Genomic DNA, 72,089 nt, shown 5'->3' with positions numbered 1-72,089 from the left:
ATCAAAGAAATTTTGAAGACTTTTGGTATGGAAGACTCAATACCAATTGGAACACCTATGATGACTAGACACAAATTGTAAAATAATGATGATTCTACTGAGGCAAATCAAACATTATATAGGAAAATGATTAGAAAACTACAATATGTTGTACATAGAATACCTAACATTGTATTAGCAGTTAGAATTATTGCTAGACTCTTTGCTAATCCTAGAGAAAATCATAGGATAATAGTAAAAATATCTTGAGATACCTAAGAGGAATAGAAGACTATGGACTATGGTACAATAGAAGTGACAAATATGAGTTAAAGATCTATACAGATGTTGATTGGGTAGGAAATATTGATGACAGAAAGAGTACCAGTGGAGAAAATTTATTTATGGGAGGAAGATTTATTTCTTGGACAAGAAAGAAGTGTAAATGTATTTCACAATCTACAATAGAGGTTGAGTATGTTGCTGCAATAGTGAAATGCTCAAATATTGTATAGATCAAGAAATTGTTGAAAGGTATGAAGGAAGAGATCACTAAACCTGTTGTGATATATTGTGATGAAACAAGTGCTATAAACATATCAAAGAACCATGTGATGCATAGAAGGACTAAGCATATTAAGATCAAGTATCATTACTTGAGAGAAGTAGTACAAGACAAAGAAGTGAATATAGCTGACATATTCACTAAGGCACTACCTAAGGGTGCTTTTGAGTATCTAAGAGGTAAGTTAGGGCTCAGTTCCCTACCTAAAGAAAACTAGATAGAGATGCTGAATTTCATCAAATATTTTAAATCAAAATATCATAAATATTGATGTAGGACGTCACACTTTGGGAGACGCCAAAAAGTGTGGAAAGAAAGACACTAAACTATGAGTAAATGAAGCTACAAAGAGTTAATGTTGATATGACATTCCTATATCAATTCAAGTAGTGAAATGAAGATGTATGAGAATGGTTGATGTCTTTGGCATTGTTGTCAAAGATATAGAGTATGATTGAGTTACCATACAAGTATAGATACAAAGAGGTAGATTTATGAACATTAATATTCCTATCAAATAAAGAGGGAGATAATGATCAAGCTACTAAAGAGAGAGTGATTGTTGCCAAGATGCAGACATATGTTGTTGAACTTGTGAGGTGTTTCTATAGAGAAAGAGTATGTATTGAACTAATAGAGGGAGCATCCTCAGATTGCAATAGATGAGAATAATAATGAAACTAAGAAAGAGAGAACACAAACATAGAGCATTTGATAGTACATGTATTGAATATTTTGGATTGTATGGTAACTAGTGAAGTGTGTATAGTATTGCCATCAATGCCAAAGGGGGAAATTGTTGGAAACTACAATTGGAGCAATTGTTATATTGTCATTGATGTCAAACCTATTGGTAAGACAAAGTGTCAAACATAATGGAGAGACATCTACTACAACATAGAGTGCCATATCTATTAATTGATGAAGAGGATTTGAAAAGAAGAGATAACAAGGTGAGCTAGTGAGTGTTAATGAGTAATGAGACAGTTAAGTATAATGAAAATATAATGGACACTTGATAGGTTATTTCTTGATAAGATAATGTGTTGTTTAATCAATAAATGAAGTAAACAAGACAATTGGATAAAGTTTAGAGTTGAAACAAGTCATAAGGATAAGCTTGACCGAGTATCAATATTGGATGGTTGATGAAGGAGCTAAAGTAGAAGATTAAGGAACTTAAGTAGAAACTAAACAAAACAATTCAAGTTAAGTGTTAGTTATTGCCATGAACATGTATGAAGAAATGTTAGTAAAACCAAGCATAGTAATGACTAAGTGAGTGTTTTGATACCAAGTGAGAAAGTATAATATGTGTTGATCTACATAGCGATGACTGAGCAGAAGAACACAATGATTGCTAAATGAAAAAAAAAGTTACAATTTGAAAAATAAAATGAATTGAGGTTGACCAAGCTGGAATTTTGACTTAGTAAAAGCATGTGCGAGATAAGGATTGATGAGATGACATATTTAATGCACGAGAAGAGTTTGTTAAGTGATCAAAGGAAATGATTTGACCAAAAGTTTTGAGAAAAAGAATGAGAACAAAAAGATTGAAGGATTTGATGAATTTGACCTAGCATTATGATCAACGGTGATGTTTAAGAGGAAAAAGATTAAAATTACCTATTTAAGGAGGCATATGAGGTGTTTTCTAGAAGGTTGGTTCATTGTTGATTGGAAATTTGAAGGAGAATCTATGAGGAGAAAAAAAAACATAGGTGAAGTGTGAAGAGTTTGGTTAAGAGTGATTGCTTGAGGAGATTCCAAGTAGAGTAGTGATGGAGATGTCAATGGAAACCACTCAATGAACCAATAGATGAGTGAATGGAGATATGAATTTGCAAAGTGAGTTGTAGTTTATAGATCAAACCTACTATTACATTCTAACCATTTTATCAATCAAAATCCTTTAATCAAGGTGAAATCCTAATGGAATGATCCAAAGTCCTCTAATAGGGCCACTCCTAATAGGGTGATTAAATTCTTTAATAGATTCACATTTAATAGTTTTCTATATAACCTTTAACAGGGTTGGCTCTTAATCAAGCTCACTTCATAAGAGTGAAAAATTGGTAGCATGTTACTTGGTGGTTTTTCCCAAATTGGGTTTCCACATTAAATCATGGTGTTAAAGTGTTACTTTCATGTGTGGATCTTATTGTTATGCATGCTATATTCTACACTAGTTTATTTACTAACATTTGACACATATAGGAGATATAGAATTATGATATTGCATGAAAAGTTGATTTGCTGATGATATGCTATATAGATTGAGTGGGTATCTTAGATTGAGTAATCTACTTGAAGTTAGTAAAAGTTAAATTGGTACATATGGATGTAAGGATAACTAATTCACCCCCTCTCTTAATTAATCTAAATAATTATAACATGCACTACAATTAAAATCATTGTTATGTTGTCATTAATGTCAAACCTTATTGGTGAGATATTTTCTAACAGTGTAGAGTGCCATCTTATTTGATTGATGAAGAGGATTTGATAAGAGAGATGACAAGATGGACTAGAAAAGTGGTTGAGTAAAGAGGAGTAAGTATGATGGAACTAGAAAGGTCACTTGGTTAGTTAGTATTTGAGAAGAGAATATTTTTTTAAAATTAAGATGAGTTGAAGTGTAGAAGAGATGGTTGTTAGAAGTCAAGGATGTGTGTAAAACATGTGTTTGACTGAGTAACATGTTACTAGGTCAATGAAAAAGTTAAGAATTACCAAGAAGAAGATTAAGGAACTTAAATATTGGCCAAGTAATGGTAAGGACCAAGAAAGATGAAGGAAAACTAAAGTAATGACCGAGCACAATGATGGTCAAGCAAGCCAGTGTAAGCCAAGTGAGATAGAGCTATAGTAATTGAGCTACCCAGTGATGACTAAGCTAAAGAACATAGTGATCATCGAGTGCCAAAAAATTAATAGTTTGAGAAAGAATCAAGATTTGAGGCCAACATAGTTGAATTTACAGAATAGTCAAAATGTGTTGAAGACAAGGATTGATGAGATGACATATTTAATGCATAAATTGAGTTTTTAAAGCAATCTAAGGTGAAGATTTAATAAGAAGTTTCCATAAGTTTCAAAAAAAGAAGTAGAAGGAAAAAATGATGAACATATTCAATGAATATGATAAAACCCTAAGCTTTATGATTATGTTTAAGTGACAAAAGATTAAACCCATGTCATGCCCTAAATTTACTAGGGCAAAACACAACCAATTTTTTTTTGAAAGGTAAAACAAGGAATAATACATATGTATTTATGTATAATAGATATACTCTATTAGACTACACAAAGATTGAAATCTAAAATTCATGTTTCTTAAGGACATTAGGGTATCACTGATCTGACTATATATTAAAGGTAATACTTAATAACTTTTAGGTATGTTGATACTCTAACCAGGCCTTGGGTGTCAGGGTTAGGATGCTAGCATTCCAAGTTGAAGTTTAGGGATATATTTTTGTTAGGCATCGGCATATCTGATTTTATTTTATTTCAATTTATTTTGTTTTGGGATATAAACTAGGGTGCTGAATAAGAGCTAGCATAGGAGGCATTCACACAACATTTTTAGGTTACCAAAAAGTGTTAAATAGTTAATTATTATTACATCATATCTATACCCCATTTCTATTCCAGTTTATTTATGATAATAAGTATGTCTCTCCAATGAAAATTCACATTTAATCCTTCATAATCTCCAACTATATTGATAGCTTACAAACTAGGTGTTACTGACTAAATTGATGATCAATTCTTTATCGATAATTGATATTTTAATATTTCTAACACTAAGCTTTCATGATTTCTAACACTTTGTTTCCTATGAATAGGAGTCTCCACCAATCTCTCTTATATTACTCAACGTACAACCTCATTTTTAATTGACTTCTTCCTACTTAATTTTAGAGGGCTTGTAACTTCGTGTTCTAATCATATATATCCATATATATCATCTAAATGATGTACATAATAATTACATGCCCTAATTGGCATGTTAATAATGTCATACTTTACCTTCACCTATATATCATATTACACATTAACACTAGGATGCCATGTTCCTTTGGTCTTAGTTTGTGGAATGACTATGTACCATGTCTTGACTTAATATACATATTATTTAGTATATGTAGGTAATGATTCACATAAAATTATGTTAATTATTTTAATAAAATAATTATATAATGAAGACGATGGGTAACATAGCCTCTAACCTAGATTGATTCATCTCACTACTAGTTGTGAATTGCATAGTCTCAATGCAACCTATATCCGTATGTGATTTCTAATTACATCTGTCCAGTACAACTTGACAATTTTCTTATAACATTATAATCCTAACTTTACTAAATACACTTCCACTTTTCAAGACCCTAAAAAAAAATGCTAAAATAAAACATCTTACTCCTAATTTAACATTAATATTTCCTTCCTATCTATTATTAACTTTTTACATCAATAAAAAAAAAATCACAACCATCTACTAACTTCCTATATAACTATCTTACCTAACTATAATCACACTTCCTTATCATATAAATCTGTTAATACCCCTTGTTAATTATTTAATTTATATCAAATCAAAAACATTTAACCCTAACAACATCAAAATTAATCCCCATATATACCTAATTCCTACCTTACTATTAAAAATCCTATACTAAATCTATACATTGTTTATTTAATTTAATACCTACACTTTATATGCTTACATGTAATATATAACTATTCCCCATTTCTTAAGCCTCACCCTTATCATGGACTACATGTGTCTACAGTCCCACCTAACCATCCTGTGAATGCCACCTTCCCAAGCAAATTTCCCCAATCCTTGGCATATGTGCCTCTTCTCACTCCCTCAAAGGTAAACTAATTTGGACCTTGTCCCCAACATAGGTGCCTAGGCCATGACTTGGCGCATCCACTCAAGTGGGGCTCATCTTACCAAGTGCTAGTGGCTTTAGCAAGTTTGACTATATTTGTCACATGGGGCCTCTACTCCAAGTGCTTCACAAGGTCATAAGGAAGAAGGAGGCACCAAGAAGGGGAGGTAGGGCCCACTATACTCAACTCCAAATTAAACTTTCTTTTTACTCCTCCTTGAAAAGGTGGCCACCTAAGTAGATGGGAGAGAGTTCAAATTTGGGCATGATTAGCCCCTTTTATTTTAGGTTCTCTTTTTAATTTATTTGATGGGGATAAGAAAGGTACACAAACCCCCCATTCCCTGCCCCCCCCTTTCACATTGCCTAGGTCTAAGGTGAGGGTGAGAGTCTAGATCTGACTAGTTTAAATTTTAACAACAAATTTCACCCTTTTTAAAAAAAGGCCTTGACTCGTGTCTTGTCACCTTTTTACTTATTTAATATATATGCTATTATTATTATTATTATTGGATTCTAAGAATATCCTTTTGAATATTTTATGGGACTGTAAGGGGAGAAGATTACTTTTCCATTTTCCATACATTTTCTAGAGAGGAAATGTGTACCTACAACAAGTCTTCTCATAGTTTTTGGATTATGTATTTTCTTTTCTCAAGCTGATTTTGTTTTTATCCTACCATAGAATTTTAGTGATTATGTTGATGATGTGATGGTCTAATCTGGTCTAAGGGTTTGTTAGAACTTGAAACCCAAATGATCTAATGTATACACATGTACAATGAACTAACAAAATACAGTAATGTTCTTCCATTATATTGAATGAATTAAATTATAATTTTAGAATGAAATTATCAATATTAAATTAGCTATATCAAAAGAGATCTTTCACACTACAACTATGAAATATTCCTACCTAATGATTTATCATTAACATAAGAAGAAGGATCTCATTACATAACTTCTTCATAATACATCAAGTCACATATTGTGAAACTCGTAATGAATACTTCTTACAAAGGATACTTTGTTTAATTATCTAAACTTCACATTTGCAACCCTATGCAATAACATGGAATTTTCATTTTACATCTCATTAAGACATAATGGAGACTTAACATCACAACACATTTTGTGGTAACATGGGAAGATTGGTCTCTCTACACACTTGATTTTCTAGCATTGTCAAGGGTGAAACCCTAATATCTTCAAGACATCCATCTTCACAAAACTTGAATACACACACAAACTAGGAATCATGGAGGCTCACCTCCCATCCTAGGATTCTATGAAGCCACCCATTGAGTAGGGGAAATAAGTCCAAATGGGATACACACACACAACACTTGCCAATGCATAAAACATAGCACATACCACAAAAGAATCCCTCCCATGGCTTACGCATTGATTCACCATTGGAACCATTGAACATAGGGTGAAGGTGTGCTTTCATAAATGAGACTTTCCATATGATCACATATCTACAATAAATAATATTGATGCCCTTTTAAGGCTTTCATAAATAAAATTTTTTATGCCCTTTTGGGGCTTTCACAAAAATCCTCCAACATACTACCATGAACTATAGCATCCTTGAATACCCATACTCCATAATCTTTGTTTCTACACCATCATTTCCCTGATCACCCCCAAAGAAATATATGAATGAATATGGCATAAAATGGAGCCCATACTCCAAGGTTCTCAACTATATTTCTAGCCCAACTAAGCCCTTCACCTTGGACTTCTCTTCCCTTCCCAAAGTGTGAGTGAAGCCCTCACACCCATAACAACACCTGACATTCAATCCCAAAATAAGGATATTAAAGAAAGAAAAAACAACAAATTTCATGAAACACAATGCACATTCATACCACCACAACACAATAAAAAGATTCACAATGGCACAACACAATACCAAAATCTACCATCGAAAGATTCACAATACAATGCAAGATCCCATAACAAATGCTCCATGCTTACAGATTTACTACGCAATACTAAAAGAAAGAAAATGCACATGGTTTGAAACACCAACCTTGGTCCAAGCTAAGGCAATGATATCTTTTGTAGAGCTCCCTTAGTCCTTCTCTAAACCCTAATTATCTCTAAACTTAGAGAGTGGGTGAACACCCCACTAGTTTGTCCAAGACTCTCTAATAAGGTCTTCTCACTAATTATTTTAGCAAAGATAATAAGCCACTCCCTCTTACAAACTTGTATCCTCTAAATTTTGTATATTTGACTTAGTGGGAAACATGGAAGAAAACACATGTGACAACTCAAATTTCGAATTGGTGGGAGAATGCATGGGTAAAGGCCCCCCTAGGCTGTCTAGTCACTATCATGGTCAAAATTAGGTCCCTAAAATGTTATACCATCACATGGGTAGCTCATTTTCACATTAAAGTCACTCTGGGACCACCTAATGACACCTCAAAACCTTAGCCAAGTCCAAATTCAAATTTCCTTTGATTGTGACCCATCTTACCCCTTGTCAAGTGGGTTTACTTACTCATTAACAAGGTAATTAGGGTTAGGGTGAAATGCCACCATGACCAAAACCTTAATTGAAATGTCATTACACACAAAATCTACAAGTGTTAAGTGACACATAAAACCACATTCCACATTACCATGACATGCCCTAAATGCATCCTTATTATTACAAATTCCCTCATACAAGAAAACCTACATTTGCGAAGCAAAACACTTTCACAAAATGGCTTTTGAATCTTCCAAAGATTTGCCTTGGTTATACTGTATTCACATAGGTTTGGATCCTATTTCCCCCAAAATTTCCATGGTTGCACTTCCTGCACATTAAACTTGAGCATCAAAAGTCCAAGGGAGTCATATAAATATATATAATAAATGCATAAAATTTCAAATGTTATGTAATCTTATCAACACAATTCAATTAAATTTCCTTTCCTAAACATTTCAAATAAATCATTCAAAATGTTAAAATATCAAGACGTACATATCATAAACCATCATTGTCAATCAACATTTATCTACATATCACATTAAATCATAAACCATTGTAATCATCAAAATAAAATTAACATTTTGCATCACATCATAATATAATTCTATCCTATCACAAAGTTGCATCCATATTGTTTGATCATTCTATTCACAATATCAGGTTCATAATACATATCATATGTGTAGAATACTATTATAAATGTCAAAATCAATGGATAAAATAAGCCATTGTTCTTCTAAGCCTCAAATAATGTCAAAATATCCAATCCAAAATATCGAAATGCAAGTAACATACCCCCACTTAAACATTACAAGCATTTTTGAAATTCAGTTTCTATCAAGCAATTACAAAGGTTAGAACATGAACAAAATCATTAATTATATCATTTAGGTCTTAATGTGTAGACATACATGCTGATCATCAAAATGTAGATATTAAAATAACATAACCTTGTAGTCTCAAAAGTATATCTAAACATCAAATTAGAAGTATCATAATGAAAATATGTCATCTATACTATGATGGGTCGAGTGAGGCCTCACAACCCATCTATTAAAGGAGGCATATGAGATGTTTTGTGAGTTGGCTATAAAAATTGTGGAGAACAAGTGAAGAACAAAGTTGGAGAGGAAAAGTAAGAAGTTGGTGAAAGTGAGATTGCTTGAAGTGTTCCCGAGCAGATCAAAGATGGAGGATGTGATGAAGATCAATCAATGAACTAGGAATGAGCTGAATGGAGATCTAAACACACAAAGTGAGTTATATTTTATTAGATCAACCTAACTGTTACTTTCTAACCATTGTGGTAGTAAAAATCCTTTAATCAAGGTTGACCTAATAGTCATATTTTAAATCCTTTAATCAAGGTGACATTCAAATGTTATTTTTTCAAGACCTCTAATAAGGCTACTATTAATAGGGTCACACTTAAGAATGTGTTTTGTAACCTTTAACAGGGTTGGCTCTTAACCGAGCTCACTTTAGAAGAGTGAAAAATGGTAGCATGTTACTTGGTGGTTTTTTTTCCAAATTGGGTTTCCACATTAAATCCTAGTATCATACTTGTGTGAAGGTTATTTTCATGTTTCATGCTATTTACTATTATATGTTTCTACAATTTGGCTAACACTAAACAAAGAGCTAAGTGTTGATATGGATAAGTTCAGTTATTGATGATTTTCTATATAGACCAAGTGTATTTATGAGTTTGATTAATTTCCTAAAAGTTGATTTGGTACATCTAGACCTGAGGATAACTGATTCAATCCCCACCCCCTAGATCTTAGTTATTCTATTCATTGTAATAATATTCAAGAGGCTAAAGGAAGAATAAAGGGGTCAAAGGAAGAATAATGTAGTCAAAATGCAATTTGTCCATATTTAAAATAAGGTACAAGTTTTGTTAATGCTAATTATAGCTATGGTTGGATTCCTCCAAATTTTCATACATAACATAATGGTTATAATAACATAATTATATTAATATTATAAGAAGTATATTGATTGTGATAATATGATTAATTATATGAGGCATTTATTAAACATGTGAAGAGTGACAATCCTTGGTGAAGGGGTACACAGCTAGGTATAAAAGAAGATTAAATGCAATACACACACTACTACAATAGATCAAATAATAAGTTAATTTTTAGTTCTCAAGGGAGATGATACATTTTTCTATGATTAGGAAGGAGATATAATTGTTTGTGGCTAAACAAACACACATTAAAATAAAAAGATTCACCTTAATTTGTAATTCCTCCACATATGATCATATCAAAATAAAAAATACATCCTTGGCCACCCATCCCAATTAGATTTATAACAAATTTTGACTCTTGAACAAGGAAGTTATGTACATGTGTACTAGCATTAAGTGAGGGATTTAAAATGTTTTTGAACTAAAGGATGATCTCCAAATAAATTTTAATTTGAGTATTTGAAGAGTATCTAGATTTCTCAATTGTATTTAGAAACATAGGACTAGGTGAAAATATAACAATCCAACAATATATTCTTTTTGGTGATGTTGATGACATGACCCTTGAGATGCTCTTATTTTCAAAACATGGACCACCACTTGGTACAAATTTATTAAGTGAATTTGGAAAAAAGTTAAACATTAACTATCAATGAGACCTTACTTTACCATTCTAGTCAACAAGATGATGAATGTGACTATTAAAAAAAAAAATTCATGAACATGGACACCATTATAAATAATAAATAATAACAAGGTAATCATTCAACTCATATAATTAGGTTTTTATTCCTATTTATTACATTTCTTCTATTGCAAAATGTACCCACTACCATCCTAATTCTTCATAGCCCTAAAAGAAAATTTAGATTAATTGTGCCAGTTTTATAATGAAAGGAGAGAATTTTAAAAATTCAACTCAAGAATAAATGGTTCTTAATTACATGATAAAAAATTGATAAAAAATAGATTATGCTGGGGTAAGAAGATGAAACATATTTAAATGCTAAATAATTGAATTCTTTTATGTGCCTACAAGTGTGATAAGTACACAATTTACTTATAGGCCCCAATGTTATTAGTAATATTATATGTAGAGGAAAGATAAACTAATGGAAGCATTATCACTCTATATTATTCTCCCCAATTAATGAAAATGAAGTAAATTCTAAAAGGGGAGAGAGTCACACTTATTTTTTTCTTCGATATTACATGATTGAGATGGTGACATACAAATCAATTCTTGAGTAATCTAGGGGATGTACCTTGGAACTTCCTCATTATCAATATTTAATTCTAGAAATCAGCCCTTACCATTTTAATCACATACAATAATTTAGTCTTAGATCATATCCACAATAGTCTCATTTGTTGAGACCCATCACTATATATATCCATGACACTATAACTTACTTGAAAATCACCTTATCCTTCTTGAAATTTTTTCTTTCGACAATATCCTAGCAAAGTTGCACTTGAGCAATAGGTTTTTTTGAAGTGTCTACAACCCTGCAAAAGAAAATATCAAGTGCTTAAATGCCTACAACAAAAATAAATATTTCTTCAATCCATTTGAATAAGTGCAACATTGTTCTCAATTTCTCACAATACATGACCCTTGTTTTTGTTGTACAAATATTAGAATATAGTAGAACAAACAAATCAAATCATAATTAAAAATAAACCTACATGAAATAATATATTGACTTCTTTTGAACAATCTTCTCATTATGTTTCATGGTGGCTTATTAGGGACTTATTTTTCTATTATTTCCCAATGAAAAAATATTGTCAACTATTAACTAACAATCTAATATAATTTGAGCTACACCAAACCAAAATTCTTCCCTAGTTTTTATTATAGAGTAAAAGGTAATGGCTTTTCCACTCTCCTCTCATGCTACAACATCATCTTTTCCTAATGTTGTTGGTGGTGATGTCTATTTACATTTTGAGTAAGGAATTGCTGCTTTTTCCTCTGTTGCTAAATTGTCCAATGTGGCTGGTATCATCTTGGGGATTGGGGAAAGTATTTAATCTACTATGTTAGGTGTAGTTGGGGGAAGACACTTTCTCCCCTATTCACCTCTTCTCTTGTTTCTTTGGTGGGACTAGACTTTCGGTTTGTGCTCTCTTTGGTGTTGGGGTTGTTGTTATAAGGGTCAAGCTTGCAATTATGGCTTCTCTTGCCTCTATTATGGGAAACAAGGTAGGAGAAAAGGTCATAATGGTAAATACCAACACTAGTGGTAGATTTTCAATCCTAAAGTAGAGGATTACTAAGTGTGGGCCATTACTTGTGATCAAATCTGTTTGCATTTTTTTTTTTTTGGCAAAATTTGAAGATGTTGAGAAAATAAAATGTTATGCCATTATTTCTTCATATGGGAGGACAAATTTACACTTAAAGCCTCGCTAGTAATACAAATATTAATTTATGGCATAATATAAGCTCAAGTACGAGGAAACTTATATAAATGGGTAAATGAGAAGAAATTTGTAAAAGAGTTTACCATTTGTTTATATGTAATGTTAATTCATTGTTTTAAAATGATCCCAAGATTGAATGGAAACTAGAACATGCATGTGTAAAATTGATTTTTATATTCTATCTCAACTTTTTTGTCATGTGAAACTTATATGCATTTTAAAGTATACAAGCACTTTTAATCATGAATATAAAGTAAAAATACATGTTGCATATTGGATTCATATTAAGTTCATAAAATAAAAATAAAAATATAACCTCTTAAAAAAATTAAGATATGAAAACAATAATAAATATAATCCAATTAACTTGATTTAGAGCTCATTGTCCTGCAATGGTGGCACTCCCCATGGGATCCTTGACCAACCACTTCACTGAGGCAACAATGACCCTTCAGGACCTTACTTTGGCTAAGAACCTAATTTCACTCAAGTTTGGTTTGAAGGTGACTCTAACAATATTGTTAGATGTTTAAAGGGTCTTAGTCCCCACTCTTGGACCATATCTAATATCATTAGAAATGCCAAGGATATTTTACACTTATTTGAAAGAAGTTTTATATCATGCAATTATAGGTAGTCAAACATTGTGGTTGATTCTTTGGTTAATATGGCAAATAAATCTAGCATATATACAAAGTGGCATCAAGAGATTGATCTCCATGAAAATGTCAAGGTTCATCTCATTTATGATAGAGTACATGGAAAATGAATTATTAATGATGATTATGACATCCTATTGATTTGATCATTATAAGAATTAGGAAAGATTTCTATCCTTATGATACACATCATAATAATTACTACTTTATTTTGTATGCTATTTGGGTAAATTTCTTTGATTTTGGATTAAAAGGAGTAGTTTTTAGACATTTTGATAGCCCTTACTTTCTTAGTATCATTGTTTGTCCTTCTAATGAGTTTGCAACTAAGAGTATTGTGTCTATGATAATGGGAGGTTAGAGGAGAAGAAGGGAACCTATCTCGTGTGACTTTTGTAAGACAAGAACCAAGGTCCATAAAATTCTATAGATGGGTAGCCTCAACTCATTCATGGAGTGTTTTCATGGAGGTAGCCCTAATGTTACTAGATTTTTTCATAAGAATTGGGATGAGGATGCTTTGGTTATTTTTGGTAGGAAAATTACATTAGATGAAGAGGTTAATTTTATCACTATGAACATTAGACCACTGGGAAGAAATCCTATAGGGACAAAAAATATTCTGATGTTGCTATGGAGAAATTTTCTAAGCATGAGGAGGAGAAGGAAGCTTTGATTAAAATGGATAAATAATATTACCCTCTCCTTACAATTAAGAAAATCTAGAGAATGGTGCTTCAGGTCATAATGCAATATATCACCCTTGATGGTAGATTTTCTAGGGCCTACACTTATCATTTCATGCTACCAAATCACTTTTGTCATAATAAGATGGTTTCTATCCCCTACTACCTATACAATTCCTTGAAGACCAACATTAATGATATGAGGTTGTAGGGGGTCAATAACCCTCCTATACATGATGATCTTATGGTTCTTATATATGAGCATTTTAAGGCTTATGTTGTTGGTCTCTCCATTCAAGAGCATTCAAAGTCAAGGGATGATATTGAGTCCTCTAATTTTCTTGATAATGAAGATTTATTTGATACAAAGATTATTGAGAATTCTAAAATGGAGGAGGATGTAAAGTTTGTCTTGAAAAAAGGCAAGTCTCAGGTATCCCCATCTAAGAGGAAAAACACTTCTAAAACCCATAAGAAAGTGATGAAGAAGAAAAATGCTTCTAAGACCCATAAGAAAGTGATGAAGAAGAAAAAAATAAGAAAGAGGATTTACATTTGGAAGAGAATTATAATGAAGCTGATGAGGAAATGAATAATGATAGAGAGGGGCTAGGGAGAAAAGGAAGAAAAGGGCTCCTATTTATGGGAAGGTTAATATCCTTAAGGAGGAAACTGAGAAACCCTCTCCTTCACCCCCTATAACTAAGGATTTTGGCTCCAAAGATTTGGTGGATGAAGAAGCACTCAATATTGACATTTCTCCTATCATGAAGATTGTGGATGTTTATGTTGATAAGGCTAGCAACTAAACTGTAAGGGTTCCTAGGTCAAGGATTAGACTTATTACTGGTGCTACTTTGGATAGGGCTAATGTTAACCTAGAGATTCTTATTGACCCTTCCATGATCATTCTTGGTAACTCTAGCCATGATGACTATGACAAAGGACTTTATTGAAGGTGTTGGTCTAGGTATTGGTGATTTTAAAGAGTTGATTAGGAAGAATGATGCTACAAAATTCAAGGAGATTGAGGATAAAATCTCTTCTTTGGAAAAAAAGAATGCTAGCATTGAGGTTTCCCTAAGAAACATTGATAATTAGATTTAAAAATTTTGAAGGCTTTTGCAGAATATATTAGGATCCTATTGATGAGCTGGAGAGTATGCCTAATAAAAAACTATCTTATAGGTGGGAGAAGAAAAAGATGGTCCTAGGGACATTTCCTTTGGTCTAGAAAAAGGACTAGAGCTAGTACTAGAAAGAAGGATCAACCTATTGGTAAGGAGATTCAAGACATTAGGAAGGCTATTGATGAAATGGAGAAACTGGAGATAGAAGTTGTTGAGCTTCTTAAGTGTCCAGGGTAGCTTATTTTTGGGTATGGCTTTTGTTATTTTTTTTTTGTATTTGTTTTCTTTTAGTGGATTTTTTAAATATTGTTGTTGAATTTTGCTAGTTGGCTCTTGTTTTGCTTCCAGTCTATCCTTCTTTTCCTACTATGTTTTGTTGGGCTCAAATAGATTATCTTTAAGGGTTGACTTTGTAAGGGGTTTTGAGACCCCTTAAGAACTTGTTTTCACTTCATCAAAAAATTGATTTAGAGCTTAGAGAAACCATATGTGTTTATACATAAAAAATCTAAAAATAAAAAATAAATGAAAATGATTAATTAAATTTGATGATTGGTAGTTATCTATAGGATTTGAGCAATTCAAATTCACATATCCTGTAGAACACTTGCATGGAAGACCCTATCACAAAGAAGTAAAGACAAGAGAAGGAAATGGTTTGGCTCTGAAAATAAAAAAGAATATATTTATTAGACTAAAAGGATGAGTAAAAAGTACAAGAGATTAATATTTATAGATGGAGATCATAAACCCTAAAAGGGAAACCCTAAGAGGTAAACAACATTTAATAATTAATAATTAATTATTTAATGAGAATGCAAGTGCATAATGGGAAATCTTCAAAAGAGAGTAAAGATAATTTAATCAATATAATTGAATTAATTCTTTACTCTAACACCCACCCTTAAGATGAGCAACAATGCAGCTACAAACAATGTAAGAAAAAAAAAAAGATACTACATTGCTGAAAGCATAAATGGGTCTCAAAAACATGGCCTAATGAGGTACCCAACATAAAAAAACTTTGTAAAGTGGAGAAATAGATGAAACCACATAGGAAAATATCTCAAGAAGAGATGAAAATAAAGTACAAATATTATGTCTCAAGAGACTCTCTCAAAATCACAAGTACAATGAAACCCCACATGATAGAGGCTTGAGACTCTGTATCCCCCTCAGAATGGTAGAAATCCTATGTTGATTACTAAACAAATGTGGCTCCAATCTGGAGGAAATAAAGCTAGTAGAAAAGGAAGATAAAACCCCTAAATATAAGGTGAAATTGAAATTCTTAGCTGATGCCCAAAGGAGAATGTATGAGAATCTTGTAATGGAATCTCCAATGGAGGTGGGATAATAGGTGTGCTGAATCTATCATCTGAGAGGAGATGAATGACCTCTAATATATCCTCAACAACTACACTAGGTGGCTCAATCAATGGAGCTACTATGTTAGACAATGTTGAAGAGTAATCTTGTGTAACATATGGAATCTAAACAAGAGGTGGAGATGTAGAAGCCACAACACTAGTCTTAAGAACAAAACATAAGTTTAAGTAACCTGACTTCACCTCAATAGGATCTCATGAAGAAAGAGAGTGATTATGGTGGACCAACTTGAGAGAAAGAGTACAACCGAGAAGTATGATCAATAGCCCATGAAGCAACAATATTGGATGTCTCACTATCTCTAATATGCATTGAATCTCGTGTGAACTCAATTGTCTTCCTTGTCCCACTATGAGTAATCTGATAAATAGAGAGAATGTTAGAGGACAAAAATTGAACACATATTTCATCATAAAATGTACCATCATCAATGTCAATAGTACCTTTCCCACATAAAATCATAACATTGTTGTTCCCTATCAAAATGTGTGGAGCAGGAGAAACCTCAAAAGAAGAGAATAAATTGTAAGAAGATTCCATATGGTGTGAAGAAACTAAATCTAGTAGCCATCTAGAAGAATGTGGAGTAGTAGTTGCACATAATACATGACCCTTTCCTATGGCTTGTCCATTAGTCTAAAATGATGATGAAGAAGCCCCGTGATAAGTAGAAGAAGGAATATCAATGTCTCTCTTTTGAAGAAGAGTGATCAAATATAAAACCTATTTTTCATATCCATCTATATTCTTCTCATAGCAATGTGACTTATCATGATTGGGGTTTTGATAGTAAGCACACTTTGATCTTTCCATCTTTGATTTTTCTCCTTTAAGAGAAGGTAGGCCTAAAAAGAGCTGAGTACTAGAATCTGTCAGAGGCTCTATAGGATGTATTTTTTGTTTCTTGTCCTTCTTTCCTAAAGATGTATGAGCAACCAATGCTTCATTCTATGATCCTATAAGAGAATCCAATTAAGAGAGCTTATCTTTCTCTCGAGTCAAACATTCTAAAAAAACCTTAAAGGATGGCATGGTAAATCAAGGACCCAAAGTATCCTTGGTGGAATAAAAGTTATAAGAAAAAATTTGAAAGTTCCCATGAAGCTTAGAAAGAATTAGGTAAATACACTTTGTGTTAGTCTTGTTCTTCCCACAACCCTGTAACAAAGATCTTTGTTGTTTGAACTTCATTAGGAAGTTGGAAATGGAGGTAAAAAAATCAGTTACAAGAGAGGTAAGCTCACCCTCAATCTAAAGTGCCCTAAACTTGCTGATAGTATCAAATAAGTTCTCAAACTTAGCCCACATCTCTTGAGGGGTATTACACCCATCAAGATGAAACTGTAAACTATCTAAGATCTATAAAAAAATAAACCCCATGGCCTCATCCATCTTGTTCATGCACTTCATTTCATTTAAACAAGACCTCAACCCTTTTGAATGGAGAAGCCATGTCATTAGGGATTTCCATGTGTCATAATTGTGTGGGGGTTAGAAGTTCTAGACAAGAAGAGGTCTCGACCATTTTTAGATGGGGTTTTTTTTGATGTTTTCTTGGTTTACTAATGTAAATGAAAGAAAGAAGAAAGAACCCCCCTTGCCCCCACATAATGCAAATAATTGAACCCCAAAAGCTAGATAGAAAAATTATACAAGAATAAAAGAAAAAACACTTTAGATGTGAATCATGTGTACCTAGAAAGAATTCTGATAAAAATAGTAGAGAATTTAAATAATGTTCAAGAATAGCTTTTTGATGATTTTTTTGGATCAAAAAATGGATCCTAGATGCAAAATATATGCCTCTCATAATGTAAAAAGTAACTTCTGACTTTGACTATAAGAATAGAGATCAAAATTGGAAAACTACAAAATCAAACCTATATCATTGGATAGTTCTCAGAATCATCTTTTTGATGATATGCCATTTTCCCAATTTCAAAACCATATGCTCAAGATACAATAAGAAAACCATCAATTCTTTTTTATGAGAAAAATAAATCACATGCATGATGGTTAAATGGCTGTCAAAATTTGACTCCAAAATGATGATATTAGCACCTACGACAACCTACAATGCATCAATACTTTTTTGACATCCCATCCTACATCAATAATTTATTGATGAAAGCATCTTTTTGGGAATTATAATTATATATATATATATATTTTTTAATAAGGACAAACTTTTTGAAACAAAAAAAAAAAACATATGCTTTTTTAAAAAATCATATTTTTTTTTTCAACAAAGCTTTTATTTTAAATATTTCTTTTGCATTAAAAAAAATCGTTGCCTTGGGGAGCTTGTTTGATTTGGGAGAAAATATTGTTTCCTCATATTCTAACTATTTCCAAATTGGACGCGACTTATATGAATATATGAGTTTTTTGGTGCAACAAGCTCAATGGTGAGGTTTATTTTTGTAGAAAGTGCACCCAAAATTAGTGAGCCCCCTCTTGCATAGTAAAAATCTTTAAAATCACATATCTGATCCACTCAAACCCTTATTCTTTTGATAGCTTAAAAAAATCCAAACAAGTTGTAGCAGATATGGCTCTGATAGCATGTAGATTTTGCCATCACACCAAATATATGTACTGGTGAGGGATCTCATCATGGTTATAGTTGCTAGACCAACACCCCCCCCCACATAATGGAGCTAGATACAACCATTTATCATGTGATATTTGTACCCAATACATACAATTTTGATAATCCAAGCCTACGTGGACAAAGGGTCAAAGGGCTTGAGGGACTCAAATCAATGACCTGCACTCTGATACCATGTAGATTTTTCCATCACACCAAAAGCACATACCTAGTTGTGGAGAGGGATCTCATAAGGGATATAGTGGCTAGACAAACTTATAACATCTTGAATGAATTATAAGTAAAACAATTAGATTTGTACTAATTCTCATAATTTGTTTAGGTAAATTCACTTGTAGAAAATATAGGATTGTTATCAATTCACCTTAGTTTTTAAGTTTGAACTTAAGTAAAGATGGTAGTGTTTGTTAGAGTAAATAAATAAATAATTATTAATTAATTATTTTATTTACTTAAGCTTACTTAGGTTAATACATTCATTTAATATTTAGTATTTAATGCATGTAGAGATGAGTTGTTGAAAATACGAGAGTTTGTTCCCTTTTGGTATGTTCCACCTATTTGTGGATGCTTGGTTGTCAACCTTATCTTCTACCACTTTCTAGCTTGTTCTATAAGCTTCCATGAGGCCTTTATAAGCAGTCTCTCTTATTGTATCTCTCAATGCATTCTCATTGTAAATACAATTTCTTGTTTTGCAATATGTTCTCTCTCATGTTTGTTTGGAATTTTTCCAAGCTCTGCCTTTTCCTTCTTGGTTTCTCTTCGATAGGTTATTTGCATGTAGGTGATTTTGGTGATTACAGAGTTGGGTTTCATCAACTCCTACATGGTATCAGAGCCTCCCTGCTACTGCTTCATTGAAGAATTTTTGAAGCCACGATTCAAAGACACAAACCTTAGTTTGTTTGTTCTTTTTTCTTCAAATCAAGGGGAGAGCCATTTTTTGGAGCACATTGGGCCCATATGGATGCTTCCATTGGATCCAGAAGGCCATTTGTAGTTAGGATTCATATAATTTTTTTTGATTTTGGAGACAGGGCTCCGGGAGGCAAAATTTTTTTGTAGGAGGGTTTCGTATGGTTGTACAGACGTGGCATTGAAAAAATATTAAACTATGGGCACCATCAGCACACCGCCGGGAAACCACTTGTGCCAACCACTAGCTAAGCTACCATAGGGCAGCTTGGCCCAGCCAACAACAACAGGCCACCCTACCTCAGCCTCTCCGTAACTCCTTCCAGTAGAGCTTCCTTTCCTCTGCCCTTGTTCTTTGCTACTATAGCGCTACTCCACTGCTTAGCAGCTAGCGCCCCACCCATGTCTAGTCACTAACAACATAGAGCTTGCATTGCATTTTTTAACTCGTCAACATATTTTGTAGCTGTCCAAGTCCTGACACGTGGCAGGGCTGCCATGTGGTGCTTTGCCACATGGACCCTGCCAAGTCATCTGCTCCACCACATGGTATCCATGTGGCTCTACCATGTGGCTTCTTTTTTACCTCGACAACTGCTGAGCCATCAATTTTAAGGTCATGAAATGTTGATGTTATCATGATGTCAGCACTACATCAACACCTTCCTACCTCTCCTTCAAGGTCATTTTGGACCTACCTTCAATTTTTTGGCCATAACTTGAGCATATGGAGGTATTTTTCCAATCTAAAAGAAGTTCCAAAAAGCTAGTTTTGAGATAGAGACATTGGCGTAGGTATTTTAAAATTTTGATATAGTTTAGTTGCCTTTTTTTTAGTTGAAGTCCAAAGTTTGTTTTTTGACTCCGTTAAGCTTTTCTTTTGCATCCCATGTCAATTTTTTTAAAACATTATATTTTTGGAAAGCTAGTTTTGTCACCTTTTCAGAAATGTGGTCTTTTTCCTTAGATTTTGGCCCATGCTCTTTCTATCATGTTTTTGGAATTTTTTCTCTATGGTGGATATCTTGGGTGTTTCAAGTTTGAGGATCATTTTCCTAGCATGGTTTCTTTTGTTTTGGGTTTTTCTATCTTTTGTGTTAGCTTTTTTTCTATTTTGATCTTTATAGACATCATTTGTAAGCTCTTTTCTATATGCCTTGAGATAAAGTGCCACTTTTGAGTTAGTTGTACTTGCACTATTTTTATAAAGCACCATGGGGGGGAATAGTTGCTTGTTGTTTTAGGCCTTCTTCCTTTTGTTTTCCCATGCAACGTCGGTGTCTTTATAGGTGTTTTTACCTCTTCCTCTCTTGTCATTCTTGGTCTTGTTTGTAGGGGATTTTGGCCCACCTTCTCAGTTGCCTATCATCTCACCCCATTTGCATTAGGGGGGTTTAGGCTATTGTTCTAATGCATCTGTGGTTCGATGGTTTGATAGTGTGAGCTATGTATTCAGTGGTTGATCCTATATGTGAGGTGATTATAGTGGCTAGCTACCTATACATTTCAGTGAGATGGATCATCTACCATATAGACATGCTCAGTTTGTGCCTTCTTCTTTGATGGAGGTTCTTCAGATCAATAGTTTCTTTCTAATGGAAAACTTTGTGGATTCTTCATGCTTCAGTGATGCTCTTCATGATCTCTTCTTGTTCCTGGTTTAGAGGACATTCCCTTAGTTGGAGGCTTCTTCAGTTCTTCACTAGGTTCTTACCTCTTTTTGGGGGAGGGTTTGTCCCATGAGGTTTTCTCTCTTTCCTTGTTTTCAGAGGTTGCATCTCTTTGCATTGTATATGGGTACCTAACATAGCCTCATTCTGCATTTTCATCTTAGTTTTGTGAGCTTAAGGAATTCCCCTAAGTTGCACTTAAGGGGGGGTGTTAGAGTAATTAATTAATTAATTATTAATTACCTATTCTATTTACTTAAGCTTACTTAGGTTAATGTATTCATTTAATATTTAGTATTTAATGCATGTAGAGATGAGTTGTTGACAACATGAGAGTTTGTTCCCTTCTAGTATGTTCCACCTTTTTGTGGATTCTTGGTTATCAACCTTATCTTCCACCACTTTCCAGCTTGTTCTACAAGCTTCCATGAGGCCTTTATAAGTGGTCTCTCTCATTGTATCTCTCAACGCATTCTCATTGTAAATACAATTTCTTGTTTTGCAATATGTTCTCTCTCATGTCCATTTAGGGTTTTTTCAAGGTCCACCTCTTCCTTCTTGGTTTCCCTTCAACAGGTTATTTGCATGTAGGTGATCTTGGTGATTGCAGAGTTGGATTTCATCAACTCCTACAGTGTTCACAAACATCATTCGAGAGGTTGTTTGAAGATGTGACTTATTTTCTCTTGGTTTCAATCCATATATGAACCTATTTGAAGGCTATAATTGAAAATTCAAAGATAGCAAACAAATATACCATAAAATTATCATGGTGCTCACAATACAATAAATACTACTTTTAATTCTTGGATCAAGTTTATTTATTTATTTTTGTCATTCATTCAATGATTTCAAAATAAACATGAACATACTTTAATGTAATTGAACACAAATCAACATAAAAATATGTGAAATCAATACACAATGATTAACAAGGGAAAGGAACATGACCTTAAATATAAAACTTGAATTAAATTAAATTTAAGAAAATTGTAAATGTACAAGTTATTGCCAGAGAAATCAAAATAAGAGATGACATGAATAAATTTCACTAAATCACTTTCAACCAATTTATTACATTTAAGAATCTATTTTTCAGTATTAAATTATGGCTGAATTAACTATCACACCTCTCAAGCTATCACACCTCTCAAATTGATCTTGTAGACAAACACCTATATTAGGTCAAGGTGAAAATGGTGGTTTGGTAGTTCACTAACACTTACAGATTTTGGTGTAGCCATATATATGATATAACAACTTCAATCTAGTTTTGAGTGTCTCCAAGTCGCTATGAATGGACATTCAATTTTGAAATAAAATCAAATGCACTTTTTAAATGTAATAATGAATACATACAAACATAAAGCTACAATTGGTATTTTCAACTTTATATTTATAATTTTACTAAAGTGAGTTATTCAATAATTTAGAAAAGCCAAAGGACTTTCTTTTTCTTTCTATATGATTTTTTCACTTTACCATAGTGACATCTATGTAACTTTTTTTAATACAGATCCTTGGCATTGTGGGGCTCATCAAAACCAACATTCCAAAACATTAGGGGTTCTTCATTCTAAGACTTTTCTGATTCTTATCTTCTATAAATATTCCCCTTCTTTATATGGTCCTATCAGTGCTTGCTATTTTACTTTTGTCAATTTCTTGTTTTCTTTTAGCAATCCCTTGCTTGGGTTCGATAATCACAAACCCACTCTATATATATAATCATCTACAAGGATGAAATTCATACTTGTCTCTTAAAGTTCAATACAAAATCTTTGTAGCAAGAGATGTCAAAGTGTGTCAAAGTGAGAGTGTTGAAGGGTTCAGATTTAGTTGCTCAAGACTGGGCAAGTAGAAGCAGTGACCCATTTGTTCTTCTTAGACTTAGTAAAAATGTCTCTTATCTTCCTCCTCTCTTTTCTATCAAACTTTATTTATTGTTATTGTGCATACAATTTCATTTAACTTAGAAATAACTTTATTGTGATTTTATACATTCCTTTGTGAGACAGGAAGTACGCACCAAGACTATAGAAAAGAGTCTAAACCCAACTTGGGATGAAGAATTTGTCCTTCCCATTACAGACTGCCGCCTAAAACTAGTAACTATTTCCTTCATTTGATTTCTCAATAGAGTGGACGATGAGATTATGGTTGATTTACATACAAGATAAACTAAAACATATGATTTTGCTGTCTAATAACAATGGGTGGTTTGAAATTCTCAGGAAGTTTGGGACTGGGATAATCCTCGGAAGCTGAAAAGGGATGATTTTATGGGAGAAGCTGAAATAGATCTGAATCATCTTGTTTATGGAGATGATAATAATGCCACAAAAGAGAAAATTGTGCTGCCCACATCAAAAGAAAACTGTTTTTTTAAGGACAGTTATATCACACAGTGTGCAGATGGGAGGAGAATTCAAGATGAGAGTTTGAAGCTTCGCAACACGAAATCTGGTGTTGTGGAATTGAAATTAGAATACCCAGCTTAGAAAAAGTAATAAACATGCCAATATAAGTGTTTCCCTTACAAAACAATACCACATGTAATCCACTCTTTGCTTACTCCTATATGTCATAGTTTCTACTTTTTGGTTACTACTAAATGTCACTATGGTATGTATTTGTGTAAGTAACGTTTTATATAATATATTTAAGCTTTCAAAATATATTGATATTAAAACATTATTTTGGTTTTTGAGAGGGGAATCAAAATTATAAACATATGGTTTGGATTTCTTTTGTAAAATTAAAAAAGAACAAAATTTTAATTAATGTTTTAGTTCTCTTATGAGATTGGATGAATATTTCTTGTTTATATTTAATTTATTTAAATTTAATATTATAAATATTAGGAGATGAATCATCTATACTAATTCGTAATTCTGATAGAAATTTATTTTCATATAATATATTTTAAATATAAAATTATTTAAATACTGATATGTACTCCATCCAAGACAAGATACACATTTAATTCGTCTGTAAATAATACAAGATATATTTACGTATGAAAGAAGAAAATCTTATAAATTAAAAATCATATTCAATTAAAAAATAATAAATTTAATGAACACTTAGAAATTCTAAGTTATATCTTACATGTTTATCATGAAGTAGAATACTTTGAATAAACAAACATCTTATACCATGACAAGTTCAACTCACAATTTCATACAAAACATGCAAAACAAAGCATATACATGTATTTTAGTTATTTCAATTATTCGTGACATTCTACTAGTATAAACAATTAAATAATTATATATTCAAACCAATTTTATCTAAATATGATTTTAAATTAATAATATTAATAAAACACCACATAAGGTGAGTCGAGAAGTACGTATGATTTAAATATTCATGTGCTTTAGTAGTTGTAGAAGGGAGAACAAGGGCTAGGAAAATTATTTGGAGATTTAAAAGAGATTCTAAAATATGAAAGGTTCTCATGTCTAATACGTTATGCTTGCCTTTCATAGGGCATGCTTATGAGTTACAATAATTTCTTATATCTTAATGTTTGAATGATTCAAATAGTATGTTTTTTTGTTTTCATTATATTTTAATGAATACAAAATCTAGATATCTTCACTTGAGATTAATATTTTATTTATAAATGCCTTTAAACAACCAATCTTATGGAGGTTGTGACCATCTTGTGTGTTGTTGAGTGTAGATGTGTCATGGGTTAGAGAATGATCATATTTGAGTCTAATTCTTAGGTGGTGGTTTGTTTTCTTAATAGATAATAGTTGGATAGTGTTTATTGGAGCTTGTGGTTAATTATTTGATAAATTCTTCAATTGTGTGGCTCTCTAGATTTTGTTTCTTTAAGGCACATCCCTAGAGAGTGGTAGAGATTTGCTAAATGTTTAGCCAAATGATTGTGCAAATGTATACTTGAAATACTATTGATAGAGGTCAACTACCTCCCAATTAATGGAGTTGGTACAATCATATTAAGGGGGGGCAAAATAATTTAATTTGAATTCTTTCCCAATGGACAAGCTATCAAATTCATAGAGACTATTATTTCAAATAATAAGGCCAAATTGTAGATTGACAAGAAAACTGCTAGAGAGATGATTTGTGTAATCTCAAATAAGAGGAGAAGAGGAAGGGGTAAGAGAAGAGCGTGAAGATGAAAAATATTGACAAGAGCTAGTATGTTGATAAACACAACAACAAAGTGTGTTGTAGTTAGTAGATCTAAGCATGTTAGCAATTGTGTCTGAGTTGTAGAGCTAAGAGAGAGTAGAGAAAGTTGTAGGCATGTCCAAGGAGCATCAAAGTTATCTATATCAAGTAAAGTGAAGTAGCTACTTTTTTGAGATCAATCTCTCTGTTGTTTTCTAATAACTACAACAACAAATCCTATTGAGGGTGAAATTTAACAAGTTCTTTTTATCAAATCCACTAATAGGGTGACACATTATTTTGTGTTATAAGTCCTTTGAATGGGCTTCTCTTAAGTAGATAAGACTTTCATAGGTCTATACTACATCCCTTAACTGGGTGGCACTTAACAAAGCCTTTGTAATATTTTAACAAAGACAAGATCTTTCTAGGGTGCACTTTAGGAGAGTGAAAGCTTTGTAGGGATTGTCCCACACCATAGTTTTCACCATATTTGGGTTTGCATGAGATATATTTGTGTATTATGTGATACTATTTGTCTCTTAATTATTTTTTCTTAGTCCTAACCGGTTAAGTTATTGTTACACATTTTAGCAAACCAATGCAAGGTAAGTTTAGAAGATTTTTTTGAAGTTATTTACAAAATAGTGATTCACCCCTTGTTAATATATTCATTGGTGGAGTAGACCAATGTTTTGTATTAGAGCTTTGTCCTCAGAAAGTAGGAGTTTAAGAACTCAAGGAAAAGATCAATATGATGAAGAGGAAAGCACAAAATTTTTCAAAGGAAAACTATGCCCTATGGTGTGGAAAGATGAGGCTACATCTTGATATACTAGGAGATGTATTTTGGAAGGATGTTGAAACCAAGCATGTCCATCATGCACCACCACTTGAAGGAGATCAAACAAAAGAGAAGGAAGTTCATACTTCTACTATAGAAGAATTGGTAAGAACTCTTTCATATGTTGAGGATGCTGATGTAGAAGACCTTGAAAATGTCTATGAAATTTGGGAGAAGCTAAAAAATGTGTATGGAGGAGACAAGCACTTATAGAAGGAAAAATATGATAGTCTAAGAGGAAAATGCGGTTACATGAGGACGCATAGAGAACATTGAGAAATATATCAAGAGAATAAAAGATGCAGTGATAAATATAAGTACTATTGGAGGTAGATTGGAAGAGGATGATGTAGTGAGAAAAATACTAAGGACTCTACAACCTCAATATGTCATAAGGGTCTCAACCATTTAGGAAATGAGATCACTAGAAAAGATGAGGTATCTCTTGATGCCTTGATAGGAAAGTTGTCTGCATTCAAGTTGAGAAACTATGACAATAGTCAACCTAAGGTTAAAGCTGCATTTAATGCTTCAATTGAACCTATTCCATACAAAAAGGGAAAATAAATGGAAATCACTTCCATATATCAAAGAGATCTTGAAAGTCTCTTTGCCGAGGAAGCCAAACAAGAAGAGGAAGAAGATTTTTTTGCAAAAATGAATAGTAAGAGGTAAAGGGAAGTACAAAGGTAAACTTCTATTCAAATGTTTATTTGCAACAATATAGGTCACATTTCCATGAAATTCCTTGAGCCCATTAGGAAAGAAAAGAGCAAGGAATGGACAAGCTTCAAAGTAAAAGAGAAGAAGCATTGTTACATTGCAAAAGAAGTTGTGATTGATGAGGAGTCAAACTGTTTTGATGATGCGGAGGAGGAGATGGAATTTGTTTCTATAAATGAAGAAGTGGTGGAGAAATCCCTAATATCAAGCACTATAGTGGCTATTCTCATCACATGACTATGATCGAAGAAATTTTTATATTGTGGAAAAGTATGAAAAAGGAATGATAAGATTTGACAATAACTCCTCATGCACAATAATAGGTAATGGTACCATATCCATGACTAACTCCACTGATTGTGAAGATTTTTTTCTAGTGGAAGGTTTAAATAACCTTTTGAGTGTAGCTCAACTGAGCTATAAAAGGTTATAAGATTGAGTTTAATAAAGGGTCTTGCAAAATTCTTGACAAGACAAGTAAAGTACTTGCTATGGGTGAGCAAGGTAGTGGAACTATATTTTTCCTTAATAGTTCTATAAATAATTGTCTGATAGCTAAGTATGATAATAGTTGGATGTGTCATAAAAGGTTATGACATGTAAATGAAAAAGGCATTGGTAAGGTAGGAAAGAAAAAATGTGTAAGAGGCTTGCCTCCTATCACAAAGATTGCTAATATCATGTGTGAAGATTGTCAACAATGTAAGTTGGATAGTTCTAGTTTTCCTAGCAAGTCATTTTCGAGTCATTTTCTTTTGAATAGATATTAGAGTTAGTGCACTCTGACCTATGTGGTCCTATGTGGACTAATAGTGTATTTGGTAATAAGTATTTAATTTTGTTCATAGATGATTTTTGAGGATGATGTGTACTATTTATTTAAAAGAAAAGTCAAAAGCCTTCCACATGTTCAAATCCCAAGTAGAAAGTGAGGCCGATAAGGCATTATCAAACCATGGAGGTGAGTACACCTCACAATAATTTGAGAGATGATATGAGAAACATAACATAAAAATGAATATGTCATCACCTAGGATATGACAATATAATGGTGTTGTAAAAAGAAGGAATTGAACAATCATATATTGCACCAAAGCTTTAATGATCTAGAACAATGTTGCACAAATGTATTGGAGAGAAGATTGAATCATAGTTGTATACACATTGAGTAGAGTACAAGTGAAGAAAGGCACTAACAAGAAACTATATGAGCTATAGTTTTGACACTCATCATTGGTGAGTTATTTCAAAATGTTTAGAAGAAAGTGCTATACAAAGAGACATGAGTACAAATTGAAGTTTGAGTCAACAATTTATGAAGGTATCTTTTTGAGATACTCTATAAAAATAAAATATTATTGGTTTTTGAACATTCAAACAAATAAGATTGTTGAATTTTCCAATGTAAGGGTAGATGAGTTCTTTGAGAAGAATGAATAAGACAATGAGAAAGTATTAGCAGATTACAAACAATTTAAATATGCTCCATTAGCTAAACCAATGGAAGAGGCACTAATGGAGGTAGTAAAAAAGAGAGCTCCACCACATGAAAAAGTAGTTCAGCCTAAAGAACAAGTTTTTGAAGCATTAGAAGAGGAATCAATGCTATCAAAATATATAAGGAGATACTAGTCAATAGATCATATCATTGTAGACAAGGATGTTAGAGTGATGACAAGGAAGAATGTGAGAGAGGAATTCTAACTACTCTCACATGTTGAACCCAAATATGCAAGGGAAGGTTTAAAGGATGAAGCCTAGACAAAGGCCATGGAAGAAAAGATTGACCATATAGAGAAAAATGAAACATGGACCTCGCTTGTCTGATCAAAGGAAAAAAATGTCATCGACACAAAGTGGATATTTGGGAACAATGTGAATGAGGATGGAGAAGTAATAAGAAAGAAGGCCAAACTTGTTTGCAAAGGTTATGTACAAGAGGAAGGAATATACTATGGAGAAGCCTTTGCACCAGTGGTAAGATTTGAAGGAGTCATGATAACCCTATCCTTTGCAACATATAAGAAATTTAAAGTGTACTAGATGGATGTGAAATTTACATTTTTGAATGGAGTACTAGAGGAAGAAGTGTATATATAACAACTAGAAGGGTTTGAGATTGAAGAAGGAAAACACCAATTTCGTAGACTAAAGAAAGCCATGTACAAACTCAAATAGCCACCAAGAGCTTGGTATGAGAAACTGCACTCATACTTGATCAAGATTGGATTTGTGAGAACGAGTGACAACAACAACTAAAGGGAGAAATCTTCATCAAGTACTTGATCAAGATGTTTATAATTGGTGAAATCAAGTTCTTCATTGGATTACAAGTGTGACAACTAAAGGGAGAAATCTTCATAGGAAAAACCAAGTATGCGAGAAAGATTCAAAGGACAGGTGGTTTAGAGGAGGCTAAAGTGGTAGGAACCATAATGGTGACCATATGTAAATTATCAAAGGAAGATGAGAGCCCATAAGTAAATGAGACTCTTTAACTATCTATAATTGTTAAACTATAGTATGTTGTGCACAATAGACCAAACATCACACAAGCTATTGGAATAATGGGTATATTCTCATTCAATCCAAAGTTATCTCATTTAGTTTTTGTTAAAAGGATCTTTATGTACCTTAAGGGCACAAAGAATTATGGTCTATGGTATCCCTACATGGATACATTTGAGTTAATTTGTTTTACCAATGCAGATTGGGCAGGAAACATAGATGACAAAAAGAGCATGACTAGAGGTGAATTCTTAATTGGAGGAGGTTAGTGGCCTGAACCTATAAGAAACATAATTGCATGTTCCAATCAACAATAGAATTAGAGTATGTATAAACAATAGTGAATAGTACCCAAGTTGTAAATAACTTCTTGAAGGAATTCAAGAGAAAGTAGAAGAACTAGTGGTTATCTATTGTGATAACACAAGTGCAATAAAAATATCAAATGACCTAGTTATGCAGTCTAAGACAAAGAACATATCCATAAAATATCATTTTCTTAGGGAGTGAATATAGAAGAAAGCAGTAAGGACGGCACATGATATACCAACCAAAGAACAACTAGAAGACATCTCACAAAACTTCTTCAAAAAGATAACTTTGACTATCGTAGAGATAGGTTAGGGGTATTACCCCTATCAATATGCGAGTAAAATAAAGGGCTAGACATAAATCTATAATCTCTAATAACTAACATGTAGTGCCTACCCTAGTTAACTTTTCTGATTTTATTGCTGAACTCTTTTAGGCCAGTTTATGTTTATGCTTGATGATTAGTGACAGTGTTTTCTAGATTATTGGATATTGTTTTTATACACAATTGATTATATGATGAGACTACTTTGGTATTAGTTATTTCATGTATACATGATTATACCTTGATGGTGATTATTTATAGTGATTTCAGTTAGGTGGATTATTTATACATGTCTTATATGGATACTTACCCCATACTACATGTTTATGGTGTGCATGCATGTTTTCTTTATGTGTGACATTTCTAATGTGGTTAAGGAAGGGAGTCGTAGTCACCTGCTAGTCAGGATCTACATGATGCATCACTTCCTGCCATTGCCTATTTAGTTTAAAATATGTGTTTGTACATGCGTGGATTTTATGTAGATTGTAGGTACCAAGTATCGACTTCCCTAAATTGCCTAGATGAGTGTAACTTATCACAATATCTCAATGGTAAGAGAGGGGAGATAAATTCTTGAGTCCAAATCCTAACCATAAAACCAATTTTCCTAGAAAATTAGGACAAGTATCTGAGATGATTACCCTTCTAAATTCATTGTATGATGTAAGTTCATGATTATAACCCTTGAATTTGATCTTGTATGTTGTATTTTATGATGGGTTTTCATATTTCATCTTGTAGATCTTTGATGATTTTTTTGTTAATTAAGTCAAATTAAAAGAATATTTAATGATTTAATTTAATGGAAAATTATTAAGATAATTTCAATATTTAATTATATTTAATAAATTGAGAAATTAATTAAATAGAAGAATTGAATTTTAAGTGAAATTTATAGTTCTAAATTTTAGAGTGTAATAATATCTATTTAATTTAATAATAATATATTTAGGAGATTATTTTTAAAAAAAAGCTAAATATTATTATTACTTAAGTTAATAAATATTTCATGAAAAAATGCTTTGAAAATTAATTAAAGAGAGAATGATTTTTTTTTTTGATTGGTAAGAGGCCAAAGCCAAGATTCATTATTATTATGTGATGATCAATTATTATTAATATTAATCTTGTGTAGAGTCGAACCCAAGACCTCTCAGATAAGAGGCTCACAATTTACCATTGTGTTGTAGGTTCTTGCCTTGAGAGAATGATAAATTAATTTATTAAAGATATTTTAAATTGCAAAAAGTATGCATAAATATTCAAAAAAGTAAATAACGAGTTAAAAGATTATGATCAACAAGTTTCCTCGCATGATCGCACAATTAGTGCCCCGAATTTAGGAGAGAACTCCTTATCAGAGATTGAGAGCTCATTTTGTAGATATCGGGATTTTGGAGGAGGGATTTTTAGAAAGAAGGTTTTGAGAGAAAAGAGAATTCTCTCACAATCTTTGGGTGGTTGCATATTAGCATTAGATTTGTTAGAGTAAATAATTAATATTTAATTATTTATTCTATTGCTTAAGTTTACTTAGGTCATGCATTTATTTAATATTTCATATTTAATGCGTGTTGTGGTTAGTTGGTGACAACACGGGAGTTTGTTCCCTTCTAGTTGTCACACTTATCTTCCAGCTTGTTCTACAAGCTTCCATGAGCTCTTTATATTCGGGCTCTCTCTCATTGTACATGGAATATCATCACATTATTGTAAATACATTTCTTCTTGTGTTTGCATTATGATGGCTCTCATGTCCGTTTAGGGTTTTGCCCATGCTCCATGCTCCTCCCCTTCTATGGCTTCTCTTTGATAGGTTCGCATGCAGGTGATCTTGGCGTCTTCGGAGTTGGCTTTCCTCAACTCCAACATGGTATCAGAGCCTTCCTGCTGCTGCTTCGTTGAAGAAATTTTGAAGCCATGATTTGAAGTCACAAACCCTAGTTTGTTTGTGCATTTTTTCTTCAAATCAGGGGATCAACAATTTTTGGAGCACTTTGGGCCCAAATGGACATCACCATTGGATCGGGAAGGCCATTTGCAGTCAGGATTCATATAAAGCTTTTCGTTTTCGGAGACAGGGCATTTTTGGCGAATTTTTGAGGCCTCCAGGAGTCTGCCGTACGGTCGTACGGACGCAGCGACGAATTTTTTTTTAAAAAAAAAAAATATATTTCGGGCGCCACCGCGGGGCCGCCACCGCGCCACCCGCACGCCGCCCGCAGCAGCCGCAGCAGGCAGCGCCGCCCGCTCCCCGGCCTCCTCCCGGTCTCCTCCCGGCCGCCGCCCGTCCGCCGCCCTCCGCCGGCGGCTCCTCTACCTCCGCCGCCCCTGCAGCCACCTCCGCCGGTTCTGCCGCCCCTACGGCCACCTCCGCCCGCTCTGCGCCACATCTGCAGGGTCCACTGACACAGCAGGCCGAGTCAGCCACTGCGGGGGTGACACGTGGCTTGGGCGCCACGTGGCACCTTGCCACGTGGACCCGCCACGTCACCCCTGCCACGTCAGCACTGCCACGTGGCAATGCCACGTGGCACTCTTTTTTTGCTGCGACGGCCATCAAACCGTCAAATTCAATCGGCTGACTTGCTGACGTCAGCACTGCATCAGCCCTTGCATGCACCTCTCCCGATTGCTTTTGGACCTACTTGTGGTTTTTTGGCCATAACTTTTGCATACGGAGGTATTTTTCCAATCCGAAAGAAGTGCCGGAAAGCTGGTTCCGAGACGAAGATTTTGGTGTAGGTATTTTTAGGTTTTGATGCATTTTTATTGCTCGTTTTTTCTGTTGAAGTCTGAAGTCCTATTTTTGACTCCGGCATGCATATCTTTTGCGTCCCATGCCTGTTTTTGGAAAACTTTATATTTATGGAAAGCTGGTTCTGTGTACTTTTCAGAAATGTCATCTTTTTTCTTCTTTTTTGGCCTCTGCTCTTTCTATCATAGTTTTGGCATTTTTGCTCTATGATGGATATTTTGAGTGTTTTAGGCCCGAGGATCGTTTTCCTGGCATGGTTTGCTTTCTTTTCGGCTGTACTTTCTTTTGGTTCAGCTCTTTTTCATTTCTGATCATTGTAGCTATCCTTTTGAAGCACTTTTCTATTTCACACTGAGATAAATTGTCACTTTTGTATTTCTGAGAGTCATGAACGTTGTTTTGAGTCAGGTGTACTTGCACTATTTTCATAAAGCACCATGGGGGGGATTATTGTTTGCTGTTTTAGGCATTCTCCCTTTGTCAAGTGAGTGTCCCTTCCACGACATTAGCCCCATGCAGAGTCAGTTAGACCGTGTCTTTATCGGTGTCTGTACTTCTTTTCCTCTCTCCTCGTTCTTGGTTCGTTTGTAGAAGATTTGGCTCACCTTCTCAGTTGCCTGTCATCACACCCCATCTGCATTAAGGGGGGGTTATGCTGTGTTCTAATGCATCTGTGGTTCGATGGTTCGATAGTGTGAACTATGTATTTAGTGGTTGATCCTATATACAAGGCGATTGCAGTGGCTGGCTACCTATGCATTTCGGTGAGATGGATCATCTACCATATAGACATGCTCAGTTTGTGCCTTCTTCTTCCATGGAGGTTTCTTCAGATCAGCAGTTTGGCAGATTTGCGACTTCTTCATGCTTCAGTGATGCTGCTTCTTCATGATCATTCCTTGTTCCTGTTTTAGGGGACAATTTCCCTAGTTGGAGACCTCTTCAGCTCTTCACTGGGTTCTTACCTCTTTTTGGGGGAGGGTTTTTCCCATGTGGTTTTCTCTCTTTCCTCGCTTACAGAGGTTGCATTCTTCTTGCATTGTACTTGGGTACCTAAAATGGCCTCGTTGCCGGGACCCATTATGCATTCATCTTAGCTTTGTGAGCTTAAGGCATTTCCCTAAGTTGCACTTAAGGGGGGGTGTTAGAGTAAATAATTAATATTTAATTATTTATTCTATTGCTTAAGTTTACTTAGGTCATGCATTTATTTAATATTTCATATTTAATGCGTGTTGTGGTTAGTTGGTGACAACACAGGAGTTTGTTCCCTTCTAGTTGTCACACTTATCTTCCAGCTTGTTCTACAAGCTTCCATGAGCTCTTTATATTCGAGCTCTCTCTCATTGTACATGGAATATCATCACATTATTGTAAATACATTTCTTCTTGTGTTTGCATTATGATGGCTCTCATGTCCGTTTAGGGTTTTGCCCATGCTCCATGCTCCTCCCCTTCTATGGCTTCTCTTTGACAGGTTCGCATGCAGGTGATCTTGGCGTCTTCGGAGTTGGCTTTCCTCAACTCCAACAAGATTCAGGTAGAATCTTGTGTTTTATTCACACAATGAATTATGTTCTTCAATATTCCTATCTACATTGTATCTGTTAAATCCATTTTCCAAATTTAGTTTATGGTGAATCTTTCATTGTGAATTTATTGGCATTCATATTGAATTCTATTTGTATATGAGGATTGAAAAGAAATTTAGGAAACCCTGATTCTATAAATTGAATAGTTGTTATTTTAATCAAGAATAGTTTTGAAATGAAATCAAAATTTAGAATGAAAATTCAATTGGTTTATCTGGGTTTCCCTATTAGATTAAATTCATAATGTTTATAAAAAATATATATTGGGGGGCTTGTTTTACAAACAATTTATATTAAAATTAAAAATATTAAATTTAAAAAAATTGGGAGGGAGGCAGGTTCCACACCCCACCTCCCCACCCAGTGGCAATATTAGCCACGACTACTCACAGTAAGTATTACGGTAATAACCTTTTGATGGCCACATGATACAGATAGGCCGATGGGTCATAAATGCATGTGCAAATTCATTTTTTTTTAAAATTATTTTTTATAAACTTAATTGTTATTTATTAAAAAATTTGTTAATAAGTTTTGTTATTAATTAATTAATTAATGATTAATAATTTATTTGAATATAGTTTGTTTTAGATATTATTAAATTAATTTAGTTTTTATAAGTTTTTAATTAATAATAAACATTATTTAATAATGCTTAAGTTATTTGTTGATATTATCATTTAATAATTTTGATTGTTAAAAAATCGTAGCAATTTTATTTAATAATCTATAATTACTATTTTAATATTTTATTGGAAATAATTATTTTTAAAGTCGTCTTATGATATTTAATTGTGAAGCTTGAAATTTCATAAGTTAAGGGTAATTGTGCAATTTGTTCTATCAGAAGAAATAGGTTAAGTTGTAAGGGTAAAATGTAAATCTTATCTACTCAAAAACTTACATTGAAGTGAAAACTTAAACCTTACTATTAACTCAGACTGTGTGTCTTCAAAATCAAACAAAACTATGAAACTACATTGTTAACTGTATGTTGTCTTATGTTTTGAGGTTTGGGGTTGACTAGAGTATTGACTAGTCCTAGGATGTTTACAAGAGGCTTGAGAGTTTTTGTGATGTCATCATGATGATTTGATCTCAATATTTTATAATCAACCACAGTAATGTGTCTTGTATGCTCTATGAGGAGTTTTGATCTACTGATTGTTATTTCTCTCTAGTGTTCTTGTATGAAACTAAGGTGAATGGTGTGACCTATTTGATTTAACCTCTAAGTCTTCAATTAGTTATTTTTGGATGCTTTACAGTTGTTTGTAAAGGACTAAGGTGTTATTGTGAGTTGTCTTTTGATGCTTTCTAGTCACTTGTATAGGGTTGAGGTGAAAATTATGATTCTTTGATTTGTACTTTTATGAGCCTAGGGTAGGTAATCTATATGTTAAGTTGGGAAGTGGCTTGCAATGGAGGCCAAGGCCCTATAGAGGCTAGCAGGTAACCTATTGTAAGTAGTTAATAAGTGAAAACACTACACTAAATGAGAGTAAAATGAATCTAATAAGAGTCTTTTTCTTTCCTCGCCCATGGCTTGAGTGCCAGTACAAACTAGGGTGGGAGTAAAGAGAATTCTTGGTTGTGATCATGCATCATTAGTATACCTTGTCAGTACAAAAGGATACTGGTGCCACATAGAGTCACTAGGGGGCCGAAAGATTAAAAGACTAGCTAAGTAACCCTAGAGTTGGATTGTGCAATGACACTTGCCCACTAGCATTATAGATTTCCTACGTGTCTTTGTTTGCCTCTGGGTTTATATGTCATTTTATATTGGAACCTTTGAGTTAGATTACTTTTCAAGTTTTCCTTGACCTAGATATTACTTTTGATTTTTTTTGGGATTGTTATCTTGTTTGGGACTTGAGACTATCTCTTCAGTGTGGTGGGAGTGGACCTTTTTGGGTTACCATGAGGTTGGGTGGTAGTGCTTTTTAATTTTACCATTGAGATCTATCAGTTGATGCTGTGGTTGGAGTTCCTTGTTCTACATTTCCTCTCATTCTATCTTTGTGTATTATGATGGATGGTTATATTTATGTGATGGATGATTTTACTTATTGTATTGTATTTAATATCATGGATGAGAAAGGGATGGTGTAATCTATTTTATAAATGTATATTCTTTCAACCTTTCATACCTTGTGACATGTACAATGGATGATTGTGTATTATGAATTAATGCCAAGTGGCATTTAGAACAAATGTATTTGAACTTGTATTTATTCTTTTATTGTACTTAGTATTATTTAAATTTAAATGTGATTCAACATCTTTAGATCCTTAAAGAATGTAATCTGTTATGTGGTGCTTATGTATGATTGTATGTTATTGCTTCCACTATTTTATAATTGTTGTATATGTTGTTCTTTTACAATTTTTTTTTTTTGCAAACTTAGTGAAACTTTAGGATAGTTCTTTTGGATCCCTTGGCAGGGTGCGACATAATGATGAAGTGGATTGATGAAAAAAGTGGGCCTACTCCATAGGGGGAGTAGCCATCGAGAAAAAAAATGCACCTTTGGTATTTTTTCCAAAGGGAGAGAGGTAAGAAAGATAGGAAGTGTTAAGTAAGCAAGGAAAAATGTGCTAAGTAAGCAAGGTAGAAAGAGGAAGAACATGAAAATGAAGAGTATAAGTTAAGAAAATGATGCCTAACAAGAAGAGAGTGACACAATACAAAAGAAGAAGAAGAGGAACTTGGACAAAGAAAGGGGAGAATTAGGAAAGGCAAAGGGAAAAAAAGATATAACAAGTCAATAAGCACATAGACAAGATAGGTAATGACTTGCAACAAGTGGGATCATCTCAAGGGAAGAAGTGGATCAAGAATAAAACAAGGCAAAGTCATGAATTTTTCTACTAAGTATGAAGTATTCAACTATAGATATGCCAAGGGATAAATATCAACATAAAAGTTTTGAAAATGCCAAGTTTTTCCATTAATTCCAAAGAGGGATATTGTTGGCATAAAAATGACCAAGGAAAAAGACCAATTGGAGCTTACCAGTGTGATTAGTTATGAGGTGGTTGTCATTAGTGTCAAAGTTTAAGACATAGTTTCTACTAGTACAAGGTTGTGACTGGTGATGTAGTGTGTACACATGAGTGCATCTACCATCCAAAGGTGATCGAAGACAAGACAAGGTTATGAAAAGAAAAGGAAGTCATAAGGAAATTCACATTTAGTCAAATTGGGATAAGTATGTAAGCACAAGTTGCAAGAAGTCAAGGAAGCATGAAGGATGTAGTGACAAATGGTCACAAATACTTGTTTAAAAAATGCCGAGAGGATGAAGTACAAAAGAAATAAATACATGATTGACATGTAATGAAACAGGTGGATCATGTCTAACATCCCAATTAATGGAGTTGGCACTCTTACATTGAGAGGAGGTGAAATAATTTTAATTTAAATTATTTCCTAATGGATAAAATATTGAATTCATAGAGCATCCATGAATTCTATTAATATAAGGGTATGTACAAGATCATGGCCCACCAAAAATTAGTGTTATGTCAACTTGACGTGCAATTTTCTACTTGTTATTAACTTTATATCAAAAAGTTGAGAGAAAATAATCTCTAAAAAATTGAATCTAGTTTCTAAACTACTAGGACTTATCTCAAAAAAATGAAAATTGATTGGTCAAAATTTTGAATTTTAATGCCATATTACAAAAATTTCAAAACAAAAATAAGTAGACATATGTCTGACCACCTTAATCAAAGTCAAATGATAATATTTTAAAATAATATTATAGATATAAGTAGTAGACTCAAGCCTAGATGTGACATATATTTTTGGGTATTTTTTATTCTAAATAAATAATAAATAATAAATTTTTGACTTTAGTATTTTTGGAATAAAATAACTCTCGTGTCTGACCACCTTAACTAATTCAAAACTCTGCAAAATTCAATTTTTCATTTTTTTCCCTTATAGTAGAAGAAACATAGAATGTGATGCATCTTTTGAATTTAAAAAATGTTGTACCATTTGAAAGTTATAGTTATTTTTCAAGTAGTGTGTCAGTTAGCATTTTATACATAACTTCATTAGACAATAAGTAATAATTACTTACTAAACTCATAATTTTACAAACCTTACATTTATGGAAAGATAAGAACATTCTTAAGAAACCCTTTTCATTTCATCAAATTTTGGTGAAAAAAAGTCATCAGCTACATGTTTGAAGTAAAAATCACATAAAAATAGGCCAAAAGCACATTTTAAAAATGTTTTTAAAGTTGACCATATAGGTTTGGTATCAAAAAATATAGTAGACCTTATAATAATATTAATTGTTTTTATTTAGTATTAGGGTGGGTTGGAAAAAAGTTGGAAGAGATTTTGAAATGGTTTGAGATATTTTAGAACTATACATTTTTTAGATTGCCACTTTTTGGCACACCATGATCTTGCACATACCCATAAGGTACATATGATAATAACAACACATGATAGTGACATGAGTACATGCTAAACATAGGATGGTGAATTAAAATTTTGAATTCTCTAAGTATTGATTGTGGAAGAGTGATCAAGGATCATATAGAAAAGTATTATTTCAAAGAAGAAGGTCAAATTGTAGATTGACAAGAAAAATTCTAGAGAGATGAGTTGTGTAATCTCAAATAAAATGGGAAGAGGAAGTGGGAGATATAAGAGAAGAGTATGAAGGTGAAGTGTGTTGTCAAGATCTAGTGTGCTGATCAAAATAGTAACAAAGTATGGCGTATCTAGTAGAGCTGATCATGTTAGTGATTATGTCTAAGTTGTAGAGATAAGAGAGAGAAGATAATGTTACATACATAAATTTTAAAGTGATTTATATCAAGCTAAGTGAAGTAGCTATTTTATTTAGACCAATCTCTCTATTATTTTCTAATCACTATAATAGAAAATCCTATCATGGGTAGAATTATTATTATTATTTTTTGTATCAAATCTCCTAATAGGATGAGACATTATTTTGTGTCCAAAGTCCTTTAACTAGGCTACTCTTAACCATGTATGATTTTCATAGGTCTATATTAAATGCCTCAACTAGGTAGCACTTGATAGTGCCTTTGTAATCTTTCAACATACATGGTTTTCACCCTAGTTGAGTTTCCATGAAATAATTTTGTGTTATGTGATTTTATTTTTGTCTTAATTATTTTTTCTCAATCCTAATCTATTAAAATGTGGTCACACATTTCAGTAGAATGATGTGAGGTAAGTCCATTTTTGTTGTTGAAGTTATTTGTAATATTCATTAGTGGAGCGCACCAAAATATTTCTTACTCAATGAGATAGTAAATTGTGAATGTGCATGATTTCTATTATTTAGATGATGAGAGGAGGACTCCATTTATAGAGAGCCTCATGTAACATGTCAATAATTTTGAAGTAGGATAACATGAAAATATTTTCTTTCTCACCATTATCTATATTTTATCTTATTTGAAATGGGCCCCTTTATGATTGGACACTTACATCTAGTTTTGTAGTGGGCCAAGGCTAGAGCATTAGGCACCCTAGTTAAATCATGGAGGGATGAAAAGAGGTTGCCCCCATACTATTGTTACAAAATTATGCCTTTAGTCAGGAAAGATATATTAGATTTAGGGGCATATAAACTAGAGTACCAAAGTTAGGCTTAAGTGAGCATGAAATTGTATGAGGATACAATTTGCAACACTAAAATTGAATAAGGTAATGTTCCTAGAACTAGTATTTTAAATAGTTTTCAAGAGATTATTATTGAAATCCTTATAGAAATAAAGGGACTATATATGGAAGACCCTATTAATGAGGAAGACCATCGAATTGATAAATAGGTAGACAATGAAGTATAAATCACAATAATAATAGAAATGCCAAATACTTATAATGAAGTGATGAAAACTAAAGTGATTGAAGAATCTAATATTAATTTTTAAGTTATAGATGTTTACATTGAAAAACCAACATGATATTGAAGATATTCTATTATTACTAGGAAATGAGAGACTCATAGTTAAAGTAAGAGAGAGTTATAAAGAAAAGAATATAAATAAGAAAACTCAATTAAGAGGTGATAAAAAAAAGTTGGAATGAGAAAAAAACTGAACACTCTTTCATGGTTAATTAGTAATAAGTAAAGAAAATATAAATCAAATTCATACCTTTAGACTTTAAAAGTTTTGTCAAGAGATATAAATACCTATACCTAAAATTAAAAGTAGAATATTAACCTCTATCACAAGCGATGCAATAGGATTAAAAAATATCTAAAATTGAAACACTAGGTGAACAAAAGGATATTTATCATGTGATTATAGTCTAATTAAAATAAAATAGTATATAAAAATAGGGGATTCAACTAGAAAAGATGATTTTTTACAATTGAAGGATAATATTGATGCTCTTGTGGCATGAGTAGAGAAAGATAAGAAGAAGTACTTGAGTCAAAAGGTCACATTTTAAAGTTACATGTACATTTTAAGAATATTTCAAGATCATTTCAATCTTTGAATGTACTTCTCAATATCCTTATTATTATATCACAAGAAGCAATCTCTTTCCTAAAAAATAGTGAATGTAATAAAAGTTTGGATGAAGGAAATATCAAAAGGAGAAGATACACTTAACATTGCTTCTATGGTGATGCATTGGTATGGGAGAGAAAAGTAATCAAAATAAAGGAAACTACTGAAAAAATATATTTACTACACCATCCTAGATTGTAATAACCTAATTTGTGTACAATTTAAGGATTAATTTGTGTAAATATTAGTGTGTTTTCTATAATAGGACCTCAATTGACACTTAATGGATTCCTAAATTAAAATATGGGTCTTCTCTGTGTGCTAAAAATGTGTCACACTTCTCTAAGACATTCTATCAAAGGGATCCAATAGATTGGGAACCTTGAATGATGACTTAGAGCTCTCTATCTATGATGTGAGAAGGATATGAGATGATGGATCTCAAATGAACCTAGCTTATGCAACCCTTGCAAGTTGCACCATAGAACAAGAGATTCAAAGAGTAGAGGCAATGAGTGCCAATATAAAAGAATCCTCAAATGGGTATGTAACGTAAGTGAAAAATAGATTAAATGGAGTGCAAGATGCAAGCTAAGCTAACAAGAATGAGAATTATATGCCTTCCTATTTAAACTATGTGGGCTTTTCTAAAGAATAAAAGACATAAACTATATGAAAATAAATAACAATGCAAGTGTGAGGATGTGAGATGTAAGGATAAGAATGCTTGAAGTCTTTAAAATATTAGAAAAAACCTAGAAATATTGCATAATAAAGGTAGCACAAAAAATATATGATTGTAGAATGAGTAGAGAGCCCTCTATTTTAAAGGAAAATATAAGTTTCAGATTGGAAGCCAAGAGAGGCTCAATTAAGGGTGGAGGATACATATTGAGTGATCCATGTGCAAAAGCATCTCTCCTAATCAAGATCAATGGTGGAATTCAAAAGAGGGAGAGATGTGTGGAGAAGAATGAGGGTTCCACCCACCTTGCAAAGAGTGCACACCATGTGAGAAAAAAAAGCCTTTTATTTTATTTTTAAAATAGGAATAATGCTTTATGTGCACACACTTAGGATTAGTAGGAAGTGGGGACTTTTTATTTAATTAAAAGGGGACATGTTCTTTCAACTAAATAAAAGACTTAGGATAAAGGATCAAACCATAGGTTATAATTGAATAAATATATTTTTGATGATTTGATCAAAGATAAGCAATAGATAAATTATGCCAAATTGCTAGAAAAGGGGCTCATAGTTAGATGACCATTTTTGAGTTATTACATTTACCCCTCTTTGACTAATGTGTGATTGATCCAGGAACACATTAAGTCAAAGAATGAAGAAGCCAAGCAAGTAGCAAATAAGAAGAATTTGACTCTAAAGAATGAAGCACAAAGAGATAGAAAATCATAAATGCATAGCCTATTAGGGATAGGACTGAACATGAGGAAAGAGCCATAGGCAATACCAATACCCAATACAATCACTAATATGTCAAGTCAAGTAGCCAAAAATAAAGTAGATGAATCAAGAGAAAATAGCTAGCCATAGTAGAAAAACAATTTGCAGTAATGATAAAATATTCCTACTCGTGACACTAAAAAATGGTTTGCGTCTACAATTTAATCACTAACTCATCCCATTTTCTCATTTCACTAATTCTGATCTTTTGGTCAAACTTGAATGTTACTCAAGGAGGTTTTGACACTGTCCTTCATCATTCATATCCCCTTTCACATCATTTGCAAATTATTTTAGAATCTCATCTGCTCAAGCCAAAACCATTTCAACATCATTAGAATCATATCAAATCAATAGAATTATATCAAATCCACCCAAAATCACCCCAAATCAACCTAAAATCACCCCAAATTAGTCCTAATCAACCTAGAATGTGTCATACATCCTAAATCTATCATCAACTATCCAACCCTAGGAATTTTCATGTCTCTCAATGCCTTGGAAACCTATCAAAACCTATCAAACTTATCAAATCAAACCTTAACACTATCATGTCACTCAGTGCTAGGTCAAATTTTCATTCACATCATTTGATATTTGACATTTTTGAGTCCCTCAATTCCAGATTATGACACCATAAAATAAATTTAATAACATTAATAGTGTCCATTGATGTTATTATGATAAAATCTATCAATCAATCTCAATCCTATAGCATTCACAATGTCAGTTAAATGTTACATGTCCTTAATCCATGTCATGTGTTCTTGGCATGTTATCAATTTAATCCATAAATCAATTTTATCATTGCTTTGATCTATCCACCATCATCCTAGTTGATCTACACAATCATCATGTTTCATCCTATGCTTATCTAATCAAATTGGCTGATCATCTACTAAGTTTCTCTATAGAATTAAATAATCCATAATTTAATCCTATGTCATTCAAATCATTTTTTCTTGCAATACTAACCATTCTTCCAAATTGACATTCTCAATTAATTGATATTTCATTAATTAATTGTTTCATCTTCACAAACTATGTAAGTTCACAATTTCCTAAGCTCTATTTTCCATGTCTAATTTCTTTTTTGATAATTTTCATTTGTGTGGATATATGGATTCTTAATTCAAATATTCTACATATCTTGACATAACCTTGAAATCATCATGACACATGGGTGTGACACATCATAGATTCTCTATTTACACTTGGCAAAATACCTCATATTGGATATATTTGATTATTTATGCATGGCTATAGTAAGCCCCCATCATCATAGATTCTTGGCTATAAGTGGCTTTGAGGTGTCACATGGCATGTCATAGATCCTTCTCCACTTTTATCCATGTTGACTTCCACATGTCATAGAATCCTACTAGTGGCTTTGGGGTGCCATATGCATGTTATAGATTCCCTTCCACTTTTAGGTATGTTGACTTTCATGCATCATAAAATCACACATTTGGCATCTTGTGTCATTATGCATCATGGATATCCTAAGGAATATCATGCCAAGTTGTGCATTTCCATTGAAAAGTGTTCATCCTCTCATTCAATCCTCTCCTGTTGCATGTTGGTTATAAATTGAGCCTTCTTCCTCCCTTTTCCAGTCCTAGGTCCTAAGTCTTGAATCCCTTAAGAGCCACATCCTTAGAGTCTTCAACATCATGATCTCTTAGCATCCATAGGCTTCAAATGAATCTTCTAGTATTATCAATAGAAGCATCCCATCATAGAATTTTTCTTTCAAATGTGTGCATTATAGGAAATTAGAGCTACATCATATGGAGAAGAAAGAAGGACATGGGAGCTACAACTAAAGAGGAAGTTTTTACTTTATGTTTCTTTCTTTGTTTTAGTTGGCTTTCATGGTAGACTAGATTGTATTAGCATATGTTTATTGAGTTTTGTTATTTTCTCAGAGTAAGTTAGATATTAGCCCGTTTTATGGTCCTACAATTGGTGAACCCAATGTTGGTAGTTTTAGAGAACTTGGGGCACTTGGGGCCCTCAAGGGTGCAATTAGTAGTTTTAGAGTGCACTTGGTAATTAGGGATTTCATTTTAGGTTCTAGAATCCTAAACTAAATTATCATAGCTACATTGCATCCCTAAACCATAAAAAACACATAAAGACACTCAAATCATTAACATTTTGCATATTGGTCACCCTAACACATTTTTTTACCAACTGCATACCTTTTTGTTACCAACTACTTACCTTTAGGGTCCCAAGTGCACCAAGGGCACACTTGGTACTATTTGAGCACAATTGGTAGTTTATGTGCACACTTAGGAGATAGAGTGTTCATTTAGGGTTTTTTCCATTACATCCACATTATTAGGTATCATGCCAACACTTACAAGGACACAATTAGCTTAGAGACCTGAAAAACTATATCAACTCTTATTTTATGAGGTACAAAAACAACTCAAATCACAACTTAAAGCTCATCCAAGACAAAAGAAGAGAAAGAAAATCCAACAAACATTTGACAAAGACCAAATTGAAGCATCAGAACTATTACCTGTGGACCCCTTAAGCATGTATTTGCAAGAGCATAACAATCAAGGAATGACACAACCAACCCTAAAAAAAAAATCTACTATGAGGTTTCCTTCAAACACTTCCCTTATACATGGAATGGTTTAGTGGAGCCCTAACTTTGAACCAATATTCATACCAATACCACCCAGAGTTGGAAGTGTACCAACCACACCTAAGGATGAACAATAGACTCCTTCGAATTCAACAAACCCAACACAAGTACCTTCGACCCCAAAATATCAAACATACAATAAGGTATTGTACACTTAAGTGATTAATCTTTCATAGATTATGACATCACTAACAAAGAAATGGCTAAGGCTTTCCATGACAAGACTTTTTGCAAAAAATTCAAAATTTTGGTAGCTTAAGAAATTGTCAAATTTAATCCAAACTTGGAGGGACCTAAGTCCAAACATCAAAACAACCCAACACTCAAAAACATACAACCCATGATTAATTTAGACTTGGACAATGCAAAAAAACCTTTGGAATATTCTAACACACATATAACACCTATAAGGTTTCACCAAGAATCAACCATTGAAATCCTCCATAGAACTTTTGAACACATTAACATCAATCCCTTGTTTGAAAAAACTCCATCAATAAATGGAAATAAGACTCTTCCTAAATATCCCAAAAGGATGTTATGAATTGAACTCAATCAAATAATGCAACAACAAGACATACTCAAGGGGACTTGCACTCTAGGGATGCCAAACATACCTCCTTTGGAGGAAAAGAAACAAAGCACACCCTTTCTCCTAACTTTACCTACTATTATGACATCAAATGTGTAAGAATTTTCCTAAGGGAAAAATTCACCCAGGAACTAAGAACTCAAACACAAGCACACAGTAGACCAAAGAGAGAGAGAGTATGATCAAAATGACAATGTATTCAATATGCCATAGTTAAGGCAATGTAAAAGTACACTAGGAGTGCCTGTATATAAAGACCTATAAGATACATCTAGAATGCCTTGTAATCAGCTACATGATATGTCATACAACCAAGCACATGTCCACTAGATATGGGTTATCCTCCATTAAGCATAGAAGTAAGTGCGGTGATGAGAGGATAAGCCTACAAGGGTGTGACATGTAAATCAGTGTTGTAGACACCATGTGCTAAAATAGAGTTGTGTACTCCTGTGTTGTCTACATGACAACTCAAAAAGGTGCACAAACTCCTAAGTGTCTCACAAATAAAAATAATAAAATAATGCAAAATAATTAAATAATGCATAAACCTAAGTAAACTTAAGTAAGTGTAATAAGTAAATACTTATTTACACCAACACCCCCCCTTAAGTGAAACTTAGGGGAATGCCCTTAAGGTTACGAACTAGGATGAAGATGCATAATGGGTCTTGGCTACTAGGCCATATTAGGTACCCATGTACATAATGAAGATGCAAATCTCCCATAAAGCGAGGAAAGGGGGAAAACCTCATGGGAAAATCCCTCCCCCAAAAAGAGAGATAAATAGGATGCATCAATGGATGGAGTAATCAAGATCCCCCCATTATGACATACATCTAGTATATACATAAGAGAATGAGAGAAGGAAGAGAGATAGAATAGGCTCCCCCCCCAAAAGAAGAATACCAACAAGTGAAAGCTACTTCGATGAAGAAGCTGGTCCATGAATGCAGAATGGTGTTCCTCCCCTTAGGAAGAAACAATGCCAAAGGTACACTCCTGAAGATATATGTTGGCCCTGAAACCTGCTCAAGTATCCTTGTATTAATGCTGAAGTTCATCCCTTCCAACCATACTGAAAAGAATGAATGCAGATCTGTCAAGGATGTTTGTTGAACCTATTCCACTGAACCATCTGTCTCCTCAATTGATGAAGAGACCTCCACTAATTGCTATTCATAAGGATCTATAATCATGCCAACCTGTAAAGATTGATCATGTAGAGAATGGACATGAGGGTCAGAGTGAGCCCTCGCAACAACTGTAGAAGAATCATCATCAATGAGAAGATGTAAGTCCTCAAGTCTGTCTCCCAAGTCAACTGAAGCTGGAGCTATAAGATGAGATGTACCATGCTATGTTGGACCTTTCACTATGGCAATATAAGCATGTGGACTGAACTGATGTGACCTCTCACTACAACTATTGATAGAAGCCCACATGTCTGAACCTATTGAAGGACTATCATTGGTGTCAGTATCAATTTCCACTGTGTATGATATGTGAAGAGGATTAGAGGATAAGATCGATGAACTTTCCTCAAAATAAACATCCTTCTCCACAAAAATCTTATGAGTCTCTGGATCCATTAGTCTATAAGCCTTCACATTATCTTCATAGCCGATGAAGGGACAAGGCCTAAGTGCTTGTGCCTTGCAACTCCTTGAAGATAGGTTAGCCCATGCTGGATAACTAAAGACTCTAAGGTGACTCACAACTGGTTTTCTACTGCACCATGCCTCAAAAGGAGTCTTGCCATCTAAGGCTAGATGAGGAGACCTGTTAAGTATGTGAGTAGCACTGCTAATGGCTTCAACTTCAAGTGTAGGATCAAGAGACTTGGCCTTAATCATGCAACTTGCCATGGTATTGGGAGTCCTAATCCTCATAGCTGCAACATTTGTCTTGTGCAGACTGAATGCTGGTAAGTTGTGAAGATCAATCTTGTCAATTCTACAAAAGTTCTTAAGTCTTCTGTCTACATATCTATTCTCATTGTCCACCCTTAGTACCTTGATGACTTTCCTTGACTTGTGTTCAACATGAGTCTTGAAATATTGAAGCTTATGAACCAACTCATTCTTGTGATGAAGGAAATAGACCCAAGTGAATCTCAAAAAGTCATCAACAAATGTGAGTATGTAACAGCCTTGGCTGACTGAAGTCACTGCAAAGGGTCATGCTAATACCATGTGAACTAGCTAAAGAACAACTGGAGCTCAAGAAGACTTCCCTTTATCATACTTCTCCTTGAGATTCATATCCACTAAACAAGATGAACACTGTCCCTTAGAAAAGATGATATTAGGTAGACCTTTGACCATATGTTTAGAGCAAAGGTGCTGAAGAGAGCGGAAGTCAAGGTGACCAAACTGCTCATGCCATAAGTTGATTTGTGAAGTAGAGTGAGTTAGCAAGGCTTGGGAAGGACTCTTAGGAAAAAACTGAGAGAAGGAGTAAAGCCTCTTGTCATTGAATTGACTTTCCCCACTGCAACAAATGAATCATCTTTGAGACTTTGCACCATCACTAAATCTAGATGGAACTCAACCTTATGACCATCTCCAAGGTGAGTGATTTGGTCAACTGATAGGAGATTGGAGCTAAGATTTGGAATACAGAGAACATCTTTGAATTCCCCATTTTCCATTTCCAAATGTCCTTTCCCTTCAACTTCCATTTTAGTATCATCTCCCATGAGGATGTGTGGTACCTTTGACTGCTTCAATGAAGAAAAGTCTTCCCTTGAAGAACCCATGTGGTAAGAGGCACCTGAGTAAAGTATCCATTTTGAAGAGGTTGGAGTAGAATCCTTAGAAGTACTTGGCACTTGAATCTTGTTCTTCTTGAGTAGATTTTCTAACTCATCGATTCTTTTTGTCTTGCAATGATGCTTGTCATGATTTGGATTTTTGCAGTATGCACAAAATAGTTTTTCCTTCTTTTCATTACTTCCCTTCTTATTTGAAGAAGAACCACCTTGTTGAGCGGAGGATTATTGTGTCTCAGATTGTGTTTTCTACTTCCACTGCTTCTTCTTGTTATTGCTTTTCCCCCTTGACTATATTTGTGATCATCACTAGCCACCGAGGCTTTGGTCTTTGATGACTTGAGAAGTCCAAAATCCACCAAGTGAGATTGTTCAACAATCAACATATCTGCAAATCCATCAAAGGAAGGCTTTTGGTAAGTAGATCCCATGGTCAACCTGTGGATATTAAAACTTGAAACAAAGTTAGCATACTCAGAAGGTAGCCTCTTCAGGATGTGATGAATCATCCTGTCATCTTTCATGGGATTTCCACAATCTTTAAGAAGTGCCCTATACTCATTGACTTTGATGATGTAATCCTAAACTATGTCATAATTCTTAGGATCCAAGAGAAGTAGATCATCTTCAATATGAAATCCCTTTTCTTCAACCACCTTACCATACAACTATTCAAGTTTATCCCAAGCTTCTTTAGATTCTAAACAATTTTTAATGTGAAAGAGAAGATCCCCATGTACACAACTCCTAATAATTCCTACCTTTTGGTCTTGTTTTTGCTAATCAATGAGTTCTTTAGCATTAGTAGGTTTGGTAATTGTACCATCAACATATAGACCATATGCTTTTTCCATTAATCTACTCCATGCAATATCTTTCTATGTATAATAGTTGTGTGAAGTTAAAGGACATTTAAAACCCATGATGTAGAAATGAAAGGAGCACAATAGAGAGACACACAAAAAAATATAGTACACACCCCCCCTTTTCCCTCAATCAAAAGACACCCCCAAAAGAGATGCTTTGGCACTTTATAAGTAGTGCGCTTACAATGGGCCACTTGTCAAAATGAAAAAAGTGGACTTTTTGATTTTTCTTTTACAATTGCCTTATGAGGCTAAAATTTGTCACTTAAGCACTGTAGCTTAGTTTTACAACAATTTTGAAAAAGAATCAAAGCTTTACAATGCCAAAGAAGGCCTGATTCTAAAAATGAGAAATTGGTCCACACAACCCTAGAATCTAACTTTAGATATGGAAAGTAGACAAAAAAATTGCACTTTCACAAAAAATAGAACCTAAAAAAGTGACCAAATGTGCCCATACGGAGCTTCTGAAGTTGCAAAACATAGGATTATGTAGGTATAGTCACCAAAAAATGCAATTTATGCAAAATTTGTGCACCAAAAAAAGAAAACAACACCACCACTAGAAAATTTAGGAAATTTTACCCAATTTCAAAAAAAATTGCACCTAAATCGAAGTCTGGATGTTCAAGTTATGGGCTCGCAAAGTCAGGCTGCCAAACTAAAAAGCAATCTGAAGAGGGGTCTGGAGGAAAAATTGGGAGTCTAAATTTGATAGTCAACCAGCCATCACTGCAGTTGTAGAACACCTAGATTTGATGGTCAAATGGTCATCAATTTTAACTTCATAAAATGATGATGTCAGCAAACAAAATCCACACCTTGTGGTAATGTGGCAGATGACGTGTTTGTTCATATCATATAGATGAAATGTGGAAAATTTTCATGCAACTAACGTGGGAAATGATCATGTGGCTAGATTATGTGGTAATGCTTCCCACGTGGCAGAAATAGAATAGTCTACGTGTCCAGTTGGAATGAAAAAATGAGAAGGGCAGTGCAAGAAAAGCATGATGCTTGGAAAACAAACTTCATCATTGCTAATACAGAGTCCCTACCCTACCAAAAAATTGTGCAAAGAACCATGGACCAAAATTTCTTGAAGCTATTGAAAAGGGTAATCTACGGGCGGGAGGAAAAAAATAGCTGGAGGCAGTTGAATATACCAATGCACACCGAAAAGTGGAGCAGTGTTGCCAGAGTTTATAAACCCCTGCTAGACTTCATAGACCTTGCTAGAAAATCACAACTATGCAAATGCTAGAATACCATGTTGTGCAGGTTGAAGAGGTTGGAAAACAAGCACCAGAATCCTTCGTAGGCGGGAGAAGATACTCTTTGCGCAGTCATCGGGAATATTGCCATAGTGAAAAGGGCTCCTGAGTTTGTTGTTTAATCCCACATCACTTGGGATTAAGGGTTATATGCTCTTTAAAAGTATGAACCCATGCACAAAGAAACAAAGTGTTGGCCAGGTCTTATGTGATGTCGCGACCGGTCGGCAGGGCTCTGTAGCCAAGAAGTTTATGTACTTCTAGTGGCAATATTGAATATGGTACAGCCTCTGACAAACTTAAATGGAATATGGCTGCTACGATAGAAGGTCCCTACGAACATAATAAATTTCTACAAAAATAGCCAGATCCAAGGTGTCACTGCTTGGGTCTGCTAAAAAAAAATTCTCTGTCGGGTTCCAAAAATACTGACAGAAAAAAATAGTGCAAAAATAAAATTGCAGATATAAAATTAATCAATTAAATCCCCCAAAAAAAAATGATCATACCCATACTGCAAATTGGGGCCTCCGATTTGTAAATTTTTTTTTCCTCATGGTTGACTTTGGTTCAAGGTAGCCAAGTTTATAGTTGATTTTTATTGGTTCAACGTTCCAAACATAATGGAGAGGTCAGATCTAGCTCTTGACACTCCCAATTTTTGTAGCACTCTGGATTTGGGCTGAGGTGATGAAGCATGCATGGTCTCGAAATGACTATGTGATGAGAAAGTCTCCAAGTTGCTCTGATACCATGTAAAAATTTTCCTAAGAGAAAAATTCACCCAGGAACTAAGAACTCACACACAAGCACATAGTAGACCAAAGAGAGAGAGAGTATGATCAGAATGACAATGTATTCAATGTGCCATAGTTAAGGCAATGTAAAAGTACACTAGGAGTGCCTATATATAAAGGCCTCTGAGATACAGCTAGAATGCCTCATAATCAGCTACATGATATGTCATACAACTAAGCACATGTCCACCATAAATGGGTTATCCTCCATTAAGCATGGAAGTAAGTGCGGTGATGAGAGGATAAGCCTACAAGGGTGTGACATGCAAATTAGTGTTGTAGACACCATGTACTAAAATAGAGTAGCATACTCCTATGTTGTCTACATGAAAATGCAAAAAGGTGCGCAAACTCCTAAGTGTCACAAATAAGAATAATAAAATAATGCAAAATAATGAAATAATGCATAAACCTAAGTAAACTTAAGTAAGTGTAATAAGTAAATACTCATTTACACCAAGAAAATGTTATGGAGCCTCTAATGAGTATGCCATGTGAAACTTCAATTTAAAAAATCCCTATTGACATACAAAGGAAGAGCCTTATCAAAATTTCACCCATTCCTGAGGGGAACACATCTCATTACCAAATTAATATGATGTCCCAACGAGAAACATCTAACATGCAAAAGTATCAAGACCCAAACATGATGTTCATGTCTAAAGGACATAACCAACTTCCAAGACAACAACAACCTCAAGTGGTACAAGGACTTAACATCCCTAATGCACAACCAAGTTAAAGTCCACTTAACATGCATACAACTTATCAACAAAAATAGAAACAACAACAACCTCAAGTGGTGCAAGGATACAACATTTCTAACACACAACCTAGTCTAAATCCACTTGATCTACACATAATGTACCAAGAAAATTTCCAACAACAACGAGCTATGTTTTCCAAACAACAAGAGAAACTAAAATAACAATTGGAATACTATAGATGCCTATAAAAACAAATTTTGTATCAACAACACTTGTTAAAACAACAACATACACCACAACGATCTCAATAGATACTTCCACAACAAAAATCCCATACATGGGCTTATAATCAACCAATTGATATATCTAAACAAAAATCCCAAAAAATAGCTCAACAACAACCACAACAAGTGGTGCAACAAAAACCTATGGTATAAAAATTACAATCAATACCACATCAAGTACCCCAACAAGTACAACAATAAGTGCCACAAAAAAAGTCATTCTTCCTTAGAGGTGGCAACATACCTCCACCTCCTAGTGACACTTTACCCAAGTCTTTAGATACTAAAATGTTAGAACGTAGTAGACATAGTTCTTGCCATATAAAAAGGTCTACTCAGAAACATAAAAGACTTGAAGAGAGGACTATCATTCAAAACCCTAATGAAGACTTACTACAATAATTTAGACAACTATCCAAACAAGTAAAGGCATTGGGAGTCCAAAAGAAATAGGATCTATACATAGAATGGGATTTACGTCCTAATCCATTTTATAAAAGTTTGTATATGCCTCCATTCCCAAAACATTTTTAGGCACCAAGATTCAAAAAATACTGAGAAAAAGATAATCTCATTTATTACATTAGGGAATTATGTGCCTCTTATGCTAAACTTAGCAATGAGCCCACCTACCTCATGAGACTATTCCCTTATTCTCTAGGTGGGTTCAAACTTGAATGATACTCCAAGCTTCTGGGTAACATAAAATATTGGTTAGAATTAGTAGACAAATTCATCTCCAACTTTGCCTTCAACATTACAAACAAGGCGGCTCTTTCTAATTTGTGCTCAACTAAACAAAAGATGGGAGAGCCACTTATCACATTCTTATTACGTGGGAGGAACTTAGTAGGCCAATGCTCACTAAAAATTACTAAAGAAGAACAAGTTAATCTATGAATTGAAAACCTAGTCCCAAACCTAATATATGAACTCATGATCAAAAGTCCAAGTACCATTTCCAAGTTGATGAAAAAGGGGGCTACTATTGAAGATGTCCTCATTTGTAAGGGTGTCCTTAAAAAAAACAAGGAAAAAACCAACACAAAATCATCTAATGACAAGGCAAGATTTTTCTCCAAACATAAGAATGCAACCAATGATGTCATTGTAGATGCATGAATGATCAATCCAAGACAACCTTAATTGACTCTAGAAGGTGCAAACCCTAAAAATTGAAAAACTTTGAATCAATAACCACCTCAACAATAGAAAAATGAGACTTCCATGTAGGATAGACCTCAAAGGTGTCCTACAAACAAAGACACAAATTCACACCCTTTGGGATACCTCTTGATGCTACACTTCAAAAATTACTGAGTAATAAATTCTTACAGTTACCCCCAATCAAGGATGAGTCATCAAAAAAAGAAGAATGGTGGGACAATTTTTTTTTTTTTTTTTTTTTGTGATTATCACTGTACTAGAGGATGCAAGACTACCTCATGTTTTGTCTCAAACATGAAATCCAAGACCTTATCAATGATGGTATAATTACTATAGATCTTTCACTACTAGCATCCAACTTTGATCACACTATTTTTAAAAATCCTTTGGATAATCATGACAAAGAAAAGGCCTTCAATTCAAACTCAAACTTGTAAGCTAATGTGAAATACACAAACTAGATATGACTATACCATCAATTGATTCAATGAGTTTTAATCCTACATATCTACATTTACCTTAAAGGTTGAAGAAACTTGTTGCACTATCACTATACATCATACCAAGATCACCTTACCTGAAGCTCCTTCTATACCTACTACCTCTACTAGACTTGCACCCCTAATAGACCCAATGCTCCTACTTCATTTGATTATAGCCTTGTTGACCAGCTTGGCAAGACCCTTGCATAAATATCCATCTTGGACCTACTGTGTGTGTCCCCCCAACATCAAAAGATCTTCGATAAAGACCTCAAAGAGTCAGTAGTCCTAGATAACATTGATGTTTCCCAATTACAGGCTATGGTTGGGGACCTATCCACATCACAAAATATCACCTTTTCCCCTCAAGATATTCCCAAAGACAAACCTAACCACAATGAACCCATTCATCTCAAAAGATTTATCCATAATGCCAAGGTTAGACATGTCTTCATAGATGGATGAGTAGGACTGAACATTTGTACTCTTAAAGTTTTTAAGGGTCTAGGTAAATCTAAAGAAGATATGGATCCCTCTTGCATAATCAAAGTAAAGGCCTACCATGATAGAAAATTCTTGTCCAAGGGCATCATCATATTACCCATTAGAGTTGGTGTGGCTATTGAGAATACATTATTCTAGATCCTAGTTATTGAAATGAATTGCAACATGATACTAGGAGGCCCTTGAATCCATGCTATGAAAGAAGTGCCCTCTACATACGACCTAGTGCTAAAAATTTTCCTATATCAATGTAGAGGTTACCATTCCTAGTGATCTAGATCCATTCCAATTCTATGCCACTCTTAGAGGAACTGCTACATAAGAGGTCCCAAAAAACCATGTAGTAAATCAACCTGAGTCCTCTAAATATGTTGATCCTTCTAAACTCAAATCCACATTCAAAGGAAAGCTCAAAATTGAAGACTAAGGTTGTGGTGATTATTCCATGTCACAGGCCTTTCACACTAAGAAACTCCCTATTTGTCCCAAGTCATATGGAAAACCATAGCTTATGTACATCAGGCCTAAATTCACATTTTAGAAGAAACCTTCCATGAATTTCACTAGTGGAGGTGACCTACATGAAGAACATGTTTATGAAAACACATCTACATGGATTGAAAAGGATAAAGTAGAACAAGAACCTACTCTTATATCTTGAGATAAGTATGGACATGGATTCGCCATCATGTAGGAAAAGGGATATGATGGATGTAGTGGCCTAGGACCTCAAAAACAAGGTATTATTTAGCCTATTACTATTGAAGGGCAACCTCATAGACTGGGACTTAGATTCAAACTATTTGTTTTGGATCTCCCTAATACTGAGTCATCCTTGTATAAGAATCCAAATGCTTTGACCAATGAAAAGGAACCTAAGAACACCACACCTAAAATTAGAGAAACTGTATCCAACTTTGATGAACCTAATACCTTCTTTTTCCTTGACCACATCTTTGATCCTGATGAACTACCCATACAGGGTTATCATATCACTAAAAATTTTATTGGCCCCTCAATTTTTCTAGAATCTTATGACAAAATACATTAGGACCCAAGCCCTCCTACCTCTAAACATGGTTCTTATGACCTATATGATAGTAACACCCATATCCTTTCCTTTGACCAAAGCTTATTCAATGCTGATGATGGCATCCCCTCAAGTCATCTCAAACTATTGGATTGGGACCAACATGGACCACTAATCTTCGATCAATTTGATAAAGATGATGTTGTTATAAATGTATCGAAAGTATATGAAGGCATTAGAATTAATTTTCATAAAGAAGAAATTCCTCCTAAATTGAACACATTTGCATATTTTGGGGAGGCAAATCCTTCTTCCAGTTACAAACCTGAAAACAAAGGAAAAAATAACAAGCATAGGTTGATTGGTGAAAACTGAATGGTGCCATTAGACCATAAAAAAGAAAAATCTAGACAACTCCCAAGGATACAAAATGAGCAAGGTAATGTCATGAACACAAGTGTTCCAATGTTTAACATGCCACAAAATATTTTTGAGCTCTCTTGATCAATCTTTATGTGGAGAGGCATTGGTCTCAATCCTCCAAGCTATTCCTTATATCCAACCACTTATACCCAAGTCCTTTTACCTATTTGTTTGGTAATCAAAATCAAACCTTTATCCATAAAAAATTGAGCAAATCATCATTAGTGACATCCCATACAACAAATCCTTTGACCCAATTATCCTCAAATGCCTTGATTCATGAGAGATAAACACTATCTTACATATGGTGCATGATACTATATCTCAAGGCCTTTATGGTGGTTTGATTTTAGCTATGGACTTATAATGAATCCTATGTAGTTATGGTATATCATGGATCCAAAGATTATCATCTAGTAGCACCAACAACAAATTTCTTCTTAGGATTCATCAACAAAATTCATAATTGCATCTAAAAGTCTTGAAAAAATATATAAAAAAAAGCAAAAAGTCATGAAAAAATTCTTTAAAAAAATGGCAAAAAGTCCTAAAAAAAAGAAAACAAAAAAGTGAAAAAAAGTCATAAAAAATGGATGGATTGATGAAAACCTAGCAAATAGGAGTCTTGGCATGAAAATTTTGAGTCAAGAGAAAAATATCATCAAAAAAGTAAAAACCTGGCAAACAAGTGCTTTGGGAAAGTATCATGGTGAAAACTTGACAAATAGGCACCATGTGTAATCAATTATTGCTCCTCTATCTATCAAGATTCCATCTAGTGTTGACCCCCTTTTGTCATTCCTTGATCATATCCTTCATATTGCATGAAATCCCTAGTTTTGGATCATGGCCCATGAATTGGTTAGTGTCCATTTTTATCTTACCCAAGCATCACTATTATGTACATAATCTATCTTTGGCCCTTGTACAAAGTTTGTGTCTTGTTTGGGGGCATATCACCTACACAACGCATGAGTTTGAACTTGAACCAGTGGCATGTCCCTAAGCACATTTTATCCATTGGACTTATCACATACGAGATTGGAGCTAACACTTGCAACTCCTTACGATCTTGAAAAAATCTAAAAATTTAAATACGATCCTAAAAAAATCCTAAAAATCTAGATATGATCTTGAAAAAAATCCTAAAATCACATAATGTAATGAAAAAAATCAACAAAACATTCATATAGAATTTGGAAGAAATTCATAAAAATAATAATGTCTTAAAAAAAACTAACAAAAAAATTCATACAACGTCCTAAAAAAATTCATAAAAATCATAAAACATCCTGAACAAATCCATAAAAATCACAAAATATCTTGAACAAATCACTAAAAATCATAAAATGTCTTGATAAAATTGATACAAATCATATAATGGCCTAAGAAAACTACTAAACATCATAAAATGTCCTGAAATAAACCCTAAAAATTGTAAAATGTCCTAAAGAAATGAGTAACATAGAAACATCAAATATCCTCAAAAACCCTAAAAATTAGAAAACCTACCACAAACTTGCAATAAACTTCGTAAATACTCACTGTGGATAATCACCCTTTTTCCTTAAACACTCTCACTTTCATAGATTGAAACTCATAGCACTGCACTTCAATGATAATCACACTATCTCAATCCAACTTGTCACTATCAACCAAATAAACAAATAGACCTATCACATGATCAACCTATCAAACACTATCTGCAAACTTGAAACACTAAAATGAAAGTAATAATGGACAAGAATAATTTTTGGCTCACATTGTTTAGTGAATGATTTATTTTTTTCTTTTCTTTTCTTTGATCACATTCCTATGCCACTCAATGATATAAACTAATCTATGAGAGTGGCTAGGATGGTTCATGGTCATCATTGTTCTCTACCTATTAAAATGTACCTTTGAGAGTCTGGGGCATGTATATATGCCTAAAGAAGAACAAGGTCATTTTCTATCTACATCATGCTTGTTTACACAAAAGCTTTGCATTTGTGCTCTGGCCCTTTATGTCATGATGTGTTGCATTCCATCTGCCATATCAAAATAAAGCTCCTTTGACATATAGTATAGTTTATGAAAGTAGAAGTCCTTACCCCATACTAATTGTTCCTCATCTCATCTCCTCTATATTATGATGTCCATTTCATCCACCAGCATGGTCTCGTACTCTGATACACCTAAAAATTGCAATCCTGCATTCCTACATATGTCAAAAATTCAAAAAAAAATTCAAAGAAATACATCATATATGCATAAACATGACATCCTCATCATTTTAAATTTCATTAAGCATTCATTCATGAGAAAAACATGTGGCATTTGATATCACTACTTAACACATGATGGAATTATCTAAAGTCCACATAAAAAACATAAATGCATCCATCTAAAACACATGCATAATCCATTTCATATAGATATCATAACATAGTTGCATCTCATAAATGTTTCACAAAAGTAATAGAGTGCATGGCCATGGTTTACATCAATACTAACTGCTCATAGGAATGAACAATGAAACAACATAATAAAAGAAAAAGAATCTCCTTTACATGAGAGTGTGTTTGTGTCAACCAATGCTATCCTAAGCTTTGTGGCCTCTGTCTAGCCTCAAAGATGAATCCTCATTTATTTTTTGGGGCCTCATCGAACCCATTACCCTTGCACTTCTCTATGTCTTGTGTGTTCACTATGAATAAGATCTTGATGCACCATAGCTCTCTACCCCCTGGCCTAATAACACTACCATATCATAATGATCCCTTTAGTACTATGTCTCCACATGTGCCCTAGTCATCATCGTAGCTATCTCTTAGAAGTTTGGATCTCTGATGTTGCTAATAAACTCCCATGACTCTTCTACTACCCTCTCTACCCTATGCCCCAATTTATTCCTCTCTTCCATAGCTTGGTCCCTCGCCACTACTACTGCATCCCTCTATGCTACAACTCAATCTAATTGACCCCTTAATCCTCTAATCAGCTTCATCATATCTATCCATCTGGGTCCTATATGTATTGGTACTAGCATCCCCCTAGTGAAATCCATTGGATCCTCCTCTACGTCTATCATTTTTGAATCCACACCTATGTCATCCTCATCATCTCCCCTCTCATCATCATCCACTCCTCCCTCACCATCCTCTCCCCCCTCACCATCCCCACCACCATCCTTGCTTCCACTATTCCCACCCTCCTCCTCATCATCATCACCATCCCCCCATCAACATCCTCCTCTCCATCCTCTCCATCCTCCTCATTCTCTTCTCCATCCTCCTCTCCATCCCCCTCCTCATCATCCTCCTCACTTTGCTCTTCCTGAGATCTTATTCATGGTATCAATGCTACTGGATCTATCAATGGCCTTCGATGATGCTACACAAATCACTTATCATATGCTATTTTTGTACCTACATCCACTACATTTTCCACTACTCTTACAACCTAGGCCATAACTCCTCCAATTGTGTGCGTAGGCCACCTATGTCATAATCGGTGCTCCCCACTACTTGATCCCTACTCTGGATCATGTAAATAATGCTAGACCTATTGGTACCTCTTATCTCTCCCCAAACTATTAGCATACCCACTTTGGAAGGTACATCTCTATCTCCAAATGACTAATCACTATGTTTTCTATCAGATAGAACTCCTATCTATAATATGGGAGGTGGATCTCATCATTGTCCCATTCTGAGAAATCCTTGTATGGTATCTGAATGAGTTATGTCATGGTACCCTACTGGTGTCTAAAGAACTAGGTGTACCCTAGTGGTCCTCATGCTAGTATGCCTCTGTAGCTATATGAATATGGCATATCCTCAACTAGATCTCTCTCTACAAGTGGTCTAAACACATCAATGTGTTCATAGGCTCAGATCTATAGCAATGCACCTCTAGTATTGAATGTCAGTCCACCTCTATACACCACCTAGTGAAGATAATAGTATAATATACCCAACATAAATGGTCCCTAGGAAAAAATGATCCCATCCATGACCATCCTCTAGAGCATTCTGCCCCATCTAATTGGAAATCCATGTTCATGCCTATCAGGTTTCATAAATCTTCCTACCACCTAGAAAATCATTATAATATGACACTCATGTCATGCTACTAGTATGTCCCATTTGACCTCATAGTCTAAGATACCCAACTCTACATCTCTACATCCAAATATCTGGTGTAGTGTTGCTTGCCTAGTTGCTAGGTCATATATAGCTAACTCTCCATGAATTAGAATCTAAAGGATGTGTCATACATCCTCTAAGGTCATAGTCACCTCCCCTATGGGTAGATGGAAAGAGCTAGTCTCTGAATGCCACCTCTCTATCAATGATGTTGGAAATGCTCTATTCCCTCTCACCTCAGATATAAAAGTAATATGATACAATCCAAGTCCTATCAAGATCTCAAGCTCACTAGAATTCATCTGATGTCATAACAGCAAGCTTTGAGGCCTATGTCCCCTCATCTGCAATAGAGGAAAATACTCCTATGTAGCCATATGGCCTATGTCAACCTTCTATGGCTTTCCAGTTTAACCTGTATTCGACCAAAGTTTGATCTAATCTGAGCTAGGTTTGACTAAGTTTGACATTTTTGAACATGTTTACCTAAGTTAACTTATGTTTTGAGTCATTTTGAGTCCATTTGCAACCTTTCTAGCCTTTTGCATCACTCTCTATGGATATGTGCAAGAGGAAATTTTTGTGTTGGTGGTGATTCCTTTTTGTACTCTAGACCCCATGACTTTCACATTTTAGTTCGAATTTGCATTCTGTTAGTTGGTATGACTCGACCTTATCATTGTTGACAAATTGACCTATCATATGTACCACCCCTACTGGGGTATGCTTTTATTACTTTTTTGTTAGGGTTCTTTGATGCAATGCTCTAAATCATATTATATCAAAGAGGCGAAATGTAGATGCTCAAAAATGGTTTGCATCTATGGTTTAATCAGTAACTCATCCCATTTTCTCATTTCAATAATTCTAATCTTTTGGAAAAACTTGAATATCACTCGAGTAGGTTTTGATAATGTCCATCATTTGTATCCCCTTTCACATCATTTGTAGATCATTTTGGAATCTCATTCACTCAACACAAAACCATTTCAACATCATCATAATCATATCAAATCAACCTGGAATCACCCCAAATTAGTCCTAATCAACACAAAACATGTCAAACATCCCAAATATATCTTTATCTATCCAACCCTAGGTATTGTCATGTCTCTTAGTGCCTTGGAAACTTATCAAAACTAATCAAACTTATCGAATAGAAACTTAGCACTGTCATGTCTCTTAGTGCTAGGTAAAACTATTATTCACATCATCCAATCTTTGAGATTGTCAAGTCCCTCGGTGTCAGATTGTGACTTCATCAAATTAATTTAATAACATTGACTGTGTCTTTCGATGTTGTTATGATAAACCTTATCAATCAATCTAAATCCTATAGCATTTACAATGTAAATTAAATGTTACATGTCCTTAATCCATGCCATGTGTCCTTGGCATATTATCAATTTTAATTAATCAATCAATTTGATCATGACTTTGATTTATCCACTACCATCCTAGTTGATCTACATAATCATCATGTTTCATCCTACACTTATCTAATCAAATTGGTGAATCATCTGCTAATCTTCTCTATAGAATTAAATAACCCATAATTTAGTCCTATTACATTCCAAACATTTTCATCTCCCATTACTAATCATTCTTACGAACTAACATTCTCAATTAATTGATATTTTATCAATTAATTGATTCATCTTCACAAACTATGTGAGTTCACAATTTCTCGAGTTCTATTTTCCACCTCTAATTTCCATTTTGATAATTTTCATTTGTGTGGATATATGGATTTTTAATTCAAATATTCCACATAATATTGACATAACCTTAAGATCATCATGGCACATGGGAATGACACATCATAGATTCTTCATTTACACTTGTCTAAAAATATCATATTGGATATATTTGATTCCTTATGCATGGCTATAATAAGCCTCCAATATCATAGATTCTTGGCTATAAGTGGCTTTGAGGTGTCACATGATGTGTCCTAAATTCTTCTCCAATTTTAGCTATTTTGACTTCCACATGTCATAGAATCCTACAAGTGGTTTTGGGGTGTCATATGCACGCCATAGATTCCCTTCCACTTTTAAGTATGTTGACTTTCATGTGTCATAGAATCTCACATTTGTAATCTTGTGCCATATGTGTCATGGATATCCTAAGGAATATTATACCATGTTACACATTTTCATTGAAAGTTGTCCATCCTCTCATTCAATCCTCTCCTCTCACACGTTGGCTATAAATTGAGCCTTTTTTCTCCCTTTTCCAGTCCTAGGTCCTAAGTCTTGAATCGCTTAGGAGACACATCCTCAGAGTCTTCAACTTCTTCATCTCTTAGTTTCCATAGGCTTCAAATGACTATTCTAGTATTCTCAATAGCATCATCCCATCATAGACTTTTTCTTTCAATTGTGTGCATTATAGGAAATTGGAGCTACATCATATGGAGAAGAAAGAAGGAAATGGGAGCTACAACTAAAGAGGGAGTTTTTCCTTTATATTTCTTTCTTTGTTTTAGTTGGCTTTCATGGTAGACTAGAGGGTATTAGCATATGTTTATTATGTCTTGTGATTTTCTCATCGTATGTTAGATATTAATCCATTTTTTGGTCCTAAACTACCCCTTCATGATCAAAACCAAAATGAGATAGAGGAGATGAAAAAATGAGCTAGATCTAGATCAAATTGAGATAATGTAAAGTCCATGATGATAGTTAAGTGATTACAACCAAAGGGTGACCATCAAGCAATGAAGATATGTATAGTTTGACTAATTTTGACGAAGAAGATAAGGTATTTGAATTAGGTCAAAACAAGAAGACAAGTGAAATGGAATGAATGAGAAGAGTAGAAGAGAGGAGAAATGATGAAATTATGATTTCCCTAGAGAGATTAAAAGATTAAGCCTCAATAGGCTAGCCAACTACATAGGAGAAGGAAGAGTTTTAAAACACAAATTTGACAAATAGATGAACCTGGATTTTAATTTTGATCTTGAAAATGGATCTAGGAAATTGAACTTAGTTAGGGTTGTCATTTTTGTGCAAATATAAGGAGTTCAAATGTTAGGTCAAAATAGGGTCAAAAGTTTGTATAAGAAGCCCAAGGGGTCATTTTCAAATAATTTTTTAAATTTGATTTTGGAAGCTTGAGAGTAGAGAGAGAGAGCATAATGGACCAGAGAAGAGTTCCAAACGAGAGATATCAATTTGAGCACAACTAGCCTCTGCAGTATGGTCCACTGGTAAGTACTCAACATCTCAACACATTTTTTGAGTGATTTTGAGTAGTTTATCATGTTTTCTAGGGATTTTAGATAGATTTTTACAAAATGTTGTGTGATACTTTAGAAAGTATCACACCACTATTATGAGTACTATCATAGGATAGTTTTGGAAGCCATATTGTATCACACCCTTGCTATGAGCTTCATCATATTGGAGGTACCCATTTTTCATACAATACCATGTGAAGTATCACTTGAGAAGAAAGTATCACACAGGTATAATACAAAGTATTATACGATACTTGTTCAACCACTTCATGAATATTATGCCAAATTTTCATTGTTCATCATTTACAAGTCATAATTTCTTTCTTGAGTAGCTAAGTTATGACATTTTTAGTTTTATTTTGATTCTCATTTGATAGGTGCTGACATCTAGACATGTTTTTCTATGTAGGAGGTGTTTTAAGCCCTAATTATTAGAGTACTGAAGGTGGTAGGGCTATGACTAGTTCCCCAATTAGATGACATAGATAGAGTGATATTAGAGACCATGGGTTTTGGATGGCTATTATGGTTGCCCCATAACCGAGAAAACTATGCCCTCTTGACAACATTGGTGGAGAGGTGGCACAATGAGCATACAACTTTTCATCTCTTGATTGGCAAGGTGACCATCACTATAGAGGATGTATATTGCATTCTATGAGTACTATGTCATAGAGATCTGATGCATGTGTTGATTATGTCTAGTTTTCATATTTACTTAGTTTCATGAGTATTACTACTAATGTGAAGTTTTTGTGTCACATATTTACTTTGATTAGTCCCCAATGGATGGTAGGGCTGCATTATGTGAGGTTTTTCAAGATGTTACCATCTTATAAAGACATATTGTTTGGAAAGAAGTGATCATAGACTATGGGGATTATTTACCGATGGCATGCATAGTATGCTCCCTTATAGTGTAGACATTGGCCATAGAAAGGAGCTAGAAGGAATTCCTTTATGCATGGGTAGGTTGGTGATGGATTTTGTGGGGATATCATAGATCATGGCATGAAGATAAACCATCCTTGTAGACATGTATCATGAGCTCCACAAGATCATGTGAAAGAGTGGGAGGAGCTAGGCGAATGGGGCCATACTATCACAAGTTTGGGCTTGGGATCACATTTTAGTGATCTAGTTAAGGGTTCAACCACATGAGAGGAGGTGCCCATACATCTATAGGTACTTAGGGTTCATCATGCAACCATATAGAAATGATGTATCCTTCTATTTATGGATACTAGACAAGATAGTCTCATTTGAGTGGAGATCCTATGTAGGATGCAAGGGTTAGAAGGAGGCTTGGGATGATCTTGGATATACATTCTATAGAAGGCCTCTAGTAGGGAGGTACATAAGGATTGTGAAAAGATTCGTTATTATCCATCTGTGGAGATAGTTGTATAGGAGATAGAGGATTCCTATGGAGACCATGACATACACCAAGTTATAGGAGGAGGATATGGGCTAGCTACTCATGTTGGATTATGTCAGATGTTTACACAAGATAGAGGAGTTAGAACAAATGGTCTGGAATTATCTCCCAATAGTGATAGATATAGGGGTCTCTTTAGATTATGTGAGAGAGATGAGGAGGAGGCCATTCCCCTGGTTTATGATTCTAAATGAACTACTAGGGGATGATGGTTGAGGAGGAGATGATCGATATGAGGGAGGTAATAGAGGGTATAAGGGGAGAGGGGGGAGAGGCAGGGAGAGGCTTAGCAGCTTTGACTGTCCATCTAATAGTCAGACTAGCTATAGGAGCAAAGTGTAGGTTGAAGAGGAGGATAAGGAGGTAGAGCTAATAGAGGAGGAGAGACTTATCAAATGACCTCAGGTGGAGAGAGAGTGGGACATAGAGAAGAGATAAGAGAATCTTGTACTGGATGGGGGGGATATGACTCAAGTGATTAGAAGATAAGGACATAGAGGTAGAGTTCCACTAGGCATGGACTACACTAGTTGTGAGAGATTAGAAGCTAATAGACATGAGGGAAGATGTAGAAAAATGAGAGAATATCCTATGAGATGATTTGGAAGAGGCTCGATGGGAGGTAGACCAATAGGGTGCTAGGGAATCTTACTACCAAGGTGTGTATAGAGTTGTAGTGCCAGTGGATCAATGGGTACCTCTCTATATAAAGAGAGAAGGGAGGTTAGTGGGAGCCATACAACCACCAGATAAGACACAAACATCTTTTCCTTGGCCACATCTAACCCAAAAGGGAGGGAGTAAATCCTAGGGTCTAGGTCTACCATAGGCTATATGTCCTTGTGTTATTTTGATGTATCATTTTGAGAGACTCTTATCCATATTTTTTACTCATGTTGGATGTATACTTCATCTTTCACCATTATATACATGAAATTCTATATTTTTGTACTTTTCTCTTTTCTTTGCATGCTCATGTGATGGATGTATTTCTTTATGTTTCATCACCTTTATTTATGTTTCCATGTGATATTGACATGGATTCTCATCTTATGTTTATATGCTTATGGATGTATGGATATATGTATCTCATATGCTTTGTTCTATGTGATGATATTGACTCATGATTTGAAACTTAGTACTTGGATTGATTAAATGTGATGATGAGATTTAACCCCTTGTGATGATGGGAACTAAAGAAGCATTAAGTTGAAAAGACTAAAGACATGATTGGGAAGAAGAAAAAGGATATGAATGCAATCAACTAACACATCCATGAAAGATAAAGAAGACTCTCTCAACATTCAAAAAATAACAAAGCTAGGCTAGAATAAACCCTAAAATGAAAAGTAGTATGCAAAGGTACAATTGCAAGGTTTATATAGGTAGGTCCTAGTTTTTATCATCAAGCCTTGTTAGGGACATCAGAAGATCATAAAATCATCACTAGTATAACTATGATGATATGAATATAACGTCTATTAGATAGGTACATATAGGTCAATATGACTAATGTAGTTAGATTCCCTAAGTTTATTATAGAAAGATTATACTCGCATAAAGACCCAAAATGTCAAGATGGACATAAGAAAACACTTGTAGAAGATAGTCAAGGATGATACATTAAGGATCCTAAGTGTCAAGTAGGATAAGCAAGAAGCTCAAGACACCTAAGATAGAAAAGGTATACCTACAAATAAAAAGAAAAAGAAAACATGCCCCATGCCCCTAGTCTATTGTCCATGACAACCTTGAGAGACTATTAGCGATGGAACATTCATCAAAGTAATCATCATAGACAACACACAAAGAGGAATAAATCCAACAAGTTTAAGCTAAAGTTGGTTTAAGTGCATGTGTGAGAGCCACATTACTATCTCCTTAGGACTCTGCCAATGATAAATTTTACAAAATCCTAGATTATAGATAAATTATCTAAAAAGTGTTGAAAAAAACTTAATGTCAAGGGTAAGTGTTGAAAAATACTATTTAGCAAGCTGCCAAAGAAACACCAATGCAACAAGAATACCTTGATAAGATATAGAGTTTGTGCTCACTAGACCTAGATGAGAGTTAGTTCCAAGCTAGGAAAGATACAAGAAATATGAGATGAAATTATCATGAGTGCACTCAAGACACTAATATACACTAGTGCAAGGGTCTCAAGTAGCACTTGTTTCTAGGTTTTCACCACTTGCCAGAATTTATTTATATATTTCCAAGTCTTTTTCTTAGGATTAAACCTTAGATAGAAATAACAATTACATGCAAATATAACCACTAATAGAAAATAATAGATCACATAGAAGTGAACACAAGATACCAAGATTTAACATGGTTCACCCAATCCTTAGGCTATATCCATCAAACAAAAAGTCTAATATTATTACGATCTAGTGATTACAACTTGATTACAATATGTAATCCCTTACAAATCAATAGCATTGCAAGAACCAATTTTTGCATCACACCACATGAAACAATCCCTAACCCGAAGCCCTTTTATAAAATTATTTTTGCTACTTTAGGGTTAAAATTAGTTACAACATGTCAACAATAAATTGGTGAATAAATAATAGCCAATTGGCGAATATTAGCCATTAGTGGATAGTAGCCCAATTTTTTTTTTCAAGGAGATACCCTGAAACCTAAAAGAATTTATGAAGTATGTATAGTACTTCCTCAATCAGTCACCACAAACTAATAATCTCCCACTTGGGGATAGATTAGACTCCACAATAGATAACAATCTTCCACTTCCTATAGCAATACCACTATGACATGGAGCTCCCACTAGATCAAACCACCCTAGACTTTGCTGTTCTTTTATTCCTATTCAGTTTAGAAGACCAACCAATGTTGAAGAGGAATTCATGTTCTCCCTTGTCACTACCTTTTTAAACATAGATTTTCATCTATATGTATCTTGTCTAGCTTTAATTGTCCATCATCCAAAACTGACCGAATGAAATGGTACTATAATAGTATGTATTTTGTCTTTGAATGCAGAGCTGAATTCTTTGCAAGATGAATGGAACTCTGGCTATCTATGAACAAATAGTATCCCTCCATGGATGTCCCAATTCTTCCAAGAACAAATGAAGCCATATCATCTCCTTGGCTGCCTCTATAGCAGCGACATACTCTGTCTTTGTAGTGGATACAACATTAAACTTATGTAACCTAGAAAACCAACTCATTGCTGCCCTACCAATAGTAAATACATAACCTATAGTACTCTATTTTGTATCAATATCCCCTACCAAATCTAAGTCAATATAGCCCTATAAGTCAGTAATAGAGCCCCCAAAATGTAAACAATTACTAGATGTAACACTCAAATATCTGAGAATCTATTTGATTGCATTCCAATGCTTAATTCCTAGATGAATCATATACCAACTAATGAATCCCAATGTATGTGTAATATCTACCCTAGTGTTGGTGTTTGAAAATGCTGGAGGGTTTTCAATTATCCCCATGAGAATACAACACATCTAGGGGCAGCTAACTCCCATTATCAACATATCATTTCAGACACAGTGCCAACTATAAGGCATGACCCTTCTTCAACTTTAAGCTCTACTAAACCTAGGTGGGTAGACCTTAGATTCAATTGATACTGTACTAGTGCAAAAACATATCCCTGAATCTATTAAGCAGATACAAGCCCTTATTTCTCCTAGTAACTCATCAAATGACACAGATTTGCAGTAGCTAAATGCAAATCTAGAATATTCACAAGCTAAGTGAAGGCATTCTATTTAGGTCCTTCAACATAAAATGGAAAGAATGTTTAATTGATAATATTGATTTCAACAAACCCTTAGATATGTAGCAACAAAAACTAAGTGACCCTATAGCTGATCAGTGCCTAGTACATTGGGAAAATTCATGGATCACAAACATGCATATCAATATCTGAGACATATGTGTATCTTTAGATATAGATCTATCTATTTAACTTGTAAATAGACATCTATGTTCAGTTTAAATCTCATTCTTACTTGATATCCTCCTAAATAAATTTGCAACCTTTTTGATTTCTATGAAGCATTTACACAATTCCTTGAATTTATCAGCAAAAATGAAACAACATATAGTCTTAAGGGACTACAACTACAACCTAAGCTCTTTGTTTAGAGATCATAACACATTGAAACTCACTGAGAATGGAGACAAGATTCAATTGAAACTTAATCATCTGTTGTTCTTCGCATTATTTCCTTGAAATTATAAAGTCATATGCATGAAATGAAAGACATGAAATAAACTAACAGATCTAAACTATCTATATTTATCTTGATACTGCTGTTCATACAAGAGAAATTTGCTGAAGAATGTATGGTATCACAGTATCGGAACACATCAAAACTAGATCCAAAACCTGGTATCTCAGTAGTGACTATTTTTTCTCCAAAGACTGAAACCCACTAGTTTCTCAGTAATAAAAATTGGAACCCTTACAATGGATGAAAGATAGAAAGATATAGGAGAAGATGAAATCTCGGATCTAATCTACAATCGACATCTGTCCACTTGGAATTCAATCTTTTGCAACTGAAAGCCTTTTTTTAACCTCTCTCTTCTATCTGATCTGATTTGGTTTCATCATTACCTTGCAACAAACTTCTAAAATATCTCTACCAAATGATGAAACCTTTATGCAACCAAAAATCTGAATTGAATGAAATGCTGATGAAATTGAGATTTCACTAATTTGAATGTAACCAATTTAACCCCAACTACATTTTTACCATCTTTTATGCATATTTAGGTCATTACTTTGCCAAAAATTACAATTGAACTTTGATACCTGAAATTGGCCACAAGATAAGAAGCTGAGACCAAACCTCCTATAGCAAGAACCTATGGCATTCTGTGTAAAATTTGACTATGAAATCATAAAGTTTGTATTCTCATGATTTTGGCGATATATAACCTTTCCTATTTTGCCTCTCAAAAACCTCTAGAATCTCATTTTGAAAATGACTCCCCTGCTATAAAACTTTGGTCTGCATATTTGATTTTTAAAATTTTGCAAAAATTAAAAAAACCCCTAAGTCTGAACCTTAGAAATAATCCTTTTGAATTTAAGATGACTGAATGTCCATCTTTTACAAAAATAATAATAATAAAATATTATTATTATTTTATTCTTTAATACTACCCTTACCTTATACTCTGGGTCAACCCATTTTTGACCAACTGTCACATGGAAATTTTTAATTGGTCACTCGATCTGCTTCATCTACCACATCATCACACATGGGACCCACTACCACGTGGCGGCAACCCACTTTCTCGCATTATTTAACGTTCGCGCAACTCCATATTGTTGGAATGTAGATACCATTGATCTTGAATACGTGGCGACATCTTGTTCAACCTCCTTTTTGGGTGCCACCTCACCACCAACCATGACCCACTTGCCATGTGGCACCTTTATGCATTCTCGCATTATTTATCTTTCACACAACTTGATAATGTGGGAATGCAAGCACCACACGATCTCGGCACGTGTCACTATCTCTGGACTCTATGCCACATCAACACATTTACCTTTTCATTTAAAATTTAGTATTTGTTTCTCTCCAGCTATCGACCACATCTAGTGCACATGGGGCCCACTTACAAGCTGCACCTTCTTTAAAAGCCCGCCTCTTAAGACATCCTATGATTTGAGTTTAAAGGTATTTAAATATCTCAAGATTCCTTTTTGTGCCAAATGTGGGATAAAGCTATTTTATGGTTTTTTACCTTGTGACTGGGATTTATCCAAATACAAGCTCTACGGCTCTTTTGGTGCTATATTCTTCTGGATTTGCATGGTTGCTGAGAATGCTTTCCTCATAGCGTGGGTTGCTCTTTGATCTACAACTTGAGATTGATACTCTTCCCTTTGAACATGCACAGATAGCTTCATCTTTTCTTTAAAATGTTTTGAGCTTGTTTTAGAAGGGATGGGTTTCATTATTTTAATGCTTACTGTTTCCCTATCTTGTTCACACCTTGCTCTCCTTCTTAATGGTGTGAAGCTTCAAATTCTTTCCTAGCACACTATGGCCCCCTCTATTCATTATATGTTGCTTTCACTTGCTTCTTTTTCAACTTGCGTTGACTATCCCCAATCAACTAGCAGCTTTCTTATTGCACAAGCTGCTTCTTCTATTAATCCTTACTTACTTCATGTGAGGTGCCTTGCTTTTTGTGGGTGTGTGAATAGATGAAACCTCCTCAATTTTAAAGCACAGTGGGCTCCCTTTTGGTCTATGTGGATCTTCACTTTGGTCAGTGACTTATTTTATGGCATGCTTTGCTTCTTGTGTTTAGCACGTGCCTACTCACGACTTTACTTGTGGTCTGTGCCTTGTTTTATGGGTGAGAATCTCCTTTAAGTGCTACATGGCATGGGTTGCTCTACCATTAACTACGGCTTTGGATGATTTTTTCTTCAGTTTGTTCAATTCTATGACCTGATGGAAAGAAGTCTTCGGCTGTTGATATGGGAAGAAAAACAAAGGAAGAAATTGGAAGGAGTGTTTAGCAAGTCCAAATATGACCAATCATTGTAAAGAACTTTAGATGTTGTGGTCAATAAATATGCTTCATCACTTTAGACACGGAGGCATTTACTTTAACTCCATTATTTTCATGCTTTGAATCATTCTACTTGATGGAATCAGTCAGGCCCCAACATGGGTCCGACTAAAAAAATTCATTTTTGAACAATTGAAATGAAAAACTAACCTATTGATCAATCTAATACTGATTAAACTCGAATTTGAGCATTGATTGATTGTTAAAACTTAATTTTTCACTTTTTGCCAACTGTGAATTTGGTGCAAGGAGGTCCTTTGATTGGCCTTAAAAACTGATCCAAACAGCCGACCGAGCTCTGAAAACTGGCACACTGACTCTTTCTTCCACATACTTTCACCCTGTCAAATCTCGTCTTATGAAAAATTCCCAGTCAAAAGATATTTTTCATCAAAGTTACGTTCTTAGAATTGCTTGCAAGAAAACATGTCAAAAAATTGTAAACTGGGTTCAAAATTGGCCTTGAGAACTGGGCAAATGAGCACATG

At 34.2% G+C, this 72,089-nt stretch overlaps 1 protein-coding gene across 1 annotated transcript; it reads left to right on the top strand.

The window, feature by feature from the left end:
- The first annotated feature begins 23,181 nt into the window (after positions 1-23,181).
- LOC149568357 (GTPase activating protein 1-like) lies at positions 23,182-24,023 on the top strand. The gene is made up of 3 exons (XM_089817546.1): positions 23,182-23,317; positions 23,435-23,524; positions 23,651-24,023. Exons 1-3 carry the CDS (start codon positions 23,210-23,212, stop codon positions 23,915-23,917), a joined length of 465 nt encoding a protein of 154 aa, XP_089673672.1. The 5' UTR covers positions 23,182-23,209; the 3' UTR covers positions 23,918-24,023.
- Positions 24,024-72,089: the final 48,066 nt, after the last annotated feature.

The sequence above is a fragment of the Cupressus sempervirens genome, chromosome 3 (assembly GCF_028749045.1).
Source record: "Cupressus sempervirens isolate cs-2001-9-10 chromosome 3, ASM2874904v1, whole genome shotgun sequence".
Classification (NCBI taxonomy): Eukaryota; Viridiplantae; Streptophyta; class Pinopsida; order Cupressales; family Cupressaceae; genus Cupressus; species Cupressus sempervirens.
The sequence above is the reverse complement of the archived record's forward strand: the minus strand, read 5'-3'. Positions and strand labels throughout refer to the sequence as shown.

Bases quoted from the DNA above. Each gene is read 5' to 3' on its own strand.
- LOC149568357 (XM_089817546.1), top strand. From the start codon at position 23,210: ATGTCAAAGTGTGTCAAAGTGAGAGTGTTGAAGGGTTCAGATTTAGTT. The intron at 23,318-23,434 runs GTCTCTTATCTT...TTTGTGAGACAG, and splicing joins TTCTTAGACTTAGTAAAAAT to GAAGTACGCACCAAGACTAT. The intron at 23,525-23,650 runs GTAACTATTTCC...TGAAATTCTCAG, and splicing joins CAGACTGCCGCCTAAAACTA to GAAGTTTGGGACTGGGATAA.